Here is a 72,089-nt window from a genome sequence, read left to right as displayed (position 1 = left end):
TTTGGTTTGCCAGTATTTTATTGGGAATTTTTGTTTCCATGTTCATGAGTGAGATTGGCCTGTAATTCTCTTTCTTGGTTGAGTCTTTGTGTGGTTTTGGTATCAGGGTAACTGTAGATTCATAAAATGAGTTTGGCTATGACTCCTCTAATTTTATTTTGTGAAACACATTAAGGACTGTAGGTATTAGTTCTTCTTGGAAGTTCTGGTAAAATTCTGCATTGAAACCATCTTGTCCTGGGCTTTTTTTGGTAGGGAGGTTTCTGATAACAGATTCTAGTTCATCATGACTTTTTAAATTGTTCACCTGGTCTTGATTTAACTTTGGTATATGGTACTTACCTAAAAAATGTCCATTTCTTTTACAGAATTTTCCAATTTTGTGGCATATAGACTTTTGTAGTAAGATCTAATGATTCTCTTAATTTCTTGTGTCTGTGGTCATGTCCCCCTTTTATCTCTGATTTTATTAATTTGTGTGTTCTTTTTTAAATTTATTTATTATTTTTTATTAAAAATTTCTGGCTCCTCCCCGCCTCCCATTCCCCTCCCTCTCTCTCTACTCCTCTCCCCCTCCCTCTCCAGTCAGAAGAGCAGTAAGGGTTCCCTGCCCTGAGGGAAGTCCACGGTCCTCCCCCCTCCATCCAGGTCTAGGAAGGTGAGCATCCAAACAGGCTAGCCCCCTCCAAAGCTAGTACATGCAATAGCACCAAAACCCAGTGCCATTGTCCTTGGCTTCTCAGCAGCCCTCATTGTCTGCCATGTTCTGGGAGTCTGGTTTTATCCCATGCTTTTCAATCCCAGTCCAGTTGGCCTTGGTAAGCTCCCAATAGATCAGCCCCAACATCTCAGTGGGTGGGTGCACTCCTCGCAGTCCTGACTTCCTTGCTCATGTTCTCCCTCCTTTTGATCCTCCTTTGGACCATGGGAGCTCAGTCTGGTGCTCCAATGTGGGGATCTGTCTCTATCTCCATCCATCGTTAATTTGTGTGTTCTCTATCAGCCATTTGATTAGTTTGGATAGGGGTTTGTCAATCTTGTTGATTTTCTCCAAGAACCAGATTTTTGTTTTATTGATTCTTTGGATTGTTTTCTGTGTTTCTATTTTGTTGATTTCAGCCCTCAGTTTGATTATTTCACATCTTCTACTCCTCCTGGGTGAGTCTGCTTCTTTTTTTTCTAGAGCTTTCAGGTGTGCTGTTAAGCCTCTAATGTGTGCTTTCTCCATTTACGTTATGTGGGCACTTAGTGCTATGAACTTTCCTCTTAGCACTGCTTTCATAGTGTCCCATAGGTTTGAGTATGTTGTATCTTTATTTTCATTAAATTCAAGGAAGATTTTAATTTCTTTCTTGATTTCTTCCTTGACCCAGTGGTGGTTCAGTAGTTGACAGTTCGGTTTCCATGAGTTTGTAGGCTTTCTGGGGTTAGAATTGTTGTTGAATTCTAATTTTATTTCATTGTAATCTGATAGTACACAGGTGGTTACAACAATTTCTTTGTATCTATGGCTGTTTGCTTTGTTACCAATTATGTGATCAATTTTTGAGAAGGTTCCATGCGATGCTGAGAAGAAGGTATATTCTTTTCTGTTTGGGTGGAATGTTCTATATATGTCTGTTAAGTCCATCTGGTTCATTACATGTTAGTTCTCTTATTTCTCTATTAAGTTTCTGTCTTGGTGACCTGTCCATTTGTAAGAGCAGAGTGTTGAAATGTCCTACTATTAGAGTGTGGGGTTTGATGTATGCTTTGAGTTCTAATAATGGTTCTTGTACATATGTGGGTGCTTTTATATTAGTGGTGGAGATATTCAGGATTGGGACTTCCTCCTGATGAATTGTTCCTATTATGAGAATAAAGTGTCCTCCATCTCTTCTGATTGACTTTAGTTTGAAGTCAATTTTGTTAGATATTAATATAGCCATACCTGCTTGTTTCTTTGGACCATTTGATTGGAAAGCCTTTTCCCAACCCTTTACTCTAAGGTACTGTCTGTCTCTGAGTTTGAGGTATGTTTCTTGTAAACAGCAGAATGTTGGATCCTGTTTTCGTATCCAGCCTCTTAGCCTGTGCCTTTTTATAGGTGAATTGAGTCCATTAATATTTTTTTTTTTTTTTTGGTTTTTCGAGACAGGGTTTCCCTGTAGTTTCTAGAGCCTGTCCTGGAGCTAGCTCTTGTAGACCAGGCTGGCCTCGAACTCAGAGATCCGCCTGCATCTGCCTCCCGAGTGCTGGGATTAAAGGCGTGTGCCACCACCGCCCGGCCGAGTCCATTAATATTAAGTGATATTAATGGCCAGTGGTTTCTAACTCCAATTATTTTTCCTGGTGGTAGTGTTTGTGTGTTTTCTTCTTTAAATTGTGCTGGTGGAGGGTTGTTAGATGCTTGTGTTATGGGTGTTGTTGGCTACCTTGGTTTGTAATTTTCCTTCTGGTATTTTCTGTAAGGCTGGGTTTGTGGCAGTGTATTTTTTAAATCGGTTTTTGTCTTGGAATGTCTTGTTTTCTCCATCGATGGTGAATGCAAGCTTTGCTGGGTATAGTAGTCTGGGTTTGTATCCATGTTCTCTTAGTGTCTGCAGCACATCTATCCAAGACCTTCTTGCTTTCATGGTTTCCAGTGAGAAGTCAGGTGTAATTCTGATAGATTTCCCTTTATATGTTACTTAACCTTTTTCCTTTGCAGCTTTTAATATTTGTTCTTTATTCCGTATGTTTTGTGTTTTGATTATTATATGGTGTGGGGATGCTTCTTTTTTGATCCAGTCTATTTGGTGTTCTGTATGCTTCTTGTAACTTTATAGGAATATCTGTCTTTAGGTTGGGAAAGTTTTCTTCTATAATTTTGTTGAATATATTTTCTGGGCCTTTGAGCTGTAATTCTTCTCTTATTAGGTTTGGTCTTTTCATGGTGTCCATGACTTCCTGGATGTTTTTTGTTAAGAATTTGTTGGATTTGTTTTGTTCTTTAATCAGTGAGTTTATTTCCTCTATAGTATCTTCAGTGTCTGAGATTCATTCTTCTATCTCTTTTATTCTGTTGGTAATACTTGTCTCTGTAGTTCTTGTTCATTTACCCAGATTTTCCATTTCCAGCCTTCTCTCAGTTCATGTTCATTACCTCTGTTTCATTTTTCAAGTCTTCATTTGTTTCCCTTACCTGTTTGATTGCTTTTTCTTGGTTTTCTTGGGTATCTTTAAGAGATTTATCCATTTCTTCTATCTTTTTGTTTGTTATCTCCATTTCTTTATGGCAGTTTTTCACCTCCTTTTTAAGGTCTTCTATTATTTTCATAAAGTTCCATTTAAAGGTGATTTCTTCTATTTCTTCTGGAGTACGGTGTTCAATTCTACTTCTTTCGAGATCCCTGGATTCTGGTGATGTCATGTTGCCTTTCAGGTTGTTGGAGGTGCCTGCCCATCTCTTCCTTCAAATGTAGCTAGGAGAGTCTTGGTGTCTTGGTCCAGTCTTTGCTGTGACTGACTCTCTGGGTGGATCTCCTCAGTGCAGTAGCAGGAACTGTTTCCCTTTGGGTGGATAGCCCCACTGCAGGAGGAGGAACTCTTCCTTTGCCAAGGACCTCACAGACAATAGGGCAGGCTTGGGGTGGGGCAGGGATGTGTGGAACAAAGAAGCCCTTGCATCAGGAGCTGAAGGAGCCCAGTCCTCTTTTCCCAGATGTTCTACCCCACCCAGGGATGGCACACACTAACCAGTCTGAAAGTTTGTCTTCAGCACAGAGACAGGATTCTTGGAGGTTGACTGACCCCACAGACAAAAATTAAACTTGGGGGCACTCCAATTATTATTTTTTTGGTGATAGTTTTTTGTGTGTTTCCCTTCTTTGAGTTGTGATGGTGGAGGTTAGTCAGATGTTTGTTTTATTGTGGGTGTTGTTGGCTTTCTTGGGTTGAGATTTACCTTGTAGTATTTTCTGTAAAACTGGGTTTTTGGCTAAGTATTGTTTAAATTTGTTTTTGTCATGGAATATCTTGTATTTTCCATCATGGTGAAAGAAAGCTTTGCTGGGTATAGTAGTCTGGGCTTGCACCCATGGTCTCTTAGTGTCCTAAGCACATCTCTCCAAGACCTTCTGGCTTTCGTGGTTTCCATAGAGAAGTCAGGTGTAATTGTGATAGGTTTACCATTATATGTTACTTGGCCTTTTTTCTTTGCAGCTCTTAATATTCTTTCTTTATTCTGTATGTTTTGTGTTTTAATTATTATATGGTGAGGGGTTTTTTTGAAGCCAGTGTATTTGGTGTTCTGTATGCTTCTTGTACCTTCATAGCAATATCCTCCTTTAGGTTGGGAAAGTTTTCTTCTATAATTTTGTTAAATATATTTTCTTGGCCTTTGAGCTGTTATTCTTCTCCTCCTTCTACCCCTATTATTCTTAGGTTACGTCTTTTCATGATGTCCCAGAGTTCCTGGATGGTGTGTTTTAAGATTTTGGTGTATTTACTGTTTTCTTTGATAAATGAGTCTATTTCCTTTATAGTATCTTCAGCACCTGAGATTCTTTCTTTTATCTCTTGTATTCTGTTGTTTATGCTTGTCTCTGTAGTTCCTGTTCATTTACCCAGATTTTCAATATCCAGCCAGCTTTCGGTTCGTGCTTTCTTTATTACCTCCATTTCGGTCTCCAAGTCTTTGTTTCCTTTACCTGTTTGATTGCTTTTTGTTGGTTTTCTTTGATATCTTTGAGAGATTTATTAATTTCTTTTTACTTTTTGCTTGTATTCTCTTCCATTTCTTTAAAGTAGTTTTTCACTTCCTATTTAAGGGTTTCTATTATTTTCATAATGCTACATTTAAAGTTGATTTCTTCTGGGTTAAGGTATGCTTTTGAAACTTGTTGATCGTTTTCTTACTTAAAGATTTACATTCTTGCCCTGTGGGAAGTCCAAGTTCCTCCCCCCTCCAGCCAGGTCTAGGAAGGTGAGCATCCAATCAGGTTAGTTCCCCCCAAAGCCAGAATGTGTAGTAGGAGCCAAATCAGGTGCCATTGTCCTTGGCTTCTCAGCAGCCCTCGTTGTCCGCCATGTCCAGGGAGTCCAGTTTTATTCCTTGCTTTTTCAGACCCTGTCCAACTGGCCTTGGTGAGCTCCGATTAGATCAGCCCCACCATCTCGGTGGGTGGGAGGACCCCTCGCAGTCCTGACTTCCTTGCTCATGTTCTTCTTCCTTCTGCTCCTTTTTTGGACCTTGGGTGCTCCGTCCAGTGCAGCAATGTGTGGCTCTGTCTCTATTTCCATCCATCGCCAGATGAAGGTTCTATGGTGATATGCAAGATATTCATCAGTATGACTATAGGATCTGGCCTTTTCCGGCTCCCTCTTCTCAACTGCCCAAGGAACTAGCTGGGGGCTTCTCCCTGGATACCTGGAATCCTTACTGCTCTTTGGACAGGAGAGGGAGGGGGAGTGGAGGGGAAGGGGGAAGTAAATGGGAGGCTTGGAGGAGGTGGGAATTTTTAATAAAATAAAAATATATAAATAAAGAAATATATAGGTACTTCAACATATAAAAGTCAATCATGTAATAAAACAAATTAATATAATGTAGAGAAAAGAAAAAAAGATTTACATTCTTATAAATTAAGTAACACAAAGCTGCTATATCAACTGGAATCATCTGAGAATAAGGTAAGGATGTGCTGGCCACACCTTTCAAATTTTTTAAGTTTCCTACCAATGACATTTTGCCACATCTCTAAACAACCAATCAAAAACAACTTGTGAATAAGCATTATTTTTTTCTATTAATCTTCACATCCATTTTGAATTGGGTCAACTGACTACATACTGATTTTCATACTAAAATATTATAGACTCCACATTTTGATCTATAATAGTTACCACATCTCTTTCTAATCAGAATTACAAATCTCAGCATTTTTAGATCCTTACCATCTGCTATCCAGAATATCCTTCCATGTAGTTGTTTTGTTCTCCTCACTGAATTCTGGATTTCTCAATTCCAAGTGCTCTAAGAGAGCAGGCACTGCAACTTCTGCCTTGGAGAAGATGTACTCTGAAGAAGCATCAGGGAATCCCCTATGTCTAGCATCAACTTCTTTGAAATAATAAACTTCTTACATTAGTTATTTCTGCAAAGCTGTGGCAAATACCTAATAGATGGAATGTGGGAAATGGCATGATCCCTATGTTCCCAATTTACTCAAGTGATGTCTTTTTTAATTTCCCATGTAGATTAGATTCATATATTTCTCTCTTAGGGTTCTCTTTGTTGTTGAGGTTCTCTGGGATTGTCAAACATAGCTGATTTTTTTGTTTCATGTATAAAAGTCACTTATGAATGAGTACATATTATATTTGTCTTTCTGGTTCTGAGTAAAAACCTATAATTCTAATACTGTATATGAAAACAGTTCTGAGGGATCTCTGTAGAGTTTTTTATTTAGTTTTATAACTCTGAACATATTGATCTTAAACACATGAGAATTTCTTTTGAAAATGTACAGCTAGGACTAAAGAGGAAGAAAGATATTTGGGGAACAGAAACTCTATAGGCAGCTGTACCTTAATGTCACTGTGACTTTCTCAGTCTGATTGTCTTTGCAAAAATACATTAGCAGATGGAAACAATAAGAGCCAGCTGGTGACTCTGCTACTTCATTCAGGGGTTTATGTCATGGCTTGTATCACAGTGGGAGGGGTACTATCATGCTGTTGACAGTAATAAGTAGCAACATCTTCAGGCTGCAGGCTGCTAATGGTGAGAGTAAAATCTGTCCCAGATCCACTGCCACTGAACCTTGAAGGAACCCCAGATTCCAAATTGGTTGCACGGTATATGAGGAGTTTAAGAGACTTGCCTGGTTTTTGCTGATACCAGGCTAACCAATTACTAATGCTTTCACTTGCCCTGCAAGTAATACTGACTCTGTCTCCTAGAGATGCAGACAAGAATGGAGACTGGGTCATCTGGATGTCACATATCATGCCTGTGAGTGGAAACATACAACCAATACTCTTGGTTAGTCATGATAGAAATGACTTCTGTGATGTTCCAGCTACACTGATTATAAAGAGACAAACAATTTATCATAGTTGTCATTCCTTACCTGGAATCCAGAACAGCAGGAACACCAAAAGCTGAGAAGGAGGATTCATGTCTATGCTGTGATGTGTTATTGAGGGAATATTAGATGGGGTATGATCAGGCTATTAAGAATATGTGAGTGAACACATGCAAATCACCAGGGCCTGGGCAGAGCTGGGCACAGATGCTTTATCTTAGTAACTCAGCTGGTTGATGTGCAGGTGTCCCAATCTAGACCAGAATGTTTCAGATTTTACTAAACACTGTTTGTACTAGTGTTGTAGTTTATTACAAAAAGTATTTTGGTAAATTTCTCAGTAGCCCAAAAGATATGAACACAAGTATAAAGTTCTTTATTCACATCACTTCTATACAGAATTGTTCCATTTGAAATAATGTGCTTCCTCCTACTTGCTACTGCCATATTCCTATTATATTTGGCTTGGTTGGGGTTTCTATGTTAAATGATACCACTGTATCTAATACAGTGTGATTATTTCATGAAAAATCTCCTCTCCTCCTTGTGCAATTTTCTTGCAGATCATAACAAAGATGATTTTTATAAGAGCAATGATGCTTGTTTAAATCTATGTTTTGATTAAACTTTCTAGGTTATCCTAAGAGATAGAGTTATTAGGCCAGTTAGTGAAGATGATTAAGGAAATGTTTTAGGTTTTACTGCCAATTGCTTCAATAAGTGAACTGACAATGCCAGGTTCTCTAGAAATATACCCAACAATCTAACCACTCAATGATTTCAACAGTTTATCTTTTCTTGTTTTTAAAGGCTTTCCAATTCTGGAATTTCAAGTGAATGTTCTAGTTAAAGGGAGGAGATGTGGTAGGGAACAGAGCTGTCTCCCAAGGTCTTTTCCTTACAAGTCCCTAAAAGAGTTTCTAATAAGATGTTCTGACTACTGGGTTTACATTTGTTCATTAGAGTTTCTGTGTCAGCTCATCCCAGGGCAACTCCATCCAGGACAATCTTCATGACTATATAACTCTAGGATGACATGCATGGTACAAAGAATAAAACCATGAAATCTGGTTAGTAATGTCATGCTTAGGATCTTCATTCTTAGACAAAAAAAATGCCTTTTATATATTATAAGACAAGCACACTCAGTGGATGACTGTCACCAATCTTGCAGGATCTGAAGTATGAGGACCTTAAGCCTAAGTCTTTCAGAACACCCAAGTGTTCTTGTCAGAACAGGTGGTCATGGGCTTCTCCAATTGCTTGGGGATAGTTCAAGAAAGACACAAAGGCAGCCTACTGACTGGGAAAAGATCTTCACCAACCCTGCAACTGACAAAGGTCTGATCTCTAAAATATATAAGGAACTCAAGAGACTAGACGGTAAAATGCCAATTAACCCAATTAAAAATTGGGGCGCGGAACTGAACAGAGAATTCTCAACAGAAGAAGTTCGAATGGCCAAAAGACACTTAAGGTCATGCTCAACCTCCCTAGCTATCAGGGAAATGCAAATCAAAACAACTTTGAGATATCATCTTACACCTGTCAGATTGGCTAAAATCCAAAACACCAATAATAACCTTTGCTGGAGAGGTTGTGGGGTAAGGGGTACACTCATCCATTGCTGGTGGGAATGCACCCTTGTGCAACCACTTTGGAAAGCAGTGTGGCGGTTTCTCAGGAAATTCGGGATCAACCTACCCCAGAACCCAGCAATTCCACTATTGGGAATCTACCCAAGAGATGCCCAATCATACAACAAAAGCATATGCTCATCTATGTTCATAGCAGCATTATTTGTAATAGCCAGATCCTGGAAACAACCTAGATGCCCTTCAGTGGAAGAATGGATGAAGAAACTGGAATATATACATGCTAGAATACTACTCAGCGGTAAAAAACAATGACATCTTGAATTTTGCAGGCAAATGGATGGAAATAGAAAACACTATTCTGAGTGAGGTAACCCAGACCCAAAAAGATGAACATGGGATGTACTCACTCATAATCGGTTTCTAGCCATAATTAAAGGACATCGAGCCTATAAATTTGGGATCCTTGAGAAGATAATAAGAAGGTGAACTCCCAAAAAAAGATATAGTAATCCTCCTGGATATTGGAAGTAGACACGATCGCCAGGCAAAATTGGGAACTTGAGGGTTGGGCGAGACTGGGCCAAGGGAAGATGGGGAGAGAAAAGTGTGAAGGGGAGAATGGGGGGAGCTCGGAGGAATGTGCCTATGACTTTAGCTTCCACAAAAGCACATGCACTTCCTCTCTGTGAGGTGAAATTCTTTTAAAGCTTATTGTTCCTAAAATTACAGCAACAACACAGCTATCAAAGGAACTTAGCTCTATACTATTTTTTTATCTATTTACATTCTTCAATTAATTGGGAAAAGCAAGTTAAATGTAAAATGAATCAACTGTAAATTATGAGTTCTTAGATCAAATTTCTTAAAGGATTTAGATTCCTTTCATCAGAGCTCTGCGACTACATGAAACACAGTCAATTTATGGAACACAAAATGAAAATCATGATGCCTTGTGTTATCTTTCATATATTTTCCTCTAACGCCTCTAAGAACATCAGTAAAGAATAAGTTCAATTTATGAGTTACAATATAGGTCTCGAAAAACCAAAAAAAAAAAAAAAAGAAGAACATGTTCTATTAATACAAAGAAAATAAAGTGATTTTTTTAAATAAATTTAATTCTGAAATGATAACTCATATATGAAAAATTTTCTAAGGATTACTGCATTCTGAAATTCAAAATTTATCTTTTATATTTCCCTTTTTTCAGTCTGTGTCCTAGATTACTGATTATGTGTTGTTTGGTATGTCTATGTGTTAAGGGATTGTGACACAGAGAGGCAGAACCAAAGAAACACACACATACACACACACACACCATTTCTGATTCTTTTGTATTTGTATTGTTGAGTTTTTGCTGATGTCAGATTTCCCCATTTACAACCAGGTGCAGATTGAGAACCTGAGAGCAGGAGTTATGGATGGGTTGTCACTCCCTGAAATGCTGATGGTGGTGCTATGGTTGTACAATCAGAAAATCACTACAACAAGGAGTAATTAACTGTCTAAATGTACACTTCTAATGCCACAGAGAATCAAATGTAACTTGATGTTTTGGAGAAAGCAAAATACTCTATTCATACAATGTTTTTTCTCTATGATTGAATAAGAATTTGGACTTAACATAGTGAAGGGAACCCTGATGGCTCTTTGTCTTGGAGAGGGGTGGAGTGGGGGTATTGGTGGAGGGGAGGGGAGGGAAGGGGAAGGAGGAGGGAAGGAGATGGAAATCTTTAATAAAAAAAACATAAAAAAAAGAATAGATCATTAAGGCCCAGTCAGAAATTACCTGGAAGGGCTTAATAATTATAACAACCCAATGCTTATTCAAGAAATAATTGAAGAAAAAATTCTTATGTACACTGAGCAAGTTTTTATTGTTTACACTTAGAAATTTCTACTGATATCTCCATGTGAATTGAGATGCTCATTGTATTTGCTAGGTTCCAGTGCTGAAACTGTTACTTTCATCTTAAAGGTAACAACTGTTCAGCCCAATCAAACTATCAAATTTGGAAAGTCTAAATATAGCCAGTTTTTGCAGTGCTAGTACATACTTAAGTAAAGTCCAAAAACATGTATAACAAGATTCTGATATTTTAAGCTACTATTTTGTCACAGTGAAGAGCTATTTATTGGTTTATGGTTTATTATTAGGTCTTAGTCTCGACCTAAATTCATATCAGTTGTTATTGTGACTTTCAATTCACAAGTCTCAAACAATGAAGACCTGACCAAGACCTTATCCTTACTTAACAAATATGTTCTTTCTTGGTTAATGGGATAAGTGAAATGTCACTTATTCAAAACTTAAGCCAGCTGAATTGTCATCTCCTGATTTAGGAGCTGAGAAATAGATCTTACTGGTATATGGTAGGTGTGGAGGAGTTCCTACTCAGAACTCTAATTCCCAGTGGTCAGTGGTGATATATGAAAGATACATAATTTGGTTTGTTTTATTTATTTTTAGTTTTTGGTAATTTGTAAGAAGATAAAGACATTTAGGCCTCCAGACCCCTGAAATTTTTCTCCAATAGTTCAGGTTCATGGATATCCCATTTATGTAACACCCTCTAGAAGATGTAAGTATAAAGTATGTGAACACTAGTAGTTTTTTTAATTCTTTAAATTTAAGTTGCATAGTAACACAGTGGGATGAATTATCTTATATTTTGAGAAACAGTAAGAAGTTCCTCATAACCTTGCTGTAGGAAAGAGAAAGTGGAGTGCTGTGTTTTCAGGCAATTGCCACTTTATCAAAGAATTTCATTAGATTATTCACCCTGCTCTACCTGAAGAAGCATAAAGATATCTATCACCACCAATGCTGTATCAGGTGACCAACAGAGGGAGAGATTCAGTAAACTCAGAGAGAGGACCTGGCACATGGTCTACCCTTCTGACACCATATTTAACACCAAATAATTTAGGATCATTTACATAGGTTACTACATCAAAGATAGACTTCTAGATGCACTATTTAAGTCCCGTCGTCAGACATTTATCCTGTCCCAATTTCTACTCCAAATGTTTTGTTTATTTATGGTTGTAAGTGACCCATTTATTAAAGATGTCGGGGCAATTGGACATATATGTGCCATTTTTTTCTATATCTCTCCGAAAGGAGAGTAATATGTTGATAGTGATTGTGTACAGTTGTGTCCTCAGCAGTGTTGTTATTGAGAGTAAACACCGTTCGTTATGTTTGCAAACTAAAGCCTTCTGTCCTTCATTTACTGCTTTCAGATAAATTTATTTCTTTATTGTGTGTTACCATGCTTAAGTGAACATTCCTGCCCTGGTACAAAGGTTACACAGGACAAATTGATTTAACTGATGTTGTGAGTTTTGGGACTCAGACTTAGTTTTTGAGCCATGTGACTTTACCACCTAAGACATGCTGATGGCCTTATCATTGGAAATTATCAATTATTTTGACTAACTTGGCATACATGTACAATGAGCATGGGCAATAATATATTTATTATTAATACATTGTGTAAATTGTTACAGGGAATTTTTATATTTATTTTCTTAGGGAGATGTTTTTTCCCTTTCATCCTTCCTTAGATTGGGCCATTAGGTTTACTTGTAAGGTACAAGGATTTGTTATATTTACATTTATTTGTCTTGCTTGCCCTCACAGAATTTAATTTTCCTAAATATCATATAAAGGTTCTTCTTCAACTATCTTACATCCCCAACATTATTAAGTAACACCTTTGAGCATTAGTACTACTGGGTGAGATAGTAGTAAGTCCTTCTCCAAAAGAGCCTGAAGGAAGACAAGGAAACTGCCCATTCTTTTCTCAAGGGCTCTACAGTCACACACTAGCCTGAGTTTAAGGTTTGTGGTACTATCTAGGCATGCCTGGGCTTTGTAGATCATGAATGTTTCTGTTTACAGGCATGCAGTCTTCACAGTGGAGTCTAACTGCCCACTGCTATAGGTAGAATGAACTCTATGCATTTTATTACAAACATAGGAGACACTTTATGTCACTTCCGTCTTCAGAGTAGAATTTTCCATCCCCTTGATACTTTTAACACAGCTGTGCCAACCATGTGATTTGCATATTGCTCCCTAGGGTGAATCACTCCTTGCAAGTCTAAGACAAAAGCAAATCTGTTTTTTTTGCCTTGACTACTCAGGACACTTTATATCAAGTTCTAAGAATGAGGTGCACTGCTCAGCTCCTAGAGCTAATTGTGCTATGAATCCCTGTTAAAAGTAAAACAATGAAGAACAACAGTGTGCAGGGTTGGGTATTTTGAGGGCCAGGCTGATGCATATGTTCTGTTCATATGAGATTGCCAGACGTTTTCTCTATGAATGTGCCTGTGAGGCTTTGAGGGTATAGGGAGAACTTGTTCTTTCATGGCAGATCTAACAATTACCAAAGGGGATGTTACAGGTGATTTCTAGAGAACATCCATCTTCTCTTTATATAGATATTTTTATGATGAAAGTTTTTAGAATATGAATGAAAGTCATGAACAAAATATATAGGAAATAAATAAACAAAGTTTAAATCTTTGGAATATAGCATTATGTTTGTGTATTAACTTTCATTTTTATTATTTCAGGAGCCAGTGGTGATATTGTGATGATCTAGGCTTCATTTTCTGTACCTGGCACTCCTAGAGAATGATAATCTAGTTTCTGCATGTCTAATAAAATGTTCCTACATTGTGATGACAACAGTTACTTGAATTATCTCCTACAGAAACCAGGGCAGTCTCCTCATCTTCTGGTCTACATGGTTTTCAAATGATTTCCTGAAGTCCCAGACAGGTTCATTGGCAGTAGTTCAGTGACAGACTTTATAGTCAAGGTCACTAGATCAAAGGTTGAGGATGTGGGTTTTTATTTATGTTGGCCCAATGATACAGTCCTGAAGAAAATACTCCCATCTTGGGAAGTCCCAGCTACCACACGTGTTTCCTATCTGGAGAAATTCTCTAACTTTGTATGAAAACTAAGAAATAAACAAAAAGCAGATGTAAAACTTAGAATAGTCTAAAGCTGAGACCTTAGAATATGGTGAGAGTGGGGTATTATTCTCTACCTTAAGTTCCACCCATCTACTTTGACATTTTGGTATAAGTAACATGAAAAGAAAAATAGTTGAAATGTGGAGTGGGAGATGTTGAGCCTCATAAGACTCAGGCATGAGGCACAGGTTAGCTTCCTAAGCTTAACTTGAGTTTGGTGAGGGAAGCCTAGTGTAACATCCTGAGCCTATCTAGAGTCCGAAGACTTGCCTTTGGCCATGACTTCCACCTGTGAGTGACTCTGCACATCCCAACCTAGACCCATTTCTGCTCAGCCATGAATAGTGTAGCACAATATTTTTGGCCCTTGTTCCTTACTCTGCCTCAACCCATCCCTAGCTTCTCCACCCCCATTACAACCCTATATATGTTCCTGCCTGATACCATTAAATGAGATCCTGCTTTGACAGACTGCCAACTCAGTGTGTGTGTGTGTTTCTCCCTGGTAGCCAGGAAAGAGGGCTCAGTTGTTCAACATTCACCATCACACTCAACCCCAGGGAGAGTCCAGTGGGACTGGCTCTGGTCTCCCCCACCCCACCTTCTGCCAGGGAACTCAGCAGGGAAAAGCAGCACTGAATGAAAAGAAGCTTTTCATCATTGATGGACAATTTTTATCATCAACTGTAGTCACATAATAGAGTATGAAGCTAAACTGTGTTCCCCAAACTTATTTTTTAAAGTTTTTATTTCTTTACTGAAATCATTTTTGCTGTGTGACTGGTACATTGCCAGTATGTCTGCAACAGAAAACATTTTATACTGTTAAGATAGTTTCTGTCTCCTTCTCCTCAACCCTTCTTTTAATATATATATATATATATATATATATATATATATACACACATACATACATATATGTCAGGAAAGGAACAATCAGGGAGACTTCCACCCTTAAAGAAGTGACCTAGGGGCACTACTCACTTTTGTTCTTCTGCTCCAGTGAGGTAAATGCACATCAAAATTCAAAACCATGTGTTAGATTTTCTCACAGTGTCAGTGACACCATGGGATGAAGATAGGAAATCTCAAGAATCCTAAAGATGGAGATTTAATACAAAACAAAAGCCTGAAATAGTGAGAATACATGGGAAAATATATCTTGTGTGATTGTCTTTGCAGAGAGTGGGGAGGAGAGTGGGAGAGAGAGACTAAACATCCTGGTTTCCTACCTTTTGCAAGTGAACAACTTTGATTTTCACCGTGATGGCATCACATTCTTGAAATAGATTAAAATATATAATAGATAGATAGATAGATAGATAGATAGATAGATAGATAGATAGATAGAAGATAGATAGATAGATAGATAGATAGATAGATAGATAGATAGATAGATGATAGATAGATAGAAACAGAAACAACTGGAGCTGACCAGGTGACCCTTCTGAAGTTTGCTCTGTAGTTCATAAGGGATGTTCTCTAAAACCAACAGCAGTATAGGTTTGAGAACTCTTGGGCTTTCACAATTCAAATTAACATGTGTATTGTTGTTTTCCAATTTATGACCCCTAATGTGGCAGTCATATTGATGAGCATATGTGGTGTAACTTCTAACACTCAGGGGAGAAGGAACCTCACAATAAACTTCTTACCCTTTGGTTTTACAATCATTCTACTCTATCTACTGCAATGACCTCTGAGACTTTGGTTGTTGGAGAGAAACACTTGAGTCTGTGTTTTACAACTTTGAATTTTAATTGGTTGTGGTTTTCTCCTATGGTCTTCCTCTGTTTCAAAGAGAATTGTCCTTGATGCATGGTGAGGACCACAAACAGCTAAGGAATGTTCCCTGTGGGAAATGCTCTTCCTAAGGAAGAATACTGCAATTAGTTATGCAATATCATATATTCATTCCAAAAACATCCACCAAGGTTGTGCTTATGTAATTAGGAATATATGTTAATATATGCACACATACATTTATATTATAACAGAAGGATAAAGGTGAGGGGTTTAATAAAGAACAAGGTGTTATACAGGAGAGTTGAGAGGGAAGGAAGGGAAGGGAGAAATATTGTAATTATATTATAATTTGGCAATGATAGTGAAAGACCTGCAGATGGCAGACAAACACTACTAAAAGAGGAATATCCATGTTAGGTACCTGTGAAAACTAAGTGGTGCTAGAGGAGGAGGCTTGTTGGTTCCCTGCTGCTCAGCGTCAAAATGACCACAAAGAAGCTATATTATTGAAAATATTGCTTGGACAATTTGCTCTAGCTTCTTTTTTTAATTGTTTTTATTGAGTTCTACATTTTTCTCTGCTCCCCTCTTTTCCTCTCTCCTCCCCTTCAACCTTCTCTTAAAATCACCATGCTCCCAATTTACTCAAGAGATCTTGTCTTTTACTATTTCCCACGTAGATTAGATCTACATATATCACTCTTAGTGTCCTCATTACTCTAGAATTTCTGGGATTGGGATTTGTGAACTGGTTTTCTTTGCTTTATGTTGAAGATCACTTATGAGTGAGTACATGTAATAATTATCTTTCTGAGTCTGGGATACTTCACACAAAATGATGTACTCTAGCTCTGTCCAGTTGCCTGCAATATTCAATATGTCATTTTTTTCTGCTGTGTAGTACTTCAAAAATAAGAGAGTTCTAGCTTTTTATTGGTTAACTCTTACATATTAATTTAACCGACCTCCATTAATCTGTGTATCACCACGTGGCTGGGGCTGTGGGCTGATTCCTGCAGGGCTGCATGGCTTCTCTCTGACTTCACCACCTTTCTTCCACCATTCAGTTAAGTTTTTCCAGCCTAGTTCTGTTCCCCTATAGCTCTGCTATAGGCTCAAAGCAGTTTCTTTACTCATTAATGGTAATCATGGCACACAGGGAAATCCTACATGAAAGTGGCATTGACAATGCTCTCCAATTAGTTTCATTAGACTGAATAGGGTCTACAGTTTGAGCAGAGCCACATAGAGGAACGTTTAAGTGACTAAGATTTTATAAAACCTCATTTTTTATTTTTGTGCTTTACTGTTTGAAGCATTAGCTTGATTTCTCTCCTCTGGCTTCTCAAATGTGTGTGTGTGTGTGTGTGTGTGTGTGTGTGTGTGTGTGTGTGTGTGTGTGTGTGTGTGTTTATGACTAAATTATGCCTCCTCATTTATATGCAGAATTCTTACCTTCAATGTGAGTGTATTTGGAAAAACTATTTGAGAAGGAATGATGTTCATTATGGATGCTACAGGTGTCAACTAACGCCACATTATTAGTGATGTGTGCAAAAGAATCAATAGTAAGTTCTGTTTCACTGATGTCAGGTATTAGGAAAGATTCTGTGTGAATCAGGCAAGAAATAGCTAACTACTATGAGGGTCTGATACACACATATATCATGAAAATCTGCTAGTACTTCATTCTTGATTGTCAAGGTTCCTATATACTAAGAAAATGAATTTCTGTTATTTAAGCCTCTGGGTTCCGGTGCTCTGTTCAGACTAGTGGACCATCTTAACTCTCCTTGTCTAGATCAGCACCAGAAGGCCCTATTATTCATAATAATCTTTGCTATTTTTTTTCTTTTTCTCTGACTCTGGTAAGGAAGGAGAGTAGGGCTTTATTTTCACTGTGTTTACATTAGTCACAAGTGTTTCCTTCCAAGAGAGGGTGTTTTCTTGTTTAGCTTCTGATCATAATCACATGAACTGAATGCAATTATTGCATTGTTGATCACACAAATATTTGTGTGATCATCACCTAGACTGCAGTTGGTGCTCTTGCATGCCCACACTCTCCAGTGGCTTTTTTAGGTCTCATAATGCAGGGTCACTGTTCTTTGTAGGGCCAAATGAATATTACGAGTGCTTCATCCTAGCACAAGAAAATTCAAGCTTTAGATGAAGAACATCATTTCACTCATTTTAACTGAAAAACAGAATGCCTTCCTAGCCAGGATGGTGCATCCTAGAAGCATCTCTGACACTAGCTTGCCAGGCAACCCACACTATCACTCCTCTTCTGTTCTCTTGTGCTTTAATATTACCTCTACTGATTGCTTTATTAATTAACTACAGAGAGTCTCAAGAAGTAAGCTTTCAATACTTCTCAGTCTCTTATGATTATCTTCTCAAAATAAAGTTGTATATTCAGTTCCTGAAGCTGTTAATGCTCTGGATCTCTGGTAAGGACAGAAAGGAAATAGGGAAGGAGAATGCAGAGAGAGGGTGAACGATAGGTTGTAGTGGTCTAACACACTTCTACCCATATATGAAATGGCAGGTCTTGACTACAAGAATGAACTTGTGAGATTCAAATCTGTGAAAGTAAGATGTCTGATAGGACAGAATATCTGATACTGGGAAGATTTTGACCCAGACATAATTGGATGGGCTGGTCTATATTACCTTAAGAATCCCTTCAGAATCATATTCTCACATTTTGTTCAAAGAGTTTTTGAGGTATATAGACAAACATTTCATTCAAAATATGAAAGGATTTCAGTTGAAATAAATAACATAAAGGTAGTCTTAAATTTTTTCTCATGAATTTGCCACAAGATTTCATACTCTCTTATTATTTCAGCTTCAATTAGTGATGTTTGTGATGACCCAGACTTCCTTTCCTTGATGATCCCTCATGAGGAGACAACCATTATCTCATGCAGGTCTAATTAGAAACTCTAGTTAGACAGTTATGGCAACACCATTTTTAATTGATACATACAGAATCCAGGCAAGTCACTATAACTCCTTGTCTATGAGGCTTTGAATCAGGAATCTAGGGCTCCTGTCACGATCAGTGAGAGACAGAGACATGCTTCACAATGAATGTCAGCAGAGAGAAAGCAGAGGCTTATTACTCCACCTAAGTTACTTTCTGAAAGACAGAAAAAATTTCCTTGCTTATGGTAGTCCAATTGTCAAATGTGTTGCTTCTCCCAAAAGAAGACAGCACATTGTATCTCTGTAGCATATTATTTTTATCTCAGTTTCCATTATTTTTGTTGAAGATCCACTGAAGTATTGAAAAAGAGTAATTTTAAGACTATGAATTATGATTTTCTTTCAGGAAAATATATTTTACCTTGTACTTTTATTATTATTGTTTCTATGGTTTGATATCTATTAATATGATAGAAACATCACCTATGTTAATTGTGTTGGTTAGTTTCCATAATGAAAATCTTTCTTGTGGAAATTTTTTCAGGTGTACTCTGGATACACTAAATGGGATTGGGATCATTTTGTGCACAGTGGGGTAGTATATGTTTAATATTTTTAATAATGATGAACATCAGCAATATCTATGCCATAGAACCACAGAACATTGCTTCCCTTGACTTTATAATATGCAGTGTCTTATTACCAGAAGGCAATTTCCAAATAAACAAATGAAATTAAACAAAACTGACATAAGGACAATCTACTGAACATTCCACCTTAACAAAAATGAATATATATGCTCAGACGTCGTAAAACTTTTCTATAAATTGGACACATTAGGACACAGAGAAAATCTTAACAATATAGGAAAATTTAAATAACATCTTACTTTCTATTTTTCCTCTGAACTAAACAATGAGGAGTCCTATTAAACAGGCCCACTGTTACAGTAGTGGCTACAAAATGATGAGGATAACCAAATATTGGACTTAAGTACCCTTTCATAAAATAAAATCCATACCTGAAACATTTATTGGAAACAAGAACTTGTGACTAAAATAATTACAGATTCTATGAAAGAAACTAAAACTGTCCTTATGTTTATAAAATACACGCTATATTTGTCATTTGATATTTTTCAGCAAATTTAATTCATTGCAATCAAAAGAAATAAAATCAATAATGTAAATAAGAAAGTATGTGACACAAATTGTAAGTGAAACCATTTGGATAATCAATTTGAACTATCACTTGATAATCAATAAAGTGGATAATAAGCAAACAAGAAATAAATCTTGTGTACTTAGTAAGAGTCTTTTTATAAAATAGTGTAAACATGAATCAGTTAATTGGAAAAAAATATTTGTAAGTTGATCAGGAAGTGAAAGAATAAATGTGTACCCTTTTCATACCTTAATCAATGGAAAATAATTTATTAGAAAGAGTTAATATTTTTCTACTCCTGAACACCCTTTTTTTTTTTGGTTTTTTGAGACAGGGTTTCTCTGTAGCTTTGGAGCCTGTCCTGGAACTAGCTCTTGTAGACCAGGCTGGTCTCAAACTCACAGAGATCCGCCTGCCTCTGCCTCCCGAGTGCTGGGATTAAAGGTGTGCGCCACCACCGCCTGGCTCCTGAACACCCTCTTATAATTGATGTTTATTTAGTACCAGGAAGAGTGATAATCATATATTTCCCCATTCATGTATTTATCATTATGTTATGACCCACAGACTCTCTATGTACTGGGAATATAGACCTCTGTTAAAATCATTCCATAACAAAGTATACCTTTATCATATTTTCTTGCAAAAGAGTTCTGATAATATATTCATTTAGAGAAGAATGCATGTCATATGAGGGTTCTAGAAATAAAAAAGGACCATTAATCCAGAGTGGAACAAACTGTTCAAAGTTTGTTTGATGCTAACAATAAAAAACATTATCAAGGAGAATTTTTCAAACTTGTGCATATATGGTAAATCTTCATTATGACAGATATAGCATGAATGCTATTTTCTACCTTGTAATTTTTTTATTCACTTAATTCATTATTTGAAAATTTACACTAAACATTCATTGAACTTTAAACAAAATGTTATAAACTGTACATTGAATATAAACCTCTGCATTCACCTAAATGTCTTCCTGTATATTCATTTGTGAAAAACCTGGGACCTTTAAATTAGTATGTTTTTAAACTTGAATGAAGATCTGAACTGGTGAGTGAATGCGGACCCTGGGGCAACCTGCCCTGGAAGAGAGCACAGACCCCCTTCCCCCAGCTCCCTCTGCAGGATTGTCTCTGTTTCTCAAGACCCTGTCTCTCCCAAGCCTTCCCTAGTGTTCTCAGGTGTCCTGCTCCTGTCCTAAGGCCATCCACCCAAAGGGGTCAGACTCTGGCCTCCAGGCAGGCTTGAGGATTCCTGCGGAGGGGTACGGGCTCCTTAGATTGTGCTGCCAGGTTCGCTGTGTGATATTCCATCCCGCCCTGCCCCCACCTTGGCCCTTTTGTCCGGGTGGCTTCCCTGGGCTGACTGGAATCCCTGATCCTGAGCAATGACATTCGATCTGAACTGGTGAGTGAATGCAGACCCTGGGGCAACCTGTCCTGGAAGAGAGCACAGACCCCCTCCCCCCAGCTCCCTCTGCAGGCTTGTCTCTGTTTCTCCCATACCTGCCTCTCCCAAGCCTTCCCTAGTGTTTTCAGGTGTCCTGCTCCTGTTCTAAGGCCATCCACCCAAAGGGGTCAGACTCTGGCCTCCAGGCAGGTCTGAGGATTCCTGCAAGGGAGTGCGGGCTTCTTCAGATTGTGACACAAGGAATAGGTCCTCCTCTGGCACTGAGGAGATCCAACCAGTTTCAGTCACAGCAAAGATTGGTCTAGGACACCAAGCGCATCCCGGCTCCTTTTGAAGGAAGAGATGGGCAGGCGCCAATGCAGAAGCTCCTCCAACAACATGAAAGGCAACATGACATCACCACAATCCAGATATCCCGAAACAACAAGAATTGAACACCCTACCCCAGAAGATATAGAAGAAACCAACCTTAAATAGTACTTTATAAAAATAATAGAGGACCTTAAACAGGAGGTAAAAAACTGCCATAAAGAAATGGAGATGACAAACAAAAAGGTAGACGAAATAAATAAATCTCTCAAAGATACCCAAGAAAAACAAGAAAAAGCAATCAAACAGGTAAGGGAAACAGTACAAGACCTGATAAATGAAATGGAGGTATTGAAGAAAACACAATCTGAGGGAAGACTGGAAATGGAAACTCTGAGTAAATGAACAGAAACTTCAGAGACAAGTATTTCCAACCGAATACAAGAGATGGAAGAAAGAATCTCAGACTCTGAAGATACTATAGAGGAAATAAATTCACAGATTAAAGAACTAAACAAATCTAACAAATTCTTAACACAAAACATTCAGGAAATCTGGGACACCATGAAAAGACCAAACCTTAGAATAATTGGGGTAGAAGAAGGAGAAGAATTACAACACAAAGGCCCAGAAAACATATTCAACAAAATTATAGAAGCAAACTTTCCCAACCTAAAGAAGGATGTTCCTATGAAGGTACAAGAAGCCTACAGACACCAAATAGACTGGATCAAATGAAAGCATCCCCACGCCATATAATAATCAAAACACAAAACATACAGAATAAAGAACAGATATTAAGAGCTGCAAAGGAAAAAGGTCAAGTAACATATAAAGGGAAACCTATCAGAATTACACCTGATTTCTCAATGGAAACAATGAAAGCCAGAAGAGCTTGGATAGATGTGCTACAGACACTAAGGGAACATGGATGCAAGCCTAGACTACTATACCCAGCAAAGCTTGCATTCACCATTGATGGAGAAAACAAGATATTCCAGGACAAAAACAGATTTAAACAATACATAGCCACAAATCCAGCCTTGCAGAAAGTAATAGAAGGAAAATCACAAACCAAGGAGTCCAACAACGCCCACAATAACTCAGACATCTAGCGACCCTTCACCAGCACAACTTGAAGAAGGGAAACACACAAACTCTACTACAAAAAATGACCGAAGTTAACAACCACTGGTCATTAATATCACTTAATATCAATGGACTCAATTCACCTATAAAAAGGCACAGGCTAAGAGACTGGATACGAAAACAGGATCCAACATTTTGCTGTTTACAAGAAACACACCTCAACCACAAAGACAGACACCTACTCAGAGTAAAGGGTTGGGAAAAGGTTTATCAAGCAAATGGCCCTAAGAAACAAGTGGGTGTGGCCATACTAATTTCCAACAAAGTTGACTTCAAACTAAAATCAATCAGAAGAGATAGAAAAAGACACTTCATACTCATAACAGGAAAAATCCATCAGAATGAAGTCTCAATCCTGAATATCTATGCCCCTAATATAAAAGCTCCTACTTATGTAAAAGAAACACTTCTAGAACTCAAGGCAGCCATCAAACCACACACACTAATAGTTGGAGACTTCAACACTCCTCTCTCGCCAATGGACAGGTCAATCAGACAGAAACCTAACAGAGAATTGAAAGACTTAATGCAGGTAATGAACCAAAAGGACTTAGCAGACATCTATTGAACATTCCACCCAAATAGGAAAGAATATGCCTTCTTCTCTGCGGCTCATGGAAACTTTTCAAAAATCGACCATATACTTGGTAACAAAGCAAACTTCCACAGTTACAAAAAAATATTAGTAACCACCTGTGTCTTATCGGATCACCATGGATTAAAATTAGAAATCAACAACAATGCTACCCCCAGAAAGCCCACAATCTCATGGAAACTGAACAGTCAACTACTGAACCACACCTGGGTCAAGGAAGAAATAAAGAAAGAAATTAAAGTCTTTCTTGAATTTAATGAAAACAAAGACACAACAATCTCAAACCTATGGGACACAATGAAAGCAGTGATAAGAGGAAAGTTCATAGCACTAAATGCCCACTTAAAGAAAACGGAGAAAGCACTCATTGGTGACTTAACAGCACACCTGAAAGCTCTGGAAAAAAAAGAAACAGACTCACCTAGGAGAAGTAGAAGACTGGAAATAATCAAACTGAGTGCAGAAATCAACAAAATAGAAACACAGAAAACAATCCAAAGAATCAATGAAACAAGAAGCTGGTTCTTGGAGAAAATCAACAAGATTGACAAACCCTTAGCCAAACTAATCAAACGGCAGAGGGAGAACACACAAATTAATAAGATCAGAAATGAAAAGGGGGACATAACCACAGACACAGAGGAAATTCAGAGAATCATTAGATCTTACTACAAAAGCCTGTATGCCACAAAATTGGAAAATATAAAAGAAATGTACAGTTTTTTAGATAAATACCATATACCAAAGTTAAACAAGGACCAGGTAAATGCTCTAAATCATCCTGTTGGTCGCGAAGAATTATAAACTGTTATCAGAAACCTTCCTACCAAAAAGAGCCCAGGACCAGATGGTTTCAATGTGGGATTCTACCAGAACTTCCAAGAAGACCTAATACCTATACTCCTTAAGGTATTTCATAATATGGAAACACAAGAGTCACTGCCAAATTCCTTCTATGAAGCTACAGTTACCCTGATACCTAAACCACACAAAGACTCAACCAAGAAAGAGAATTACAGGCCAATCTCACTCATGAACATTGACGCAAAAATTCTCAATAAAATACTGGCAAACCGAATCCAAGAACACATTAAAAAAATTATCCATTACGATCAAGTAGGCTTCATCCCGGAGATGCAGGGCTGGTTCAACATACGAAAATCTATCAATGTAATCCATCATATAAATAAACTGAAGGTCATATCATTAGATGCTGAAAAAGCATTTGACAAAATTCAGCACCCTTTTATGATAAAGGTCTTGGAGAGATTAGGGATACAAGGGTCATTCCTAAATATACTAAAAGCTATTTACAGCAAGCCGACAGCTAACATCAAATTAAACGGAGAGAAACTCAAGGCTATCCCACTAAATTCAGGAACACGACAAGGCTGTCCACTCTCTCCTTATCTCTTCAATATAGTGCTTGAAGTTCTAGCAATAGCAATAAGACAACATAAGGGAATCAAGGGGATTCAATTTGGAAAGGAAGAAGTTAAACTTTCATTATTTGCAGATGATAAGATAGTGTACATAAGCGACGCCAAAAACTCCACCAAAGAACTCCTACAGCTGATAAACTCCTTCAGTAACATGGCAGGCTACAAGATCAACTCCAAAAAATCAGTTGCCCTCCTATACACAAAGGATAAGGAAGCAGAGAGGGAAATCAGAGAAGTATCACCTTTCACAATAGCCACAAATAGCATAAGATATCTGGGAGTATCTATAACCAAGGAAGTGAAGGATTTATTTGACAAGAACTTTAAGTCTTTGAAGAAAGAAATTGAAGAGGATACCAGAAAATGGAAGGATCTCCCCTGCTCTTGGATTGGGAGGATCAACATAGTAAAATTGGCAATTCTACCAAAAGCAATCTATAGATTCAATGCAATCCCAATCAAGGTCCCATTAAAATTCTTCACAGAGATTGAGAGGACAATAATCAACTTCATATGGAAAAACAAGAAACCCTGGATAGCCAAAAAAATCTTATACAATAAAGGTACTTCTGGAGGCATTACCATCTCTGACTTCAAACTCTATTACAGAGCTACAGTATTGAAAACAGCTTGGTATTGGCATAAAAACTGAGAAGTTGACCAATGGAATCATATAGAAGACCCAGATCTTAAACTACAAACCTACGAACACCTGATTTTTGATAAAGGAGCCAAAAGTACATGATGGAAGAAAGAGGGCATCTTTAACAAATGGTGCTGGCATAACTGGATGTCAACCTGTAGAAGAATGAAAGTAGATCCATATCTATCACCATGCACAAAACTCAAGTCCAAATGGATTAAAGACCTCAATATTAATCTGAACACACTGAGCTTGATAGAGGAGAAAGTGGGAAGTACTCTACAACAAATGGGTACAGGGAACCGTTTCCTACGCATAACCCCAGCTGCACAGACATTAAGGGCAACATTGAATAAATGGGACCTCCTGAAGCTGAGCAGCTTCTGTAAAGCGAAGGACATTGTCGCTAAGACACAAAGGAAGCCTACTGACTGGGAAAAGATCTTCACCAACCCTACAACTGACAAAGGTCTGATCTCTAAAATATATAAGGAACTCAAGAGACTAGACGGTAAAATGCCAATTAACCCAATTAAAAAATGGGGCACTGAACTGAACAGAGAATTCTCAACAGAAGAAGTTCGAATGGCCAAAAGACACTTAAGGACATGCTCAACCTCCTTAGCAATCAGGGAAATGCAAATCAAAACAACGTTAAGATACCATCTTACACCTGTCAGAATGGCTAAAATCAAAAACACCAATGATAGCCTTTGCTGGAGAGGATGTGGAGTAAGGGGTACACTCATCCATTGCTGGTGGGAATGCAAACTTGTGAAACCACTTTGGAAAGCAGTGTGGAGGTTTCTCAGGAAATTTGGGATCCACCTACCCCAGGACCCAGCAATCCCACTCTTGGGAATTTACCCAAGAGATGCCCAATCATATTACAAAAGCATCTGTTCAACTATGTTTATAGCAGCATTATTTGTAATAGCCAGAACCTGGAAACAACCTAGATGCCCTTCAGTGGAAGAATGGTTGAAGAAAGTGTGGAATATATACATGCTAGAATACTACTCAGCGGTAAAAAACAATGACATCTTGAATTTTGCATGCAAATGGAGGGAAATAGAAAACACCATCCTGAGTGAGGTAACCCAGACCCAAAAAGATGAACATGGGATGTACTCACTCATAATTGGGTTCTAGCCATAAATAAAGGACATCGAGCCTATAATTCCTAAAAATCCTAGAGAAGCTATATAAGAAGGTGAACCCAAAGAAAAACATATAGTTATCCTCCTGGATACTGGAAGTAGACAAGATTGCCGGACAAAAAATGGGAACATAGGGGTGGGGTGGGATGGGGGGGGGGGGGGGTGGGGGCGAGAAAAGTGTGAAGTGGAGGATGGGAAGAGCTTGGGGGAATAGGATGGTTGGGATATAGGAAGGGTGGATATGGGAACAAGGAATTATATATCTTACTTAAGGGAGCCATTCTAGGGTTGGCAGAGACTTGATTCTAGAGGGGTTCCCAGGTGTCCAGGAAGACGCCCCCAGCTAGGTCCTTGGGCAGCTGAGGAGAGGGTGCCAGAAATGTCTAGATCCTATTGCCATACTCATGAATATCTTGCATATCACCATAGAACCTTCACCTGGCATTGGATGGAGAAAATGACAGAGCCCCACACAGGAGCACCGGACTGAGCGCCCAAGGTCCCAATGAGGAGCAAAAGGAGGGAGATCATGAGCAAGGAAGTCAGGGACGGTGGGACAGATCTAACAGGAGACCACCAAGTCCAGTTGGAATGGAACTGATGGAACAGGGGACCAAACCGGGCTCTCTGAATGTGGCTGATGGTGGAGGAGGACTGAGAAACCAAGGACAACGGCAATGAATGTGAACTCTACAGCATGGATGGGCTTACTGTGAGCCTTAACCTTCACCTGGCGATGGATGGAGATAGAGACAGAGCCCCACATTGGAGCACCGGACTGAGCTCCCAAAGTTCTGATGAGGAGCGGATGGAGAGAGATCATGAGAAAGAAAGTCAGAACCATGAGGGACGCATTCACCCACTGAGACGGCAGGACAGAACTAATGGGAGACCACCAAGTCCACTTGGAATGGGACTGATGGAACATGCGACCAAATCGGACTCTCTGAGGGTGGCTGATGGTGGAGGCTGACCGAGAAGCCAAGGACAGTGGTGCTGTGGTTTGATTCTACTGCATGGACGGGCTTTGTGAGGACCTAGTCTGTTTGGATGGTCACCTTCCTGGACCTGGAAGGAGCGGGGAGGACCTTGAACTTCCCATAAAGTAGAGGACCCTGACTGCTCCTTGGACTGGAGAGGGAGAGAGAGATGGATTGGGGAGGAGGGGAGGGAACTGGGAGCAGCTGAGAAGGTGGACGTTTTCAATAAAAAATTAAAGAAAAGAAAAAGAAAAAATGATTTGGTGCTCACATTATTTCCAAGTTTAGGAACCATTGTACATTCAAGGACAATAAATGACAATTCTGAGAGAAACTCATATTTTTAAAGATAGTAACTCTTGTTAAGTGCAGTCTGTTAAAAAATGGAATGCTCCGAGGAACATTCAATATCAATATAATCCTAGATACAATTCCTGAATCTAGGAAGGAACTTTTTTTTTTTTTTTTGTTTTTCGAGACAGGGTTTCCCTGTAGTTTCTAGAGCCTGTCCTGGATGTAGCTCTTGTAGACCAGGCTGGTCTCGAACTCAGAGATCCGCCTGCCTCTGCCTCCCGAGTGCTGGGATTAAAGGCGTGCGCCACCATCGCCCGGTTTAGGAAGGAACTTTTTATGCACAGTTGGAAAGGAAGAAACTCCATGACCTTGGATACTCTTGATATAAGTAATTTATGTATAGTTGAGTGGTCATAAATAAGTAAAATTATATTGATTACCCAAAAGGATGTTTTAAATATAAGAGATTCCGCATTTCCTGAAAAATAACATCTTCAAGATGTTTTCCTTAACTTTTGTGAGAATCATTATGAGCAAGAAACTGCATGGTGAGCTGTGGAGGTCAATGGATACATCAACACAACACTCCAATGCCCAAGGCTCAGGAAACATTTCTGGAAATGCTGGTGAAAAGATTGTGGGAACCATAAGAACATAGAGTCTGCTGTGAGATTTTGCTTCTTGGTAACTTAAGGAGAAAAACATGTAAGTATCACCAACATTATTAACCAAATATGAACTGAACAGGGAAGACACCAAAAACATGACTAACTGAAAAAGTCCATGGGAAACTAGTTCTACCCAAAGAATTAAAGATATAGGGTAATGCTGGCAGAAATAGAGGTACTACTCCCCAGAAAAGAGCACACCAATTGATTTCCCATGGCCAAATGATCAGTCCCAAAAACATACATACAAGTAAAATTAAATGGATTTATCAGTTTTTATTTATGGCTGTTTACGTATCCACAACACCTACATACATAAAATTATAATGTAGCTGGGCAATGGTGGTGTACCCCTTTACTCCCACCACTTGGGAAAAAGAGGCAGGCGGATCTCTGTGAATTCACAGCCAGCCTGGTCTACAAGAGCTAGTGGAGGACAGTCTCCAAAGCTACAGAGAAACCCTGTCTCAAAAAAACACAAAAAAGTAATGAAAAATAAACCATGGATTTCAAAAAGAATAAAGGGGGTTGTAGGGGGGATTCAAAGAATGAAAATGGAAAGATAAATGAATTAATTAAAATACAATCCCATATATAAATAGAAAAAAATAAGTAGCTACATTGGCTCATTAATACCTACAATTACCTATAAAATGATCTTATAATGATTTGTGTTCTTTCTAGAATTGTACTATATTTGACAGCCCCTGCCATAAAGGGTAACATAACAAGCAAATTCTACATTATATAAAACAGGAATCAAAATAAAGTTCAAGTAATAGACTAGTGCTGTTCTTTGTTGTCAAAAGATGAGTTCTTTCCCTATAAAGACACATATACTCTGATCTGAGACCTAAGACAACAACATGCCTATAATGAATCTTTTGGGCAGTCCTGTGGCTAAGTACCACTATTGCTGATTTGCATGTGACAAGACCACAGCCCTCTGTACCAATAACTTCTTCAAAGACAGGTCATACCCTGAGCTGGACTCAGCCTCAGACTCATCACACACAGACATGATGATCTCCACTCCTCTCCTGGGGTTGCTGTTGCTCTGGCTTTCAGGTAAGGAAGACAACACTGGAAATTTATTCATTTGAGTGTAGTCAGTCCTTCATTGTCTCTGTGAAAGTTTTCTTAGCATAATTCATTGTGTGGGAAATTTGTTTTCAATTTCCAACCTCAGGTGGCAGATGTGACATCCAGATGACCCAGTCTCCAGCATCCCTTCCTGCGTCTCTGGGAGAGAGTGTCACCATCACATGCCAGGCCAGTCAAAACATTTACAGTAATTTAGCATGGTATCAGCAGAAACCAGGGAATCCTCCTAAGCTCCTGATCTATGATGCAAACAGCTTGGCCGATGGAGTCCCAACAAGGTTCAGTGGCAGTGGATCTGGCACACAGTATTCTCTCAAGATCAGTGGCCTGAAGTCTGAAGATGTTGCAACTTATTACTGTCAACAGTATTACAATTGGCCTCCCACAGTGATTCAAGTCATGACAAAAATCACCCAGGAAAACAGAAGTGAGAGCCCAGGCTGACCAAATTGTTCCTTCTTGTTTCTGCAGCTGCTGATTCTGTTTATTAAGTTATTAATGTCAATATGATGTTTTGTGCAGGGGTCAGAGGAATTTTTCTATGACATAAATCTCTGTCCTCTTTCCAAACACGAGTACTAAAATCACAGGTCTTCTTTTCATTACCTCCATAAAAAATAGAAAAATTTTTCCTGATGAACAGAAAAGTATGAACAGCTAAAAAGCATCCAATAGAGATGTTACCACACACATGCACACACACACACACACACACACACACACACACACACGCACACACACAGAGAGAGAGACAATCATAAACATACAATTATATGCAGCTGGGATAATCTTTGCAAGGATATTATTATATAACTGTGTTACAATCAAGCTATGATAAAATCCCAACTCTCAGATGCTGACTTATTGGTTAAGAGCACTGGGTACTTTCATTTAGGAGCTGGGTTTGATTACCAACAGCCACATTAATGCCAGAAACTGAATATAACAGTAGTTCAGAGGTATTGGACACCCTTCTCTGGCCTCCAGTGGTATTGTAGTAATATGGTACATAAACATATATAATAGTAAAAAAAACAATAGACATAAAATAAAAATAAATACATCTTCAATATTTGAAAAACTCCAAAGGACTAGCATTTGGTTAAAATGATACTGGAAACAGACTATTCTCAGAATCTATACTCCATTTTTTCTGAGGACAAGTCTTTCTGAGTACATGGTTCTCGGCTATGGTGTCAAATGTCATATCATATGAACAGAAGGAAGGAGCTTTCCTTCTTTACCTGTTTGTTTCTTTTCTCTCCTTGCAAGGAGGGCAGGTGTCTTAGTTACTTTTCTGTTGTTGTGACATGACACCAAGACCAAGTCTATTTATAAAAGAAATAATTCATTTTTGGGAATTTCATTTCTAGAATGTTAACCCAGGAACAGAATTTAATAATCATGGCATCAGGCAGAAAGGCAGGGCTCTGGAGCAGTAGGTAACTGTATACCTCTTTATCTGTAAGTAAGAGTCGGAGCAAGACAGAGTGATAACTGGGGATGGTTTGAGCTTTGGAAATATCAAAGAACATACCAAGAGACATAACTCCTGCAACAAGGACACAAACTGCATTTCAAAACAGGGAATAAGTAGTAAAATGTGTGTACCTATGGGCAATATTTTCATTTAAAGCACCATAACAAATTTCAAGCCCCAAATTATAAAGAAAATTAAAGTTTAGATAAGAAAAACTTTAAGAAAACACAGAGTCAAAGTGGGCAGGTATGTGTAGGGGTAGCTTAGCACACAAGGACCTCACAGGGAAAGATGTGTATATATATATATATATATATATATATATATATATATATATATATATGCTTCTGAAGATGCCCATGGTCTTATCAGTGAAGCAGCAGATGGCAGTTGACTTCTGGGTGTCAGTCGACCAGAAAACAAATCCATCATGGGTGAATATTGGATAGGAAGAAATTTGAGACCATAGAGTTCAGAATGGATTTTGGTTCTGCTGTGCATTCACATATTTGCTGCTGCTATCTTTCTCTGGTTACTGGCATGGTGTGAATGGGAGTAAGGAGATCCACACTGCCTGTAATGTAGTATGTATATCTCTTGGAAACTTCTTATTCTTCTGGGAATTTTTACTGTCCCTTAATATGAAGATGATTCCTTGCTAAGCTGAAATTGTCTAATTGATAATTATGTTAGTTTATACAGAGTTTTGATGAGTAAAAATAAATACAAGTATATGTTACACAGTTAATGCCTATGAATTTCACCTATGGAGCTGCATAGATCACAGCTGAAGTTAATGATAAAGAAAAACAATTTAGTCCCTGGAACAAAGCTTGCATGATTTTCTTTAATGTTAACGCTGAAAGATGCAATCACAGATTTTGTTGTGCACCACCAACTAAATCCAGGCCTTAAAATAACTTCAGGTTACATCAGATGTTTTGATGATAGCTTAGAATTGAAAAGCCCCAGAAAATACTTTAAAATTTACAAGGATACATAGCTAATGTCACAAATTCAAAGAAGTCTGATTGTCACTAGCTCATAATTAGGGTTGGTTAATGAACAAGGGTGATAATCATATAACATTTTTGCTCTTAATCTTATGAAATTAAAAAAAAACTATTGGTGAGTTGGTAAGCACCCTGAAGATTTAAAGTTGACCTGTCTATTTCCTTTTTATGCATAAAAGTTTAGATTGGTGATTATTTTAAGATTGCTTGTAACATTATCCTTCAAGATAACTAACAGAATGATTGGTCCTTTCTTTGTAACCATAACAAGCAGCCTGTCAATAAAAAAGTACCTAGCTTACATAATGTTAGTCTATTAAAAGATTGATTGTGAATGAAGGTATATAGGTACTTGGGATAATTTGTTTTCAACTGTAAAAAGTAATATGTTTAATCATGTTAATGGAAATAAAAAACATGCTGTTTTCTTTCTTTTTTTTTTTGCTTACATTCATGAATATACCCAAGAGATGCCCAGTCATACAACAAAAGCATTTGTTCAACTATATTCATTGCAGCATTATTTGCAAAAGCAAGAACCTGGAAACAAACTAGATGCTCCTTAGTGGAAGAATGGATAAGAATGTGTGTCACATATACACATTCGAGTACTACTCAGCAGTAAAAAACAATGACATTTTAAATTTTGCATGCAAATGGATGGAAATAGAAAACACTGTCCTGTGTGAGATTACCCAGACCTAAAAATATGAATATGGTATGTACTCACTAATTAGTGGATTCTAGCCATAAACAAGGGACATTGAGCCTATATTTCATTATCCCAGAGAACCTAAGTAATAAGGTGAACCTAAAGAAAAGCATATATAGATCCTCCTGGATATTGGAAGCAGACAAAAATGCCAGGCATTAATTGGGAGCATGGGGGTGGGGTGGGAGATTACAAGAAATTCAGGATCTGGGGTCTCACTGCTCCCAACAGAAGCAGAGCTGGGAAGAGAGAAGGGAGCAGGTGAGGGTTGGGGAGATTGGGGGAGTTGAATGGTTGACATGGAGGAAGTACAGATGTGGGAGCAGGGAAGGAGATATCTTAATTAAGGGAGGCATTGTGGGCTTGGCAAGAGGCTTGACTCTAGAGTGGTTCCCATATGTCCACAGGGATGCCCCCAGATAGGAACCTGGGCATTGGAGGAGAGACTGCCTTAACTGGTCTTGTACTGAAGTCAGACTGATGGCTATCTTGAAAATCAATATAGAACCTTCGTCCCGTGACAGATGGAGATAGAGACAGAATCCCACATGAGAGCACTGGAATGAGCTCCCAAGGTCCAGTTGAAGAGCAGAAGGAGAGAGAATATGAGCAAGGAAGTCTCAACCACAAGGGGTTGGTCCACCCACTGAGACAGTGTGCCTTAACTAATGGGAGCTCACCAAATCCAGCTGGACAAATCCAGCTGGACTAAATGAGCATGGTATCAAACTGGACCTTCTAAATGTGGCTCAAAATTGAGGCAGACTGAGAAACCATCAATAATGTCACTGGGATTTGTCTCTACTGCATGTACTGTCTTTTTGAGATCCTATTCTATTTGGATGCATACCTTCCTAAGCCTGGATCAAGGGGGAGGGCCTTGGATTTCCCACATGGCAGGTTATCCTGCCCTCTCTTAGGACTGGAGAGTAAGGGGATAGTGAGTGGAGGGGGGAGTGGGAAGAAGGGAGGAAGTGGAAATTTTTATTGTTATTATTTATAAATAATAAAAAAATATCAGGTATAAAAAAGGGAAAAAAAGAAGTACCACCTCCCCAGGATTTTCCAAGAAGTTGAGTGGGTTTTTTTCTTCAGCATATTGATCTTCTTCCCAGTGTTTCTTTCATTTTGAACCATCACCAAGTAGTTGGAGAAGCATATGACCACCTGTTCTGACAATATGTAGAGGAGTACCCACCACTTTGGTGTTCTGGAATTTAGGCTTATGGTCCTCATACCTCAGTTGCTGCAAGATTGGTGACAGGCACCCACTGAGTGTGCTTGTCTTATAACTCATAAAAAGGCATTTTTGTCTAAGAATGAGAATCCTAAACATGACATTACCAACCAGATTTCATTTCTTTCCATTAAATTTGCATTATTTTACTTTGTATGTTCATATAATGTGCATATGGTAGCATGTGTTATGGGTTACCCAAGAGGTAAAGAATGTATATTTGTGTGGTATCTGGTCATCAAACATATTATCTGACTTGAGTAGTAGGTAGATTTCACATATGCTTTAGATGTGATGTGATTTTTATTAGAAAGTTATTTGGATTTACTCTGAATTTTTCTTTATCATACTATATACAATATGCATGTATATGTTTTTATTCTACTATACAAATTTTCAAGAATGTATTTCTGTGTGGCATTTGGAAGTTGAATGTTGAGAATAAATATACCCATAGTATGGTTTTCATCACGAGATTCCTTTTAATAAATTGTGTTAGTTAACAGAGCCGTAGCAATATTTTTTTAAAAAAATAGGATTTAAAACAATAGCAGCAGGTGGGATCTCTCATTGGATGATAGAATGCTATTATCACTTTCCATGAACTGACCTCTATACAAAGTTTTTAGGAAGGTTTCTTCCCTTTGCCATTTCCTGGTTATAGAGGCTGCAGTTTCTATGATTGAAAGTAGGAAAATAGATAATACACATCAACCTACCTGATTTTTCTACCATAACCTTACTCAGATATTCTGAGTCAAGTTCACCTGTAATGGCTGTCATCAGAATCACTAACCAATATCAACAGATGGCCCAACTCACCCACAAATTTTGGCTTTAAAGGGTTTATATAAATTATGACTTATTACTGTGGGAACAGTAATCACACAATTTCTAAGAGAAAGATACATCTGTAGACTGCAGGATACCAATAGTGGGGGTGAAATTTGAGCCAGACCAACTTCTACTGAACATCAAGGAGGCCTCAGTTTACAGACTTGTGTCTTATAGACTGGAGTTTAGAAGCATTCTCTGATCTGCTGTTTAGGGTTCCAGGTTCAAAACTTACTAATTCCATGACTGATCTGGGAAATGAATCTGATTGTTTCTTACAAAGATATTTACAAAACAATGGGAAAACGGAATGCCATATCTCACACCTCAGCAACAAATGTGCATTGTGTAATCTTTTTACAAAACATCTTCCCTGAAAATCCATTCATCTTTGATCAGGATGGGCTAGACCTAAGCAGTGCCATCATCTTTTGTGAAAAGCAAAGTGACAGGAACCCCAGAGTATAAGGAGGAGTATGATCTCCATAATGCATATTGGTTTTAGTTCAGTCTGTGAAAAAGGCTTTTGGTCAATAAGCGGTGCTCTGACAATATACAAATTATCAAGAAGGCTGTATACTCTTTGGCAAGACTCTAGAATTGTCTGAGTTTTGACTTGGTGGTTCAGTGCAGGCTTACATGTTTTTATGTCTTCAAGATAGACAACTGTTTCACATATTTACTTTTTTGATCTGGTAACAATGAATTCACTTCTTCCTGTGTATAGAGAACAAATGCACCCCATATAATCACTATCCATATGAATCTTCTATGTCTCTGTAAAGTATCAGAGAATGTGGAAGTCAGTATGTCATGGCTGTGAATAATAGGGACAGGTAATTGAAAGTGGAGACATTATAAATCAAATTGTATGGGTGAACATGAACCACCAAGACATAAAATATTTAAGAGTTGAATTTTAGGTTGCTCACCAGTTCAGTTCATTTTTTAAAGCATGCAACATTAATACCAGCTTCCACACAGTGGCTTGAAACCACACCAGTTCCAGGGATGAAACTGTCAAACACATCTGTGGGTTCAACCGCACATGTGTTGCACATGCAGACATACCAGTAACATACAGTAAAAATAAAATCTTAATTATACTTTTAAATAATATAAAGGATAGTAACCAAATGAAAAACATTTGTATAAGAAGTGAATTTTACCAAAGCAGTTGTTATCAACTGTGATATAAAATAACATTTTTATAAACTCTTTATGCTTGTGAGCATTACTTTTTCACTAATAAAAGAGCATATATATATATATGATGTCAGTACCTGAAATACATCAATATTAATGTACAGAATTAGGGAGCACAGCCCCCCACCCCAGAACCTGCTGCAGGATTTCTGTATTCAACTCGACCTTGCCCTGCCCCAACGTCCGCCCTTGTGTCTGAGGTGCCCTTGGAATTCGAGATATCCCTGTTTCAGTGCTGAGGAGTTTCATCCAGACAGGTGAGTTTGTGCTATCCCGGGGCAGGGCAGACTGTCCCGGAAGAGAGCACAGCCCCCCACCCCAGCCCCTCCTGCAGGGTTTCTGTGTTCCACTCGACCTTGCCGGGCCCCACCTCCGCCCTTGTGTCTGAGGAGGCCTTGGAATACTAGGTATCCAGGTTTCAGTGCTGAGGAGTTTCATTCAGATGGACAGGAACTGTTCCTGCACTGAGGAGATCCACATCCAGATGACCCAGTCTCCAGCATCTTTTCCTGCGTCTCTGGGAGAGAGTGTCACCATCACATGCCAGGCCAGTCAAAACATTTACAGTAATTTAGCATGGTATCAGCAGAAACCAGGGAATCCACCTAAGCTCCTGATCTATGGTGCAAACAGCTTGGCCGATGGGGTCCCAACGAGGTTCAGTGGCAGTGGATCTGGCACACAGTATTCTCTCAAGATCAGTGGCTTAAAGTCTGAAGATGTTGCAACTTATTACTGTCAACAGTATTACAGTAGGCCTCCCACAGTGATTCAAGTCATGACAAAAATCACCCAGGAAAACAGAAGTGAGAGCCCAGGCTGATCAAATTGTTCCTTCTTGTTTCTGAAGCTGCTGATTCTGTTTATTAAGTTACTAAGGTCAATATGATGTTTTGTGCAAGGGTCAGAAGAATTTTTCTATGACATAAATCTCTGTCCTCTTTCCAAACATGAACACTAAAATCACATGTCTTATTCTCATTACCTCCATAAAAAATAGAAAAAAAATGTATTCCTGAGTAACAGAAAAATATGACCAACTAAAAATCATCCAATAGAGATGTTAACACAGACAGTCATAAACATACAATCACATGCAGCCGGGATAATCTTTACAGGGATATTATTATCTAACTATGTTATAATCAAACTATGTTAAAATCCCAAGGAAGAAGGCTCAGATGCTGACTTATTGGTTAAGAGCACTGGGTACTTTAGGAGCCGGGTTTGATTTCCAAAAGCCACATTAATGCCAGAAACTGAATGTAACAGTAGTTCAGAAGTATTGGAGACCCTCTTCTGGCCTCCAACAGCATTGTAATAATATGGTACACAAACATATATAATGATAAAAAACAATAGACATAAAAATAAATAAATCATAAATATTTGAAAAACTCCAAAGGACTAGCATTTGGTTAAAATGATCCTGGAAACAGACTATTCTCAGAATCTATACTCCATTTTTTTCTGAAAACAAGTCTTTCTGAGTACATGGTTCTCAGTTATGGTGTCAAATCTCATATCATATGAATGGAAGGGAGGAGCTTTCCTTCTTTATCTGTTTGTTTCTTTTCTCTCCTTGCGAGGAGAGCAGGTGTTTTAGTTACTTTTCTGTTATAGTGACATGACACCACGACCAAGTCTATTTATAAAAGAAATAATTTATTTTTGGGTCTTTCATTTCTAGAATGTTAGCTCAGGACCAACATCTAATAAGCATGGTATCAGGCAGAAAGGCAGGGCTCTGGAGCAGTAGGTAACTGTATACTTCTTTATCTGTAAGTAAGAGTTAGAGCAAGACAGAGAGATAATTGGGGATGGTTTGAGCTTTGGAAATCTCAAAGCACATACCAAGTGACATAACTCCTCCAACAAAGACACAAACAGGGTTTCAAAACAGGGACTAAGCTGTAAAATGTGTGTAACTATGGACAATATTTTCATTTAAAGCACCATAACAAATTTCAAGCCCCAAATTATAAAGAAAATCAAAGATTAGATAAGAAAAACTTTAAGAAAAGACTGAGTCAAAATGGGCAGGTATGTATAAGGGTATCTTAGCACACATGGACCCCACTGGGAAAGATTTGCAAGCACATTCCTTTCCAAACAAAGCAGTTATCAACTAGAGCTATAATTTCATAAAGTTTCATTCATACCACTCTCTAAACAAAGAAAAGAATTCATTTCAATCTTGCCTTCATAATAGCCTCAAGTATGGCCAAGTACATCAAGAAAGAGAGAACAAAATAGGGTTGTTAACCAATCTAGCCTACAACTGACTCTGTGTAGTAAAAATAAATTTGAAAAAAAGATACCCTTGCAATGCTGGGGCATACATGGGAAACCTGTATATCACAGTTTTGTTGAACTTGTTTATATTGGGTTTCAAGGTCTAAATTGATGAGGATGACAAACCAGGTCTCTTTCTCAAGAGTGCACCAGATCTCATTACAGATGGTTGTTTGTCACAGTGTGGTTTCTGGGAATTGAACTCAGAACTTTAAGGACATCAGGCAATGTCCTTAACTGCTGAGCTATCTCTCCATTTTATGAAAAACATCTTATATATTGTCTTATTCATATGCATGGTTTATTATGCATATTATTACAATAAATGGATCAGGGAAGTAGGACATTAATACTGAACAAAGCAATTTATTAAAAACAGACAACCATATACATCAGACTTTTCAGCAACCAATACCACATCCTTCTGGATAAATTATCTATTGAGCAAATTTTATACAGACTTTGCTGCCTGTGTCAGTGTTTTTCTCCTGTTCTTCATTTTGATTATGAATAGAACTCATTCTTGCTTTACTATATGTGTGCTTCATCCTGTCTTTGAATAAGACACCAAGAACCTAAGAGCCACAGGTACAAACAAATCACAGGGAACATGAGTGAGGCCAGTGGAAACAAGCAAACAAGAATCAAAGCAAAAGAGTATTTGCTGCTTACAGAATTTTTTTCTTTTTTTATTAAATTATAATATTTTTACAAATTTTCACCTCTCCCCTTCTCCCATTTCCCTTCCTCTCCCAACATTCCCCATCACCCACCCTCTCCAGTCAGGGTTCTCTGCCCTTTGGGAAGTCTACGGTCCTCCCCACTCCATCCAGGTCTAGAAAGGTGAGGATCCAAACAGACTAGGTTCCCGCAAAGCTAGTACATGCAGTAGAATCAAAACCCAGTACCATATTCCTTGGCTTCTCAGTCAGCCCTCCTTGTCAGCCACTTTCAGAGAGTCCGGTTTGATCACATACTCCATCAGTTCCAGTCCAGTTGGCCTTGGTGAGCTTTCATTAGATTAGTCCCATTGTCTCGATGAGTAGACGCACTACTCACAGTCCTGACTTCCTTGTTCATGTTCTCTCTTCTTCTGCTCCTTATTTGGAACTTGGGAGCTCAGTCCAGTGCTCCAGTGTGGGTCTCTGTCTCTATCTCCATCCAACACCAGATAAAGGTTCTATCGTGATATGCAAGATATTCTGCAGTGTGGCTATAGTAAAGGGCCAGTTCAGGCCCCGTCTCCGCAGCTGCTCAAGGAGCAAGCTGGGGACATCTCGTTGGATATCTGGGAACCCTTCTAGAGTCTAATCTCTTGGCAACCCTTAAATGGCTCCCTTAATTAAGATATATACTTCCCTGATTCCATATCCACTCTTCCTCCATCCCAACTGTCCCATTCCCCCAAGCTCTCCCCATCCTCCGCTTCTTACTTCTCTCTCCCAATCTCCCTTTACTCCCAACCTACTCCCACCCCAAGCTCTCAATTTTTACCTGGAAATCTTGTCTACTTCAAATATCCAGAAGGATAACTACATGTTTTTCTTTGGGTTCACCTTTTTATCTTGTTTCTCTAGGATCATGAAATATAGGCTCAATTCTATGGCTAAAATCTACTAATGAGTGAGTACATACCATATTTATCTTTCTGGGTCTGGGTTACCTCACTCAGGATGGTGTTTTCTATTTCAATCCATTTGCATGCAAAATTCAAGATGTCATTTTTTTTTACCCCTGAATAGTACTCTAATGCGTATATATTCCACACTTTCTTTATTCATTCTTCCATTGAGAGGCATCTAGGTTGTTTCTAGGTTCTGGCTATTATAAATAATGCTGCTATGAACATAGTTGAACAAATGTTTTGTAGTACGATAAGGCATCTCTTGGGTATATTCTCAGGAGTGGTATTGCTGGATCCAGGGGTAGGTTGATACCGAATGTCCAGAGAAAATGCCACACTGATTTCCAAGGTGTTTGCACAAGTTTTCATTCTCAACAGCAATGGATTAGTGTTCCACTTACTCCACATCCTCTCCAGCAAAGGCTATTATTGGTGTTTGTGATTTTTGCCATTCTGACAGGTGTAAGATGGTATCTCAAAAATGTTTTGATTTGCATTTCCCAGATAGCCAAGGCGGTTGAGAATAACCTTAAGTGGCTTGACCATTTGAAATTCTTCTGTTGAGAATTATCTGTTCATTTCAGAGCCCCATTTTTAATTGGGTTAATTAGCATTTTAAAGTCTGGTTTCTTGAGTTCTTAATATATTTTGGAGATCAGATCTTTGTCTGTTGCGGGGTTGGTGAAGATCTTCTCCCAATCAGTAGGTTGCCTTTTTGTTTTATTGACAGTGCCCTTTGCTTTAAAGAAGCTTCTCTGTTTTAGGAGGTCCCATTTACTCAATGTTGCCTTTATTGTCTGTGCTACTGGGGTTATACATAGGAAATGGTCTCCTGTGCCCATCTGTTGTAGACTGTTTTCCACTTACTCTTCCTTCAGGTTCAATGTGTTCAGATTGATATTGAGATCTTTAATCCATCTGGACTTGAGTTTTGTGCATGGTGATAGATATGGATCTATTTTCATTCTTCTACAGGTTGACATCCAGTTATTCCAGCACCATTTGTTGAAGATGCTTTCTTTCTTCCATTGTATACTTTTAGCTCCTTTGTCAAAAATCAGGCATTCATAGGTTTGTGAGTTAATATCTGCATCTTCTATTTGATTCCATTGGTTGACTTCTCTGTTATTATGCCAATACCAAGCTGTTTTCATAACTGTAAATTTGTAATAGAGTTTGAAGTCAGGAATGGTAATGCCTCCAGATGTTCCTTTACTGTATAAGATTGTTTTGATTATTCTGTTTTTTTTTCCATAAAAGTTGATTATTGTTCTCTCAAGGTCTGTGAAGAATTTTGTTGGGATTTTAATGGGGATTGCATTGAACATATAGATTGCCTTTTGTAGAATTGCCTTTTTTACTATGTTGATCCTCCCAATGCATGAGCAAGGGAGATCCTTCCATTTTCTGGTATCCTCTTTAATTTCTTTCTTCAAAGACTTAAAGTTCTTGTCAAATAGATCTTTTACTTCCTTGGTTAGAGTTACCCAAAGATATTTTATGCTATTTGTGGGTATCATGAAATGTGATGCTTCTCTTATTTCCCTCTTTGCTTCTTTATCCTTTGTGTATAGGAGAGCTTCTGATTTTTTTTTTTTTTGAGTTGATCTTGTAACCTGCCACTTCACTGAATTCATTTATCAGCAGTAGGAGTTCTTCGGTAGAGGACTGGGGGTCACTAATGTACACTATCATATCATCTACAAATAATAAAAGTTTGACTGCTTCCTTTCGAATTCAAATCCCCTTGATCTCTGATGTTGCCTTATTGCTATTGCTAGAACTTCAAGAACTATGATAAAGAAATATGGTGAAACTGGACAGCCTTGTCTTGTTCCTGAATTTAGTGGAATGGCTTTGAGTTTCTCTCCATTTAATTTGATATTAGCTGTTCGCTTCCTGTATATTGCTTTTATTATATTTAGGTATGATCCTTGTATCCCTAACCTCTCCAAAACCTTTATCATAAAGGGGTGCTGAATTTTGTCAAATGCATTTTCCCCATCTAATGAAATGATCATATTTTTTTCTTTCAGTTTATTTATATGATGAATTATATTGATAGATTTTTCTATGTTGAGCCAGCCCTGCATCTCAGGGATGAAACCTACTTGATCGTAATGAATAATGTTTTAATGTTTTCTTGGATTCTGTTTGCCAGAATTTTATTGAGAATTTTTGCATCGATGTTCTTGAGTTATATTGGTCTGTAATTCTCTTTCTTGGTTGGGTCTTTTTGTGGTTTTGGAATCAGAGTGACTGTAGCTTTATAAAAAGAGTTTGGCAATGACTTTTCTGATTCTATTATGTGAAACACATTAAGGAGTATAGGTATCAGCTTTTCTTGGAAGTTCTGATAAAATTCTGCATTAAAACCATCAGGTCTTGGGCTTTTGGTTGGGAGGATTTTTTATGATATCTTCTATTTCCTCATGACTTATAGGTCTATTTAACTTGTTCACCTGGTCTTGACTTAATTTTGGTAAATGGTACTTATCTAAAAACACATCCATTTCTTTTACATTTTCCAACTTTGTGACATATAAGCTTTTGTAGTAAGACCTAATGATTCTCTGAATTTCCTCAGTGTTTGTAGTTATGTCCCCCTTTTCATTTCTGATCTTGTTAATTTGCGTGTTCTCTCTCTGCCTTAGATAAAGGTTTGTCAATCTTGTTGACTTTCTCAAAGAACCAGCTCTTTGTTTCATTGATTCTTTGTATTGTTTTCTGTGTTTCTATTTTGTTGATTTCTGCCCTCAGTTTGATTATTTCCAGTCTTCTATTCCTCCTGGTTGTGTCTGCTTCTTTTTTTTTCTAGAACTTTCAGCTGTGCTGTCAAGTCTCCAAAAAAAAAAAAAAAAAAAAACCCAGCTTTCTCTCTTTTTTTTTTTTTTTTTTTTTTTTTTTTTTTTTTTTAATGTGGGCACTTAGCGCTATGAACTTTCCTCTTAGCACTGCTTTCAGAGTGTCCCACAGGTTTGGGTATGTTGTGTCTTTATTCTCGTTGAATTCAAGGAGACTTTAATTTCTTTCTTTATTTCTTTGCTGACCCAGTGGTGGTTCAGTAGTTGACTGTTCAGCTTCTAATAGTTTGTAGGCTTTCTGGGGTTGAATTATTGTTAAATTCTTACTTTATTCCATGGTGATCCGATAAGACACAGGTGGTTACTAATTTTTTTTTTTTGTATTTGTGGAAGTTTGCTTTGTTACCGAATATGGGGTCAATTTTCAAGAAGGTTCCATGAGCTCCAGAGAAGAAGGTATATTCTTTCCTATTTGGGTGGAATGTTCTATAGATGTCTGTTAAGACCATTTGATTCATTACATCCTATTAATTCTCTTATTTCTCTGTTAGGTTTCTGTCTGATTGACCTGTCCATTGGTGAGAGGGGAGTTTTAAAGTCTCCTACTATTAGTGTGTGTGGTTTGATGGCTGCGTTGAGTTCTAATAATGTTTCTTTTACATAAGTGTGTGCTTTTATATTAGGGGCATAAATATTGAGGATTGAGACTTAATCCTGATGAATTGTTCCTGTTAGGACTATAAAATGTCCCTCTCCATCTCTTCTGATTGATTTCAGTTTGAAGTCAATTTTGTTAGAAATTAGTATGGCCACACCTGCTTGTTTCTTAGGTCCATTTGCTTGATACACCTTTTCCCAGCCCTTTACTCTAAGTAGGCATCTGTCATTGTGGTTGAGGTGTGTTTTTTGTAAAGAGCAGAATGATGGATCCTGTTTTCATATCCAATCTCTTAGCCTGTGCCTTTTTATAGGTGAATTGAGTCCATTGATATTAAGTGATATTAATGAGAAGTGGTTATTAACTACTGTTAGTTTTTATTTTATTTTTTTGCTATTAGAGTGTGTGTGTTTCCCTTCTTTGAGTTTTGCTGGTGAAGGATTGCTAGATGTCTGAGTTATTGTGGGCATTGTTGGACTCCTTGGTTTGTGATTTTCTTTCTATTCCTTTCTACAAGGCTCAATTTGTGGCTACGTATTGTTTAAATTTGCTTTTATCATGGAATATTTTGTTTTCTTCATTGATAGTGAATGAAAGCTTGGCTGGGCATAGCAGTCTGGGCTTGCATTCATGGTCTTTTAGTTTCTGCGGTACTTCTATCCAGGACTTTCTAGCTTTCATGGTTTCCATAGAGAAGTCAGGCATAAGTCTGATAGGTTTACCTTTATAAGTTACTTGACCCTTTTCCTTTGCAGCTCTTAATATTCTTTCTTTACTCTGTATGTTTTGTGTTTTGATTATTATATGGTGAGGGGATTTTTTTTGCATTCTATTCGGTGTTCTGTATGCTTCTTGTACCTTCATAGGAATATCTTTCTTTAGGTTTGGAAAGTTTTCTTCTATAATTTTATTGAATATATTTTCTGGGCTTTTGAGTTGTAATTCTTCTCCTTTATCTACCCCTATTATTTTTAGGTTTAGTCTTCTTATTGTGTCCCAGATTTCCTGAATGTTTTTGTGATGAGCATTTGTTGGATTTACCATTTTCTTTGATCAGTGCATTTATTTTCTCTATGGTGTCTTCAGAATCTGAGATTCTTTCTTCTATCTCTTGTGTTCTGTTGGTTATACTTGTTTCTGTAGTCTCTGTTTGTTTACCTAGATTTTTTTAATATCCAGCCAGCCCTTGCTTTGTGTTTTCTTCTTTACCTCCATTTCAGTTTTCAAGTCTTGAACTGTTTCTATTATGTTTGATTGTTTTTTCTTGGTTTCCTAGGGTATTATTTATGGATTTACTCATTTCTTCAAACTTTTTAGTATTCTCATCCATTTCTTTAAGGGAGTTTTTCAACTTCTGTTTAAGGGACTCTTATCAGTTTCATAAAGTCAGTTTTTTCTACTACTTCTGGATTAGTGAGTTCAAGTCCTACAGTAATAAGTTCGCTGTGTTCTGGTCTTTTTATGTTGTTTTGCAGATTATTGGAAGAATTCTTGCATTGGCGCCTGCCCATATCTTCCTCCAAATGTTCCCCGATGGATCTTCTGGTACAGGATCAGGTCCCCTTGCTGGCCAGGGACCTCACAGACAAAAGGTCACCTTGCTGCAGGTGCACTACTGAAACAGAGGAACTCGGGCCTGGTTACACTCACCACCCTGTCCCAGCTCCCAAACAGGCAGAGCTCGTGGATCTTATAGCCCAAAAGAAGGAAGGAAGAAGAGAGGATTTGCCTGGGTGCAAGCTGGAATGGGATAGGAAGAGAGAGGCAGTAGCCGGTGAGAGCAGCCCCTACACAGAATGACCAGGAAGTAAAGGGGGCTGAGGAATGTCAAAAGGCCTATGTTGCTGCAGGCAGGCTGTTGAAACAAAGGAATTCCAGCCCAGTTGCATTCACCACCCTGTCCCCTGTCCTAAGATTATGGAACTGAACGATGATCATTCTAGGTTTGAAATAGCAGTATCAAGCTGTTTTCTTTTCTATTGTCATTTAGTGCAGAGCTGATGCAGACACTTGATTGCATATCCTTACAACCTTAATGAAGAGATCTAGCTAGCATTCTAAAGAGTTTCCAAATTTAAAAACACAAATGTTATAGGAAGAAATAACAACAGTACGTCTGAGAGAAAACATTTTGCCTAATGAATATGAAATCAATTTGTCCAGACTCATCTCAGAGTTGTTTAGTAAGTGAAAGACTGGCAATAAATAAAGATTGACTAAAGATCTGAGAGTAAAACAGTCCCACTGCTCACCCTAATAGGCCAGGCTATCGTAACACACAACTTTATTTCCAGTAGCCACAATGAAATGCACCTTTAATCCCAGTAACCACACTCATTGCCATAGAAATTGGGTGGTTCATGCCTTAATCCCAGTGGTGTATGCTTTTAATCACAGTCTTAGAGAGAAATATAAAATGGATACAAGACAACTCACAGACACAGTTTCATTCTGAGATTTCTGAGTCAGGATCGCCATTTCAGACTGAGGTCAAGGAAAAAGCCAGTGGCTGGCTGCTTTTATTTTTGGATCTTCCAGTGGAACTCAAATTTCTCTTTCTGAATTTTATTAATTGTGCTTCATTCTGCTGAGTCCCGCAGATGTGAGGCAGATGCCGAATACACAGAGACTGTCTTCAACCAGGACCTTTTTTGATATGGTATCTGGGCAACAATCAATTTACTTCTGTCAGTGTATAGAAAACAATCAAACTCCATATAATCATTGTCCATGTGAATCTTCTTATGTCTTTATAAAGTATCAGAGAATGTGGAAATCGGTATGCTGTTGATGTGAGTGAAAGGAACAGTTAATTGAAGGTAAAGAAATTATAAAGGAAATTGAATGGGGGATATAAACCACCAAGAATTAAAATATTTAGGGGTTGGATTTTAGGTGACTCACCAGTCCAGAACATTTCTTGTAGAGCATGCAGCTTCAATACCAGCTTCCACATGGTGGCTTGAAACAGCAACAGTTCCAGGGGTGAAACTGACAAACTCATCTTGGGTTCAGCCACATATGTATTGCTCATTGACTCACGCCAGTATCATACAATAAAACAATTAATTATAATTGTTTATATTATATACAGGATAATACCCAAATGAAAAACATTTGGATATGAAGTGTATTTTTTTAAAGACACATGAATTATATTATAATAGAGTTTTCTTTGAAGGGTTCATCAAAGAGACTGCAATAGATATAAAAATTATGCAGCACGCCCTTATTCTGTACATTAATATTTATTTATATCATGTATTGATACTATATATGTATGTTTTTATTTGTGAACAATGTCATGCTCACAAGGATAAAAAGTTCATTTACATGATGTGTTGTGGAGGTCAGGTCCAATGTATATACATCTATACAACACTCCAACACCTAAGATTCATGAAACAATTGAAAAATAGGGTGAAAATATTGTAAGAGCCATAGGAAAAAAGATTTTGCTGTGTGATTTTTTGTCTCCTAGTAATATCAGCAGATACTAATGTAAGGTCTTACTAGCATTATTAACCAAATATAAGCTGAACAGGGAAGACACTACAGAACACACCAAACTGGATGGGGGAAACCCCATGAGACTTCAACTCTCTGCAAAAAATTATAGAGAAACAGTCACTGTGGGAGCAGGAGAGGTACTCCTACCCAAGGAAGAGTACATCAATTGATTACACATGACCAAAGAATTATCCCAGAAAACAAAAGTACATGTAACATTATATGATTTTCACAATTTGTTTTTAGGGTTATTTATGTATACTCAAACACATGTATGCATAAAATAATAAAGTAATAAAAATAGACCATGGATTTGAAGTAGAGTGTAATGGAGTATATGGGAGGATTTACAGTACAGAAAGGAAAAAAGAATTGCCTTATTTAAAATAGAATCTTTCAAATAAATAAAAAAAAAAAAGAAAAAGTAGCTGCCTGACCACAATGGCATCTACAGCTACTTTTAAAAGGACCCTCTAAAGATTTATATAATTTCTATAATTGTACCATATCTGACAGTTCCTGTCATTGAAGGAAACATAAAAAGGAAATTCTATATTACACATAACAGGAATCAAAAGAAAGTACATTTTATAAACTAGTGCTGTTCCTTGTTTTCTATAGGGAAGCACATTCTTTACAAATAAACATAGACTGCATCTCTGACCTGAGACAAAAGAGGGCCACAGGCCTATAATTAACTACTTGTCCAGTCCAGTGACTGTATCCAGCCATTGCTGATTTGCATATTCACAGAGAACAGCCTACTGTCCTGAGGACTTCTTCATAGACTGGCCAAATAATGCTCTTTTGGAGTCAGTCTCACATAGGTCACAGCACAGACATGAGGTCAGTCTCTAATCTCCTGGGGCTGGTGCTGCTTTGGCTTACAGGTAAGGAAGACATCAATGGAATTGTATACAGCTTAGTATAGTTGGTCATGCATGGTCTCAAGAAAAGTTCTCTTAATGTAATTGATTGTGTGGAAATTTGTTTTTAATTTTCTATCCTCAGGTGCCAGATGTGAAATCCAGATGACCCAGTCTCCAGCCTCCCTGCTTTTGTCTCTGGGAGATAGTGTCACCATCACATGCCAGGCAAGTCAGAACATATACAATGCTTTAGCTGAGTATCAGCAGAAACCAGGGAAATCTTCCAAGGTCCTGATTGATATAGGTGTGTCTTCTATCTATCTGATGATTTCATTGGTTAATTAATAAAGAAACTGCTTGGCCTAATAGGCAAGCCCTTAGGTGGGTGGAGTAGACAGAACACAATGCTGGGAAAAAGGGAAGTGAGGCAGATTCCTGGGGCAGTCGTGATGCCTCTCCTCTCTGGGCAATTGCCATGCCTCTCCTCTCTGGGTGAGATGCGATGAAGCTCCGGCCCAAGATGGACATAAGCTAGAATCTTCCCGGTCAGGCACCACTTCCTGGTGCTACACAGATTATTAGATATGGGTTAATCAAGATGTGAGAGTAACCCAGTAAGAGGCTAGAGCTAATGAGCCAAGCAGTGTTTAAAAGAATACAATTTGTGTGTTGTCATTTCAGGACATAAGCTAGCCAGGCAGCCGGGATGAAAAGCAGGCCTGCCTGCAGCTCCTTCTACACCTGATCTATGCTGCAAACAGCTTGTCAGATGAGGTACCATCGAGGTTCAGTGGTAGTTGATCGGGCACACAGTATTCCCTCAAGATTGGTGGCCTGCAGTCAGAAGATGTTGCAACTTATTACTGTCTACAATATAAATATACTCCTCTCACAATGATACAAGCCACGACATAAACTACCCAGGAAAGTCGAAGTGAGAGTCCAAGGCTGCTCAGGTGGCACCTTCTGTGATATTCAGCAGCCAGGACTCTTTTTTTTTTTGCTGAGATATAAAAGTCAATATTATGTTTTGAACAGATATCAGAGAAAATTTTATGCTGTATATCTGTCTTCTTTTCAAACACAAACATTAAAAACACAGGCATTCTGTAATATCAGAGGAACTCTGAAACACAGCTTGCTCCAACACTGAATGGATCTAGAGGTCAGTGAACTGCCACAAGGCAGGAAGCCCCATTCTCTAGACTTTCCCAGAAGGACAAAACCCTGGACCACTTCTCCAACTACCTTGGCCTTTCTAGCCAGTCAACAGGGAGTTTTCTGCTGCTAGGCTTCCCTCCCAACCCATCCAACCCTGATCCAAGCTACTAGCTATACACCGACCCAAACCCACCTATTCACCTGAAATATCAGTGGAACTCTGAAACACAGATTATTCCAATACTGAAAGGACATAAAAGGTGTGTAAACAGCCTCATAGCCTGATGCCCCAATCTCTATGACCACCCAGTTGGACAAAACCCAGGAGCCATTCCCCAACTCCCTCAGCTTTTCTAGCCAGCCAGCAGGAAGTTTCCTGCAGTTAGACTCCCCCAAAATCCAAACCCATTCACTGGATGCATCAAGATACTAACCACAACCCACCTAAGAGCTGAGAACTGAGAGGTCAGGAGCATGCTATGACACTGAGGGGATTAAGAGAGAACACCAAGAGCAAACCAGGAAAGAAGACTAAGAGAGCAGGTGTGTAGAAACCTCAGAGGCTTTCTGAGACAGACATTGACAGTACAGAGTAGACCAAGAAAAATTCTCAAATACTCAGTCAGCCACAGGAAGGATTGGACCATGATGTAAAGACACTCCTGGCCCCATTTGAAGGAATAGATGGGTAGGCACCAATTCTAGAATTTTGCCAACAACCTAAAAAACAACATAGTAATACCCAGAGGTCACACATCAAGAAGACTTGATCATTCTAAACCAGAAAAAGTAAAAGAAAACTACTTTAAATGTAACTTTATGAAAATAATGGAGATGTTTAACGAGGAAGTGAAAAACTCCCTTAAAGAAATAGAAGACACATAACATCTCCAGCTCAGCCGATCAGGGCACTGGGACTGCATAAGGAGTGCAATGAGTGGGCGGGAGTTCCTTTGTTTCAATACCTTCCTGCAGGAAGGTAGGCCCTCTCTGAACTATCTGGCCAGCAAAGACACCTGATATTAGGACCAGAAGACACATCTGGGAGCAAAGACTCCAGATATTAGGACCAGAAGACACATGTGGGAGAAAAGACACCAGATATTAATACCAGAAGACATCTGGAAGGCGTCCCTCGGCTACCAGGAATCCCTGACTCAGTGCTGTGGAGTCTCATCTAGACAGCCTTCCCTAGCTTATTCAAGTGTCCTGACCCTGTACCAAGGCCACCTACACAGAGGGGTGTGAGGCTGCCCTCCAGGCAGGTCTGAGAATCCCGGCAAGGGAGTGCAAGCTCCTTCAGATTGTGCTGCAAGGAATAGATCCTACTCCAGCACTGAGGAGATCCACCCAGATTAAGTCAAAGCAAAGATTGGACCAAGACACCAAGTCTCGCCTAGCTCCATTTGAAGGAAGAGATGGGCAGGCATCAATGAAAGAACTCCTCTAACAACAAAAAAGGCAACATGACATCACCAGAATCCAGGCATCCTGAAACAACAAGAATTAACACCCTACTCCAGAAGAAATAGAAGAATTTGACCTTAAACAGTACTTTGTGAAAATAATAGAGGACCTTAAACAGGAGGTAAAAAACTGCCATAAAGAAATGGAGATGACAAACAAAAAGGTAGACGAAATAAAAAAATCTCTCAAAGATACCCAAGAAAAACAAGAAAAAGCAATCAAACAGGTAAGGGAAATAGTAAAAGACCTGAAAAATGAAATGGAGGTAATGAAGAAAATACAATCTGAGGGAAGACTGGAAACGGAAATTCTGAGTAAACAAACAGAAACTACAGAGACAAGTAATACCAACAGAATACAAGAGATGGAAGAAAGAATCTCGGATTCTGAAGATACTATAGAAGAAATAAGCTCACAGATTAAAGAACAAGACAAATCCAAAAATTCTTAACACAAAACATCCAGGAAATCTGGGACACCATGAAAAGACCAAACCTTAGAATAATTGGGGTACAAGAAGGAGGAGAATTATAATTCAAAGGCCCAGAAAATATATTCAACAAAATTATAGAAGAAAATTTCCCCAACCTAAAGAAGGATATTCCTATGAAGGTACAAGAAGCCTACAGAACACCAAATAGACTGGATCAAAAGAAAGCATCCCCTTGCCATATAATAATCAAAACATAAGAGATACAGAATGAAGAACAGATTTTAAGAGCTGCAAAGGAAAAAGGTCAAGTAACATATGAAGAGAAACCTATCAGAATTAGACCTGACTTCTCACTGGAAACCATGACAGCCAGAAGGTCTTGGATAGATGTGCTACAGACACTAAGGAAACATGGATGCAAGCCCAGACTACTATATCCAGCAAAGCTTGCATTCACCATCGATGGAGAAAACAAGATATCACAGGACAAAAACAGATTTAAACAATACGTAACCACAAATTCAGCCTTGCAGAAAATAATAGAAGGAAAATCACAAACCAAGGAGTCCAACAATGCCTACAATGATTCAGACATCTAGCGACCCTTCACCAGCACAACTAGAAGAAGGGAAACACACAAACTCTACAACAAAAAAAAAATGACCGGAGTTAACAACCACTGCTCATTAATATCACTTAATATCAATGGACTCAATTCACCTATAAAAAGGCACAGGCTAAGAGATTGGATACGAAAACAGGACACAACATTCTGCTGTTTACAAGAAACACACCTCAACCACAAAGACAGACATCTACTCAGAGTAAAGGATTGGGAAAAATTTTATCAAGCAAACAGTCCTAAGAAATAGGCAGGTGTGGCCATACTAATTTCTAACAATGTTGACTTTAAACTAACATCAATCAGAAGAGATGGGAAGGGACACTTTATTCTCATAACAGGAAAAATCCTTCAGAATGAAGTCTCAATCCTGAATATTTATGCCCCTAATATAAAAGCACCCACTTATGTAAAAGAAACATTACTAGAACTCAAGGCAGCCATCAAACCACACACAATAATAGTAGGAGACTTCAACACTCCTTGCTCAGCAATGAACAGGTCTATCAGACAGAAACCTAACAGAGAATTGAAAGACTTAATGGAGGTAATGAACCAAATGGACTTAACAGACATCTATAGAACCTTCCACACAAATAGGAAAGAATAAAACTTCTCTGCAGCTCATGGAACCTTTTCGAAAATTGACCATATACTCGGTAACAAAGCAAACTTACACAGTTACAAAAAAAAATTAGTATCCACCTGTGTCTTGTTGGATCACCATGGATTAAAGCTAGAATTCAACTACAATTCTAACCCCAGAAAGCCGACAAACTCATGGAAACTGAACAGTCAACTACTGAATCACTCCTGGGTCAAGGAAGAAATAAAGAAAGAAATTAAAGTCTTTCTTGAATTTAATGAAAACAAAGACACAACATACTCAAACCTATGGGACACAATGAAAGCAGTGCTAAGAGGAAAGTTCATAGCACCAAGTGCCCACTTAAGGAAAACGGAGAAAGAACTCATTGGAGACTTAACAGCTCACCTGAAAGCCCTAGAAAAAAAGAAGCAGACTCACCTAGGAAGTGTAGAAGACTGGAAATAATCAAACTGAGGGCAGAAATCAACAAAATAGAAACACAGAAAACAATCCAAAGAATCAATGAAACAAAAAACTGGTTCTTAGAGAAAATCAACAAGATTAAAAATACCCTAGCCAAACTAATCAAGTGGCAGAGAAAAAACCCGCAAATTAATAAGATTAGAATTGAAAAGGGGGACAAAACCACAGACACAGAGGAAATTCAGAGAATCATTAGATCTTACTACAAAAAGCTGTATGCAACAAAACTGTAAAATGTAAAAGAAATGGAATTTTTAGATAAGTGTCATATACCAAAGTTAAACCAGGACCAGGTAAACAATCTAAAAAGTCCTGTTAGTCGCGAAGAATTAGAAACTGTTATCAAAAATCTCCCTACCTTCTTATTTAGATTTCCTCTTGGATATTGGAAGTAGACAAGATTACCGGACAAAAAAATGGGAACTTGGGGATTGGGTAGGATGGGAGACGGGGGGAAGGGAAGAGAAAAGTGTGAAGTGGAGGATGGAGAGAGCTTGAGGGAATAGGATGGTTGGGATATAGGAAGGGTGGATATGGGAACAAGGAATTATATATCTTAATTAAGGGAGCCATTCTAGGATTGGCAGAGACTTGACTCTAGAGGCATTCCCAGGTATCCAGGAAGATGCCCCCAGCTAGTTCCTTGGGCAGCTGAGGAGAGGGAGCCATAAATGTCCAAATCCTATTGCCATACTCATGAATATCTTACATATCACCATAGAACTTTCACCTGGAGTTGGATGGAGAAAATGACAGAGCCCCACATTGGAGCACCGGACTGAGCTCCCAAGGACCTGATGAGGAGCAAAAGGAGGGAGATCATGAGCAAAGAAGTTAGGACCATGAGGAGTGCCTTTACCCATTGAGACGGTGGGACAGATCTAACGGGAGACCACCAAATCCAGTTGGAATGGGACTGATGGAAGAGGCAACCAAACCAGACTCTCTGAATGTGGCTGACAGTGGAGGAGGACTGAGAAACCAAGGACAACAGTGATGGGCTTGGACTCTTCAGCATGGATGGGCTCACTGTGAGCCTTGTCAGCTTGGTTGCTCACCTTCCCGGACTTAGGGGGAGCTGGGAGGACCTTGGACTTAACATAGTGAAGGGAACCCTGATGGCTCTTTGACCTGGAAAGGGAGGGAGTGGGGGTATGGGTGGAAGGGAGGGGAGGGAAGGGGGAGGAGGAGGGAAGGAGATGGAAATCTTTAATAAAAAAATGAGAAAAAAAAACTCCCTACCAAAAGGAGCCCAGGACCAGATGGTTTCAATGCAGAATTCTACCAGAACTTCCAAGAAGACCTAATACCTATACTCCTTAAGGTATTTAATAATATAGAAACAGAAGAGTCATTGCCAAATTCCTTTTATAAAGCTACAGTTACCCTCACACCTAAACCACACAAAGACTCAATCAAGAAAGAGAATTACAGGCCAATCTCACTCTTGAACATTGACGCAAAAATTCTCAATAAAATACTGGCAAACTGAATCCAAGAACACATTAGAAAAATTATCCACTACGATTAAGTAGGCTTCATCCCAGAGATGCAGGGCTGGTTCAACATACGAAAAATCTATCAATGTAATCCATCATATAAATAAACTGAAGGAAAAAAACCATATGGTCATCTCATTAGATGCTGAAAAAGCATTTGACAAAATTCAGCACCCTTTTATGATAAAGGTCTTGGAGAGATTAGGGATACAAGGGTCATTCCTAAATATAATAAAAGCTATTTACAGCAAGCCGACAGCTAACATCAAATTAAACGGAGAGAAACTCAAGGCTATCCCACTAAATTCAGGAACATGACAAGGCTGTCCACTCTCTCCTTATCTCTTCAATATAGTGCTTGAAGTTCTAGCATAGCAATAAGACAACATAAGGGGATCAGGGGATTCGAATCGGAAAGGAAGAAGTTAAACTTTCGTTATTTGCAGATGATATGATAGTGTATTTAAGCAACCCCAAAAACTCCACCAAAGAAATCCTACAGCTGATAAACTCCTTCAGTAACGTAGCAGGATAGAAGATCAACTCCAAAAAATCAGTTGCCCTCCTATACACAAAGGATAAGGAGGTAGAGAGGGAAATCAGAGAAGTATCACCTTTCACAATAGCCACAAATAGCATAAAATATCTTGGGGTAACTCTAACCAAGGAAGTGAAGGATTTATTTGACAAGAACTTTAAGTCTTTGAAGAAAGAAATTGAAGAGGATACCAGAAAATGGAAGGATCTACCTTGCTCGTGGATTGGGAGTGTCAACGTAGTAAAAATGGCAATTCTACCAAGAGCAATCTATAGATTCAATGAAATACCCATCAAGGTCCTGACAAAATTCTTCACAGATCTTGAAAGGAAAATAATCAAATATATATGGAAAAACAAGAAACCCAGGATAGCCAAAACAATCTTATACAATAATGGAACTTCTGGAGGCATTACCATCCCTGACTTCAAACTCTATTACAGAGCTACAGTATTGAAAAGAGCTTGGTATTGATATAACAACAGAGAAGTCGGTGATCAACCAAGCTGAGAAGGCTCCCACAGAGCCCGTCCATGCAGAAGAATCAAAGCCCAGCGCTATTGTCCTTGGCTTCTCAGTCAGCCCCTACCATCGGCCACATTCAGAGAGTCCTGTTTGGTCGCATGTTCCATCATTCTCATTCCAACTGGAGTTGGTGATCTCCCGTTAGTTCTGTTCCACCGTCTCAATGGGTGAAGGCACCCTTCACAGTCCTGACTTTCTTTCTCATGTTCTCTCTCCTTCTACTCCTCATCAGGACCTTGGACGCTCAGTCCAGTGCTCCCATGTGGGGCTCAGTCATTTTCTTCATCTTCCTGGACCTGGGGTGAGTTGGGAGGACCTTGGTCTAAACATAGAGTAGGGAACCCTGATGGCTCCTTGGCCTGGAGAGGGAGGGAGGGGGTATGGGTGGAGGGCAGGGGAGGAAAGGGGGAGGAGGAGGGGAGGAGATGGAAATTTTTAAATATAAAAAAAATAAACCATAACAAAAATAAAATAAAAAAAACAGAGAAGTCAACCAATAGAATCGAATAGAAGATCCGGATCTTAACCCACAAACCTATGAACACCTGGTTTTTGATAAAGGAGCCCAAAGTACACAATGGAAGAAAGGGGGAATCTTCAACAAATGGTGCTGACATAACTGGATGTCAACCTGTAGAAGAATGAAAGTAGATCCATATCTATCACCATGCACAAAACTCAAGTCCAAATGGATTAAAGACCTCAATATTAATCTGAACATACTGAGCCTGATAGAGGTGAAAGTGGGAAGTACTCTACAATATATGGGCACAGGAGACTGTTTCCTACGTATAAACCCAGCAGCACATACATTAACAGCAACATTGAATAAATTGGACCTCCTGAAGCTGAGCAGCTTCTGTAAAGCAAAGGACACTGTCACTAAGACACAACGGCATCCTACCTACTGGGAAAAATTCTTCACTAACCCTGCAACTGACAAAGGTCTGATCTCTAAAATATATAAGGAACTCAAGAGACTAGACTTTAATATGCTAATTAACCCAATTAATAAATGGGGCTCTGAACTGAACAGAGAATTCTCAACAGAAGATTTTCAAATGGCCAAAAGACACTGAAGGTTATGTTCAACCTCCTTAGATATCAGGGAAATGCAAATCAAAACAACTTTGAGATACCATCTTACACCTGTCAGATTGGCTAAAATCAAAAACAACAATGATAGACTTTGCTGGAGAGGTTGTGGGTTAAGGGTACACTCATCCATTGCTGGTGGGAATGCACACTTGTGCAACCACTTTGGAAAGCAGTGTGGTGGTTTCTCAGGAAATTTGGGATCAACATACACCAGGACCCAGCAATTCCACTCTTGTGAATTCATCCAAGAGATGCCCAATCATACTACAAAAGCATTTGTTCAACTATGTTCATAGAAGCATTATTTGTAATAGCCAGAACCTGGAATGACCTAGATGCCCTTCAGTGGAAGAATGGATGAGGAAACTATGGAATAGATACATATTAGAATACTACTCAGCGATAAAAATCAATGATATCATGAATTTTGCATGCAAATGGATGGAAATAGAAAACACTATTCTCAGTGAGGTAACCCAGACCCCAAAAGATAAACATTGGATGTACTCTCTCATAATCGGTTTCTAGCCATAACTAAAGGACATCGAGCCTATAATTTGTGATCCTTGAGAAGATAATAAGAAGGTGAACCCAAAGAAAAACATATAGTTATCCTTCTGGATATTGGAAGTAGACAAGATTGCCGGGCAAAAAATTGGAACTTGGGGTAGGGTGGGATGGGGGCAAGGGGAAATGGGGAGACAAAAGCGTGAAGGGGAGGATGGGGAGAGCTTGGGGTAATGGGATGCTTGGGATATAGGAAGGGTGGATATGCTAGCAGGGAAGCATATATCTTAATTAAGGGAGGCATATAGGCATATAAGAGACTTGACTCTAGAAGGGTTCACAGATATCCAGGGAGATGCCCCCATCTAGTTCCTTGGGCAGCTGAGGAGAAGGAGACGGAAAAGGCTAGATCCTATAACCATACTCATGAATATCTTGCATATCACCATAGCACCTTCACCTGGTGATGGATGGAGATAGAGACAGAGCTCCACATTGGAGCACCAGACTGAGTTACCAAGGTCCTGATGAGGAGCAGAAAGAGGGAGAACAACAAAATGAAAGTCAGTACCATGAGGGGTGTGTTCACCCACTGATTCGGTGGGACAGAATTAACGGGAGATCACCAAGACCAGTTTGAATGGGACTGATGGAACATGCCACCAAACCGGACTCTCTGAATGTGGCTGACTGTGGAGGTTGACTAAGAAACCAAGGACAATGGCAATGAGCTTGGATTCTAAGGCATGGACGTTGTGTGAGCCTTGTCAGTTTGGTTGATTACCTTCCTGGACCTCGGGGGTGTTGGGAGGAACTTGGACTTAACATAGTGTAGGGAACCCTGATAGCTCTTTGGCCTGGAGAGGGAGGGAGTTGGGGTATGGGTGGAAGGGAGGGGAGGGAAGAGGAAAGAGGAGGAGAGGAGATGAAAATTTATTTTTTTAATTTATTTATTTGTTCATTTATTTATTTATTTTGTGTACAATATTCTGTCTGTGTGTGTGCCTGCAGGCCAGAAGAGGGCACCAGACCTCATTACAGATGGTTGTGAGCCACCATGTGGTTGCTGGGAATTGAACTCAGGACCTTTGGAAGAGCAGGCAATGCTCTTAACCTCTGAGCCATCTCTCCAGCCCGAGATGAAAATTTTTTTAAATATTAAATAAAAAAAATTGAAGGGTGAATAAAGACCAAATAAGTTGCCGAAGCCAAAAAAAAAAAAGAAATAGAAGACAAACAAAAAATTTGAAGAAATTAATAAATCCCTCAAAGAAACCCAAGAAAACTAAGACAGCAGTCAAACAGGTGAAAAAAAACAGCTCAAGACTTAAAGACTGAAATATTTATTGGTAATAAAGAAAACACAAACTAAGGGAATTCTTGATATGGAAAATCTGAGTAAGCAAAAAGGAACTACAGATACAAATATAACCAACAGAATACAAGAAATTGTCATACTCATGAATATCTTGCATATCACCATAGAACCTTCACCTGGCATTGGATGGAGAAAATGACAGAGCCCCACAGAGGAGCACCAGACTGAGCTCTCAAGGTCCTGATGAGGAGCAAAAGGAGGGAGATCATGAGCAAGGAAGCCAGGACCGCGAGGAGTGCTTTTACCCATTGAGACGGTGGAACAGATCTAATGGGAGACCACCAAGTCCAGTCGGAATGGGACTGATGGAACAGGGGACCAAACCGGACTCTCTGAATGTGGCTGACGATGATGGAGGAGGACTGAGAAACCAAGGACAATGGCAATGAACATGAACCCTACAGCATGGACGGGCTCACTGTGAGCCTTGTCAGTTTGGTTGTTCACCTTCCTGGACTTAGGGGGAGCTGGGAGGACCTTGGACTTAACATAGTGAAGGGAACCCTGATGGCTCTTTGTCTTTGGAAAGGGGTGGAGTGGGGGTATGGGTGGAAGGGAGGGGAGGGAAGGGGGAGGAGATGGAAATCTTGAATAAAAAAAATGAGAAAAAAAAAGAAGTGAAAAAAAAAAGAATACAAGAAATAGAAGAAAGTATCTCAGGTGCTGAAGGCATATATAAGAAATGTACTCATTGGTCAAAGAAAATATTAAATTCAAAAAATTCTTAAAACAAAACATTCAGGAAATCTAGGATGTCATGACAAGATCAAACCTAAGAAGAATGAAGGTAGAAGGAGAAGAACTCTAGCTCAAAGACAGAGAAAATATATTCAACGTAATTAGAGAAGAAAGCATTCCCAACCTACAGAACATGAAAGACCTTGATAAATTCAGACCCCTCTAGCAGAAAGAGTAGAGCCAAAAAATCCGGCAGAGAGAGAAGAACCAAAAATCTAGGTTAGCTGGTTCAGTGACTCTGTTCCAGGAACTAGGTGACCATAAAGTTAGATTATAATCTTGAGAACAATCTTGAGAAATGGGAGTTACCCCCTTGTGATTATCACTGCTATTTTTGGAATTTTCCAATGATGCCCTCCCTACCCCCTTTAGGTTGTGGTTTCGTTTTGTCCCTTAAATATACCCTCTCCCAGCTACTCTACCCCTGTGTGGGAAATGAGTTTGTGTCCACGCTGCTTACTGTCCTGTCAATAAACCTTGTGTGGTTGCAGCAAGGATGGTCTCTTGTGAGATCCTGGGGGGTTGTATTATTCCAACTTGAGTGAAAGTCTCTCCACTATGGGGTTCTTTCATTTGGGGACTCATCTAGGATTGGTGACCAGCCTCATCTCTGAAGACCCACTTGGAGGTGAGACAGTGTTTGTGTCTTTGTGTTTGCGTGCCAGCTGAATTCAGGCTCTTTACTTTCAGTTTTACTTTCGGTTTTGCATTCACTCATGTCTTGGGAGGAGACAGAGGGAGTGATCAGCAGATGTGCTAGGAGATCACTAACTGCTGCCCTGGGAGACATCCAAAGACATGAGAAAGGTACCCCAGGGACACCTAAGAAATTCCCATCAGGGTGCTGGTGAGGGTATGGAAGTTCTCCTGGATTGGAGGAATTATATGCCCTCTCGGTTGTCTGTATTTCCGGAGTGGTTTTGTCTGTCTAGGTTTTGTTATCATTTGTCTGTGTGTCTTTGGTCTGTTTTGTCTTACATGCAGGTAGTGTGTTCAGTTCTGTGGTGAGATATGGTGGTGGCATTTCCCAGTTCTGTGGTATGACATGCAAGTGGCATGGTCAGTTCTCAGTAAAGAAATGTCATTTCAATAGTGGGGCAGGTCACACCTGACAAGCAGCTTGAAGCTGTGTCTTTGGTTTGTTTGGTGTCCATTGTCTTGTATTTCTTTGCAATGTGTGTTGTGCTTTTGTCCTGATTTAGACTGACACTGACATACTCAAATCATGACTTTTTTAACTTTGATATTGTGACCACTTACAAGACTTTAGAGATAGGGCCATAAGCATAGGGTTTTATTTTTTTAAAAAAAAAGAGTCAGCCTTGGCCCTAAGAATGTAGCTGTGGGGCAGCATGCTTGTATGGAATGCTGGACTATTCAGCCTTGCTGTTACAAGGTATTGAGGCTGCCAGTCACACTTTTAGAAGGAAGATGTACCCCAATAGGATTTCAAACACTAAACAAAAAAATCTGAGGGTAATCGCTATGGCCTAAAAAGGTTAACAATCTTTTTTTTCTCAGTGCTTCATACCACCTCCACCCCCCCATGCTGATGAATTAGTTCCCTTCACCTGCCCTGGAATCTGCACACCTCAAACCTCTGGTCAAAGCTGACCAAGACTTGGCTGCACTGATGAAGAATTCTTTCAGATTCTATGAATTATAAATATCTTTTGTCATTTATAGGGGCTGGTTACAAATTATTGTTGGTTAATGTAAAAAAAACACTATTGTTGGTCTCAAATGTTTTATACTGGTATAGGATTTTATGTGCTGTTCTTGTTTAAAATGTAGCCATACATTCCCACTGAGAAAAAACACAAAAAAGGCTTTGGTAAGAGTTTTTATATTGTCCAAAAAGCAAGAGAGATTTTTGGTGTGTTGTCTAAAAAGCAATAGAGATTTTGGTTAAAAAATGTGTACACAGAAATGGGTCTTATTTAGTTCCCTGTGTATATTTTTAAGGTCAGATAAGAAGCAGGTGGGGAGTTGCTGACAATCTATCACTGAGCTCTTGTGGCAGGTCTCTGAGGGGCTGCAAGACACCCCACTAATACAGCCAAGGTAAGAGAGAGTCTTCAAGGGCTGGTAGAACTGCTATTTGTGTTTCTTGAATGTTTAATCAGGACTTAGAGGCATTATACGCTCTTTGACCCAAGCTCTGAGGGTCAGCAAACAGCAGTAGCTATGACCTTCATAGGATAGTCAGCATCAGATATTTAGAAAAGTTACAGCTGTTAGAAGGGTTGCAGGATTATACCTTGTAGGATTTGGTTAAGGAGGCAGAGAAAGTGTTTCTTAAGTGAGAGATTGAGGAATAAATGTGAGAGAGAGGGAGAGGGGGTTGGGAGGCAGAAGAAAGAGAGGATTGGAGGGATCATAGACAAGAGAGAAATTTGACTAGAATTTTGGCTGCAGTGGTAGGAGAGAAAGGAAAGACAGGACCTAGACAGAGAACCTGGGCAACAGAATACAAAAGATGAGTGAAGACAGACAGAGGCACCCTTGGACAAAGACCAATGTGCTTATTGCAAAGAAAAAGGACATTGGGCAAGAAAATGTCCAAAGAAGAAAGGAAGGGCCTCTAAGGTACTGGCCCTAGAAGAAGATTAGAGGGAACAGAGCTCAGACCCCCTCCCCCATGCCTAGGGTAACCCTGACTGTGGAGGGGACCCCTATGGATTTTCTAGTGGACATAGGCGTTGATCACTCTGTGCTGAAACAACCACTGGGGAAGCTAAAGAATGCAAAGATTATAGTAATTGGAACAACTGGACAGAAACAATATCCGTGGACCACCTTATAAACTATAGATTTGGGGAGAGGTTATGCCTGGGTGTCCCACTCCATTACTAAGTTGAAGGCTCAGATCAGGTTTACTTTAACTGGGCCAGAGGTGATCAAAACCTTTTGTTGACTGAACAAGTGACCTTTGCTCCCCCTGCTGTCCTCAATTCTGTTACCCTACTGCCTGAGACTGATGACTCCTCACCTACCCATCACTGTGCTGATATTTTAGCAGAAGAAGCTGGTACATGAAATGATCTGAAGGATCAGCCTTGTCCTGGGAGATTGAGCTGGTATACCAATGGCAGCAGTTTCATGGTTAAATGTAAGCAGAAAGTGGGGGCAGCAGTCATGGACAGGAAGCAAGTAATCTGGGTTAGTAGCCCCCCTAAAGGGATGTCAGCCCAGAAAGCCAAACTTGTGGCTTTGATACAAGCAAGCTCTATGGATAGTCTATCAACATCTACACTGACAACAGGTATGCTTTTGCCACTGCCTATATATATGGAGCTATACAGACAAAGAGGACTGTTAACATCTGCAGGAAAAGACATAAAAAATAAAGAAATTTGAGCCTCCTTGAGGCTATACATTTGCCAAGGAAGGTAGCCATCATACACTGTCCAGGACACCAAAAAGCTTGCGATGCTGTGGCTAAAGGAAATCAGATGGCAGACCTAACTGCTAAACATGTGGCCCAAGGAGCGATAATCCTGGCAGTCAAAGAGCCTAAAGATTATTATGATATCAGTGAAGGTAGATTTTACAGAAATTAAGCCAGCCAGATATGGTAACAAGTACTTATTAGTTTTTATAGATACTTTTTCAGGCTGAGTAGAAGCTTTTCCTACCAGGACTGAGAAGGCCAATGTGGTGGCTAAGAAGATCATAAAAAATATTCCAGAGGTTTGGGACACCCAAGGTAATCAGGTCTGATAATGGACCTGCCTTTGTTGCCCAGTTAAGTCAGGGACTGGCCACCCAACTGTGGATCAATTGGAAATTACCTTGTGTTACCGACTCCAGAGCTCAGGTCAGGTAGAAAGGATAAATAGAATCCTAAAAGATACCCTGACAAGTTTGGACCTGGAGACTGGTGGAAATGACTGGACAGCCCTCCTTCCTTTTGCCCTGTTCCAGGTTTAGAACACCCCAGGGTGACTTAAACTCACCCCTTATGAGATCCTATGTTAGGGACTACCACCGCTCACTGATGCAATTCTTTTCTAGACCTTTATTTGCCTGCCTAAAGGCCCTTGAAGTGGTGAGATGCCAGATCTGGGAACAACTGAAAGAAGTATGCCTCTCTGCCTGGATCCATGCCTCCCACATGAAGCAAGGTCCTGACCTACCCAAATCACAGTATCTGAAGCTTTTAAAAACACCACCAGTCAGGATGCTTTTGTTTGGCAGACTAATCATAGGCTGATTCTACTGAGATCATAAGACTATTAAGAGCCCTAAGACTCCTGACACCAGGTACTTGGTTCCCAGTTTAGCTAAATAATGAGCTTGTGTATGGACCTGACACCTCGCGTATTGACATTGGGTTTTAATGATGTTAAAGATTACTGTGTGCTTGTACAACTAGTACCTATGGTCTTTTATCATCCAGCTAACATGTTTGAAGATGATTTTGACAAGCATCCAACTCGTTTTCGATTAGAACCTACTTCTCTGACACTAGCAGTAATCCTGGGCCTCGGGGTAACTGCCAGTATTGGGACAGGCACTGCTGACCTAATACAGGCCTCTCAGTACTTTAATAAATTAAGAATAGCAATGGATAAGCCGGGCGGTGGTGGCTCACGCCTTTAATCCCAGCACTTGGGAGGCAGAGGCAGGCAGATCTCTGAGCTTGAGGCCAGCCTGGTCTACAGGAGCTAGTCCCAGGACAGGCTCTAGAAACTACAGGGAAACCCTGTCTCGAAAAACCAAAAAAATAAAGGAAGAAAGAAAGAAAGAAAGAAAGAAGGAAGGAAAGAAGGAAGAAAGAAAGAAAGAAAGAAAGAAAGAAAGAAAGAAAGAAAGAAAGAAAAAAAAGAAAGAAAGAGTAGCAATGGATAAAGATTTGAGGGCTCTAGAATAATCTATTTCCAAACTCAAAGTCATTGACTTCCCTCCCAGAAGTGGTCTTACAGAATAAAAGGGGATTAGATTTATTATTCTTAAAAGATAGATGATTATGCACTGCTTTCAGAGAAGAATGTTGTTTCTATGTGGACCATTCAGGAGTAATTAAAGACTCCATGAATAAACTTAGGAAAAGGTTAGAAAAAAGATAAGAGACAGAGAAGCATCAGGGATGGTTTGAGAGCTGGTTTAATAGATCTACTTGGATGACTATTCTGATATCTTCACTTATGGGACCATTCCTAATTTTGCTTCTGCTACTGATTATAGGTACATGCATATTAAATAAACTAATTACCTTCATTAGAGAAAGAATCAGTGCTGCTCAGATTTTGATGTTACACCACTAATATAGTGCTTTATAAGGTCAAGAAGATATTGAAATCTAGTTCTATTACTAGAACTAGGTACTAGAAGAAGTGGGGAGATGAAAGACCCACATAAATTCAGACCCCTCTAGCAGAAAAAGTTGAGCCAAAATAATCTAGCAGGGAGAGAAGAACCAAAATTCTAGGTTAGCTGGTTCAGTGACTCTGTTCCAGGAACTAGCTGACCATAAAGTTAGATTATAATTTGAAAACAATTTTGAGAATTGGGGAGTTACCTCCTTGTGATTATCACAGTTATTTTTGGAATTTTCCAATGATGCCCTCCCTACCCCCTTTAGGTTGTGGTTTCGTTTCTTCCCTTAAATATACCCTCTCCCAGCTCCTTGGGATTGACTTCTACCCCTGTGTGGGAAATGAATTTCTGCCCCAGCTAGTTCCTGTCATGTCAATAAACTTCATGTGATTGCAGCAAAGATGGTCTCTTGTGAGTTTCCGGGGGGGGGGTCGTGTTATCCTAAGACTTTAATGAGAGTCTCCCCACTCTGGGCATCTTTAAAAGGATATCCCTATGAAGGTACAAGAAGCTAAAAGAACACCAAATAGACTGGATCAAAAATATCCCCTCACCATATAATAATCAAAACACAAAACATACCATATAAAGAAATAATATTAAGAGATGCAAAGGAATAATTTCAAGTAACATACAAAGTAAACCTATCAGAATTACAGCCAAATTCTCAATGGAATCCAGAAAAACCAGAAGGTCCTAGATAGATGTGCTGCAGACACTAAGAGACCATGGATGGAAGCCCAGACTACTATAGCCAGCAAAGCTTTCATTCACCATCAATGAGAAAACAAGATATTTCAGGACAAAACAGATTTAAACAATATGTATCCATAAATCAAGCCTGACAGAAAGTACTAGAGGAAAAACCCCAACCCAAGGAAGCTAACTACTATACCCACAAAAACACAGACTTCTGATAACCTGCCACCAACCTAACAAAAAGAAGGGAAACATGCAAACACTACTACCAAAAAATAATCAGAGTTAGCAATCAGTGGTCATTAATATTGTTTAATATCAATGGAATCAATTCACCTATAAAAAGACACAGGCTAAGAGAATGGATATGAAAACAGGATCTGGCCTTCTGTTGTACACAAGAAACTTACCTCAACTTCAAAAACAGAAACTACCTCAGAATAAAGGTTTGGGATAAGGTTTTCCATTCAAATGGACCTAAGAAACAAGGAGGTGTATCTATGCTAATATCTAAAAAAAAATGATTTCAAACTAAAATACATCAGAATGCATGGAGAAAGACACTTTATACTCATAACAGGAACAATTCATCAGGATGGAGTCTCAATCCTGAACATCTATGCCCCAAATACAAAAGCACACACATATGTAAAAGAAACATTACTAAAACTTAAATCACACATCAAACACCACAAACTAAAAGTAGGAGACTTCAACTGTGTATACACAGGTCAATCAGAAAGAAACTTAACAGAGAAATAAGAGAAGTAACAAATGCGAGGAATCAAATGGACTTAATAGACATCTATAGAACATTCCACCCAAACACAAAAGAATATACCTTCTCAGCACCTCATGAACCTTCTCTAAAATTGATCATATACTCAATAACAAAGCAAACCTCCAATGATACAAAAAATGGAGTAACAACCCTGTGTCTTATCAGATCACCAAGGATTAAAGATATAATTTAGCAATACAACTCTCAGAAAGCATACAAATTCATGAAAATTGAACAGCAAACTATTAAACCAACCCTGGGTAAATGAAGAAAAAAAGAAAGAAAGAAAGAAAGAGAGAGAGAGAGAGAGAGAGAGAGAGAGAGAGAGAGAGAACTTAAGTCTTCACTGAATGAAAAAAAAAATGAAGGTACAACATGCCCAAACCTATGGGACACTATGAAAGCTGTGCTAAGAGGAAAGTTCATAGCACTAAGTGCTCCCATAAAGAAAACAGAGACAGGTCATGTTATTGACTTAAAAACATACCTAAAAGCTCTAGAACAAAAAGAAGACGATGCACCCAGGAGAAGTAAAAGACAGAAAATAATCAAATTAAAAGCTGAAATCAACAAAATTGAAATAGAGAAAACAATAAAAAGAATCAATGAAACAAAAAGCTAGTTCTTTGAGAAAATCAACAAGATTCACAAACCCTTATCCAAAAGGCAGAGAGAGAACATCCAAATTAACAAAATCAAAAATGAAAAGGAAGACATACCAGCAGACACTGAGGAAATTCAGAGAATCATTAGGTCTTATTACAAAAATCTATACTCTACAAAACTGAAAAATGTAAAAGAAATGGACAATTTTTAGATGGATACCATATATTAAAATTAAATCAAGACTAGTTGTGCAATTTCAATAGAACAATAAGCTACAAGGAAATAGAAGGTGTCATCAAAAACCTCCCAACTAAATAAAGCCCAGTGCCTGCAACAGGACAGAGGGCCTGCTGATGGGGTAAGCTTACCAATCCCTTGTCTGAGGGGTGTGAACCCTCCAGGGCTCCAGATACCTTTAAAAGATCCATGTGCTTTTGTTTTTGCTCTCTTTATTTCCTGTGCTCCTCGCTGGAACCTTGGCTTTTCTAAGTTCCCTTTTCTTTCCTTTATTAAAGCTGAATATTATATATTAAAGCTAGTCTGGTTAATCATAATTGCTGATCGACCACACCCCTTCAGCCTGCTTTTGGTCCTGGGTACTCGGCTAGCTTAACCCCTGAAATAATCACGCAGAAATTGTAATAGTTAAATAACTGCCTGACCCATTATCTCTAACCTCTCATTGGCTAATTCTCACATCTTGATTTAACCCATTTCTGTTAATCTGTATATTACCATGTGGCAATGGCCTACCAGGAAAGATTTGGCATGTCTGTCTTTGGCAGCTCCATGGCAGCTCTCCATCTGTCCTCCTTCCCAGCATTCAGTTCTGTCTACTCTGCCTACTTAGGTGCTGCCCTATCAAAAGACCAAGGCAGTTTCTTTATTCAACCAATGAAAGCAACACATAGACATAAAAACCTCCTACACAATGGGCCAGATAGTTTTAGTGCAGAATTCTACCAGAACATCCAGAAAGAATTAATACCAACACTCCTCAAAATTTTCCACATAATAAAAACAGAAAGGACATTTCCAAACTCTTTTTATGAGGCTACAGTTAGCCTGATACAATAACTGCAAAAAGATTCAACCAAGAAAGAGAATTACAGACTAATCTCACTCACAAACATGAATGCAAAAATTCTCAATAAATTATTGGCAAACTGAATCCAACAACATATCAAAAAAATCATCCATCATGATCAAGTTGACTTTATCCCAGAGATGCAGAGCTGGTTAAACATATGAAAATCTATCAATGTAATATGACGTATAATAAACTAAAAGAAAAAAATGATTATTTCATTAGATTCTGAAAAAGTGTTTGACAAAATCCAACACCCCTTCATAATAAAGGTCTTGGAGAGATCAGGGATAAAATGATCATATCTAAATATCAAAAAAGCAATATACAGCAAGTTGATAGCTAACATCAAATTAAATGTTTAGAAACTCAAATTGATTTTACTAAAATCAGGAACAAGACAAGGTTGTCCACTCTTTCCATATCTCTTCAACATAGTTCTTCAAGTTTTAGCAATAGCAATAAGACAACATAAGGATATCAAGGGGATTTGAATTGGAAAGGAAGAAGTCAAACTTTCATTATTTGCAGATGATATGATAGTGTACATAAGTGACCCCAAACACTCTACCAGACAACTCCTACAGCTGCAAAATACTTTCAGTGATGTGGCAGGAAACAAGATCAGCTCCCCCAAACTCAAGAATTAACAGAGACATCTTGCTGCCTGGATAGTGACCAAAAGTTCTTCTATCATTTTTGTTTTACTGCTGAGTAGTACTTAATGTGTACATGTGCCACACTTTCTTTATCCATTCTTCAGTTGAGGGGCATCTAGGTCTTTCCAGATCCTGGGTATTGCAAATAATGCAGCTATGAACATAGTTGAATGAATGATTTTGTAGTATGATTGAGCATCTTTTGGGTATATTCCCAAGAGTGGTACTGCTGGATCCTGAGGTAGGTTGATTCCAAATTATCTGAGAAACTGCCATACTGATTTTCAAAGTAGTTGTACAAGTTTGCATTCCCACCAGCAATGGATGAGTGTACCCCTTTCTCCACGACCTCTCCATCATAAGCTATCATTAGTGTTTTTCATCTTAGCCATTCTGACAGGTGTAAGATGGTATCTCAGAGTTGTTTTGATTTGTAATCCCTGATAGCTAAGGAAGTTCTACATCTCCTTAAGTATCTTTTGGCTATTTGAAATTCTTCTGTTGAGGATTCTCTATTTATTGTAGTACCTCATTTTAAAATTAGGTTATTTAGAATTTTACTGTCTAATTTCTTGTGTTTTTTTATATATTTGGGAGATCAGTCCTTTGTCTGATATGGGGTTGGTGAAGATCTTTTCCCATTCAGTGGGCTGCCTTTTTGTCTTATTGACTGTGTCCTTTGCTTTAAAGAAGGTTCTCATTTTCAGGAGGTCCCATTTATTTATTGTTGCCCTTAGTGTCTGTGCTACTGCGGTTATATTTAGAAAGTGGTCTCCTGTGCCTATGCATTGCAGGCTACTTCTCACTTTGTCTTCTATCAGGTTTAGTGTGGTTGGATTTATATTGAGATCTTTAATCCATATGGACTGGAGCTTCATGAATGGCAATTAATATTGATCTATTTTCATTCTTCTACATGTTGACATCCCAGTTATGTGAGCACCTTTTGTTGAAGATGCTTTCTTTCTTCCATTGTATATTTTAGCCTCTTTGTAAAGAATCAGGTGTTCATAGGTGTGTGGATTAATATCTAGGTCTTGAATTTGATTCCATTGGTCAATGTCTGTGTTTTTATGCCAATTCTAAGCTTTTACTGTATTTCTGTAATAGAGCTTGATATCTGGATGTAATGTCTCTGAAAGTTTATTTATTGTATGGGACTATTTTGGCTATCCTGGGTTTTTTATTTTTCCATATAAAGTTGATTATTGTCATCTCAAGGTCTGTGAAAAATTGTGTTGGGATTTTGATGGGGATTAATTTGAATCTACAGATTGCTTTTGGTAGGATTGCCATTTTTACTATGTTGATTTTTTCCTATCCAAAGAGCATGGGAGATCTTTCGGTTTCCTGGTATCTTCTTCAAATTCTTTCTTCAAGAGTTAAAGTTCTTGTCAAATAGCTCTTTCACATTCTTGGTTAATGTTACCCTAAGATATTTATGTTATTTGTGGCTGTCATGAAAGGTGATGTTTCTGTTTTCCCTCTCAGGTTCTTTATCATTTGTGTATATGAGGGCTAGTGATATTTTTTAAAAAGGAAAGGGACAGCCTCTGTGTAGATGCATAGTGTGATAAATATAATCAGTTATTACCTATAACTAATCCCAATAATTTAGAAGAGATATCCTTGCAATATATACCACTGAGAATGAAGAAAAATGAAATCAATACAAATTATGCAACTGATAAAAAGAACAGTGCCTCAGAAATATTAAGGTTATGTAAATAATGCCAACACCTTTGTGATTAAAAAGCAAGAAAAAGATGAAACACTAGTTCTAAGTGCAAACATTTCCTTTTTAAGTGAAATACACAAGCAAGATATACAAGAAACTCAAGAGTAAATCTTTTGGACTCCCAGAATACAGCAGAAATCATGACCTGAATCACAAGAGAGAAACAATAAAGTATTTGAAAAGGTTTGAGGCAAACTACCTTTGACAGGAACAAGATTTTTTACTGCAACTCATATGACAGTCAAGTGAAGGAAAAGCAGTCTTTGGGGGTAGGTATCCAAAGATCAGCCCATTGAGAAGATTATAGAAGCAACAATGACCTAAGCAAGAGCAGGAGAGAAGCATTTGGGAAATGTAATATTGGACCCTGTTAAAAAGAAAAGAAGACAAAAAGAGAGTATGTCAACAACTGATTAAAAATCCCAATTCAACAACATTTCACTGCTTCTAAAATAAAATTATTCTATGGGAATAGCAAATAGTTGAGAAGATCTTTGAACCAAATCTCAGCTCTCTGAAGTGTGAAGAATAAGCATTGGAATAAATAAGCAGAGACATATGCAGCAATATAATAATAGTAGTAAATATCAGTATTTTTCTTAGAAGTGAAAATAGAACCGTATTGAACAATACAAAAGCAATGGAAGGTGGGGTATCAATAGTTCTTTAACAGTGTGCACCATTTAGATTTAAAACCTACCTCAAGAGTCCAGTAATATTTCACATGAATGTCGTCAAACATTCACCCTCTAAAATCAAAGTGCACATTTTTCTCAAGAGCACATGGGATATTCTCTAAGCTACAATATGTATAACTCTGTCAGGGGCCACCCTCTCAAAAAATTACTTTTTCAAGAGTGGAGGTGTGATAATTTAGAAATATAGTAAAGAATACAAAGATGTGAAAGAAAATAATAAATGCAGAGACATATATGATAGTATTTGCAGGGAATTTCTCAGTGAGTATTATCAATTACCCTCAACTAGTTAACATACCTCTGACCTCAAAAGGTAGGAGTAAAACAAAAGACTATGTACAATTGAATGTCACATGGTACATTCTTTGTTCATGCCCTTGACTAATGCCCTAGACCAAACACTCTGATGACAAACCATTCCCTGGGTGGAATCCCAAGTTATTTCCATAAAGGGAACTGGAACTTAGTTGGATCCTTAGACTTTTGCTTTAGGTAGTAACCAACAACTTCCCTATTTCAGGAGCAGAAGATCTGGCAAATAGCCACACCTGTTGACAATAGGCTTGAGTGAGCAGAACTCTGTTTCACAAGTAGGTGGGACCTCTGTTTGAGTAAGAAACACAATAACTTGAATGAACTAAAAATAAAGCCCAAATTCTCTGAACTTTGGCCTCTTTGGTTCTCTACATAACCCACAAAAAACAGAGTCATAAGAGGTTTAAAAGACTAAAAACATGCAAATTATCTTCTTTTCATATGGACATAATGGGGAAGGATTTTATGAATATGAGTATGCACATATGTGACTGTGCCTACAAATGTGGAGGTCACATGTCAGACTTGAGTGATGATTCTCAGAGGATATATACCTTATTTTAGTTTTGTCTCCTTTTATGATACAGATACTTTCACTTTCATGGAGCTTGGTGCCTAAGTAAGAAGTATTGGTTAGTGATCCACATGGATTGACCTGTATCTGCTCTCCAATGATGACTATTACAATCTCTTGCCACTGTGCTATGCAAGTTCATAAATGAGTCCTTGGGATAAAACTCATGTCTTCAAATTGAATAGCCAGTAATTATTACCTGAGGTTTACATATTTTCATCTTTGGTAAAATGTTATGTAATCACAAGTCAAAGCAGAAAGAGGCCTAAAAACAACTCATAAATATGACAGAAAGATACACACATTTTTTATTAAATGGGGCAGATGAAGAAGTCAAAAAAGAAGCTGTAAAATATTGTAATGAAGAACAAAATGAAAACACAAAACATTAAAAATAATGGAATGCAGATAAAGCAAAGGGCTGCTATGAAGATTATCTTACTACAATACAAAGTTCCTAAGTGAGATTCAGCTTGGAGGCCCTCCTTCCTGAAAGAAAAAAAAGACCTTCAACTTGTTAAGAACTGAGATATCATTTTTGCTGCAAGACTTCCCATTACATAAGAAGCCAATGTAAGGGAAAGAGTCATTGAAAGAAAAGATTTCTTGTAGTGTTGTAATTAGAATAAATCATATGCAATTAAATCTTACCATGTGCTCACTAAATATAGCAGTGTCCCACTCAGTTTGGGTCTTAAAGTAATGGGGCCTGAAGTTGCCTCTACTGATTATTAGAGCTGTGATTATGAGGTAAACCTGTGGAACAATTACCAATCTAGTTGCCTCAATGAAACATATGAAGCTACTAAATAATGTTGTAAAATCAGTGTTTTTCCACACATAACATTAGGAATTTTGATTACATTGTAATTATCCAACTTTCCTTGCATTTGCTATATTTTAGTCACTCAATGTTCATGCACACCTTGTGATTAATGGCTTTTTAATGAAGAAGAGTATATGAAGCAGTGATTGTTTAAAAGGTTACTTTGATCCTTATAAGCTCAGAGCACAAAATCACCAACTGGTTGTGTAAAAGACTGGGTGATTCAAATGATCACTTAACTTGTTCAGCTACTGTGGT

The 72,089-nt window shown here is 38.6% G+C and overlaps 2 gene segments (V, D, J or C); one reads left to right on the top strand and one right to left on the bottom strand.

The window, feature by feature from the left end:
* Positions 1-6,654: 6,654 nt before the first annotated feature.
* LOC119807243 lies at positions 6,655-7,149 on the bottom strand. The segment is given in 2 exon segments: positions 6,655-6,974; positions 7,095-7,149. Coding segments are annotated over 2 exon segments (369 nt in total).
* A 21,997-nt stretch (positions 7,150-29,146) lies between these two features.
* LOC119807242 lies at positions 29,147-29,690 on the top strand. The segment is given in 2 exon segments: positions 29,147-29,210; positions 29,332-29,690. Coding segments are annotated over 2 exon segments (408 nt in total).
* The last annotated feature ends 42,399 nt before the right edge of the window (positions 29,691-72,089 follow it).

Source organism: Arvicola amphibius, chromosome 2 (genome assembly GCF_903992535.2).
Source record: "Arvicola amphibius chromosome 2, mArvAmp1.2, whole genome shotgun sequence".
NCBI classification, from domain to species: Eukaryota; Metazoa; Chordata; class Mammalia; order Rodentia; family Cricetidae; genus Arvicola; species Arvicola amphibius.
Note: the sequence above shows the minus strand (reverse complement) of the source record. Positions and strands in the feature narration are given on the sequence as shown.